This window comes from Vespa mandarinia, chromosome 14, assembly GCF_050613455.1.
Source record: "Vespa mandarinia isolate Hongniang chromosome 14, ASM5061345v1, whole genome shotgun sequence".
NCBI lineage: Eukaryota > Metazoa > Arthropoda > Insecta > Hymenoptera > Vespidae > Vespa > Vespa mandarinia.
Window position 1 is genome coordinate 3,549,469 of NC_140823.1, and position 72,089 is coordinate 3,621,557.

Below are 72,089 nucleotides of genomic sequence, written 5' to 3' on the forward strand. Positions count from 1 at the left end.
CCCGCGCAAAACCACCTCAGCATGAATAATCATTACGTCGTAGAGAGATAGGAGGCAAGGCACTGGGCCGATTCGATTGATTAAATTTTTAATAATTCATTTGCATTCGACCGCGCGCATACCACCGTTCCACCCCCTGTGTCCCTATACCCCTTCACCCCTTTCCTCCTATCACCACCAACTTCTCTTCCTCCTTCTCCTCCTCCGATTCGCCACGCTTCTCCGTGGACTTCGTTCTCTCTCTTTCTCTCTCTCTCTCTCTCTCTCTCTCTCACTCACTCTCTCCCTCTACCTCTACCTCTCGATCTCTTTCTCTCTTTCTCTACGCCGCGTGTACCTTCTCTGCCTCTTTAATATATTTTTAAATTACATTTTTAATTAACGCCATAAATGAATTATCGATTGTTTCGCTCTTAACCGTGGCTGGAAGCGCTGGGTTTATTACTAATGCGACCCGAACGAGTTCTCTCGTTGCATCGAAACAAATTTCCGGAGAGAATCGAAGAAATACGCGGTAAGTTTTTTCCTTCAAAAGCCCGATCCGTGAGGATCAATTTTTATCGTGATACCGGAACGATTGGAGTATAAGGTTGTTCATTAGGTTGTTGTCTAAGTACCGTTCACCGATCAGGCTCGATTAGACTATGACTTTTCAAGCGAGTATGTCAAGATTTTTAGATACCTTCGCGACGAGAAGGAAAGGCTAGGTTTGGCTTTCCCTAGTCTGGATAACGAGCAAAGTTACACTTAGTTAACGCTACTCAGTTGATTACCTTTCCAATCGACACGATGTTTGCAATCAGCCAGGTTTGATTAGGTTGGTTACAGTCTCTCGAACTCTGCGTGCACGTCCAAACGTATAAAACTTCCCTTTTTCCACGGGAACTTTCGCGTAAATAGGGAGAGAACATTCCACGGCTGGGATCGTATAAAATTGGAAATAATCAAATAGGTTTAACGGCATCTTGTTTTACTCGTTGAATCGTAGGAAGGATTTGCGGACAGTTCCTTCTAAATAATTTATTAGCTTCATCGACCGTGTAACTGTTGCACAAAGTTTCGATAAAACCTAAATTTTTATTTTAGTTTCTTTGTTGAACTTAAAAAAGAGTATTTACCTCTACTCTCAAGCGTGTCCATAATTAATCAAAATAATGACGAAAGTCTCGATCATCGTAAAGTGCTTTTTGCATGATTACCGACACGAAAAATGATTGTGCAACGATTTTTTAATGGCTAAAGGTAGAATATATGCATCGTATCGATTTACGAACGAATTTTCATACACCTGACTTCCACGTACTACATGCGTTTTACGGATTGATATCACTCCTATTAATGTACATCTTTCACAATATCAACACAGTTTTCATCGGACGCATACACAATCTGGCGCGGCCAAATTTGGCAAATATTTTAATACCGTTTCATCGATCTGAATTATTACACGACACCGGCATTCGTCGAGGTCGATTTAAGGCACTGAAAGATTCATTCGATATCACGCGACGGTACTGTTTCGATCTGTCCGTCTACGAGTTAGAACGATCTACCATTACGAAGAATTTATTTAATCTTGTCCTAAAAGTTGAGTTATTTTGAGTGATCACAAACAAAGATGATCTTCGAAATATTATCCTTTTTGCTAAAGGATGAAATTACTTTTAAGTAGATTTTAGTATCAAGTAGAAAAAAATGACAATCATAAAATTAAAAATTAATTTAAGGTGCATGCAGGCAAACAAATATTTTCTATATAAGGAAAGGAGATTTCTTCGTTCGTGAATTGAAACGAAATCATCGACGTATGAACACGTGCCCACACACATACACACATACACAGATATATATATATATATATGTATTTTATATAATATGTATATATATGTATATATGTACTAAAAGGTTATCGCGTGCGAATAGGGAGAACGTAGGATCGAAATCCGAATCTCATAACTTCCGGTCCGACGGCGGTCGACTCAATATTCAAGATGACCATCGGACGGGTCGGATGTGACGTCATGCTTCGTCGCCGCCTCAAGCCATATTAGATCGAGGAGTTTCATATTGCTTCACAGTGAACTCGAGATCTCGTCGACTAGGAGTTTATCTATGGTTCAGCTCGTCTCGTAATAATGTTCATTGGAGACGAGAATCGTCACTGGCTACCACCGTCGTCTTCTTCCTCATCGTCCTCGCAGTCCTCGTCGTCCTCGTCGTCGTCGTCGTCGTCGTCCTTGTCATCCTACTGGACACTACGACCATCCACCTACCTACCTACCTACCTACCTACCTACCTACCTACCTTATTCTTCCTTCCTTCCTTCCTTCCTCTATCTTCCTTCACTATCCATCTGAGATAGTGGAGGACTACCTTCGTCGTCCTTTCGTGTTCAGAACGTAGACATTAATGACATCGATTGTGAAGAAGTTCCTCGTCCCAAACCTACAAACAGTAAGACCCTTCGATTCTCTTTGCTCTGATTTTACTCTCCTGTTTTCGGATCACAATGGTTCCTTTCGATAAACAACTCTGCGATGTTACGGACACATCGATTTTGCCAACAAAGAAGAATGGATTTATAAGCGTAGACATTGATAGAAACGAGAAGGGTGATCTTCAATCGAACTATGTCGGAAAATCGTGTAAATATTTTCTGTGACCACATGAATGTTTCCACGTTCTGTCTTACCCTGTAAGTAGATTCACTTTATTTCGCTCTGACAATATATCGTATCATTCGTTGTAATTTATTTAAGGATAAGATCTCATGTCAAATTGAATATCTTTTTTTTCTTTCTTTTTTTTTTTCTTTTTTTCTTTTTTTCTTTTATTAAAAATAATCATTTAAAATCCATATAATAGCAATCGAGTTGTACCATTTCTAATACAATAATTTTATTTATGCGCTTTATTATCCGTCATGAAGCTTAAACGTTACAATTATTCTTACAGAATTGATTCGATCTATTTTATTCTTGAAAAAAAAAAATGATTTATCATTGAGAAATATCACCTTTTAATAGATTAATGTGACTTTGAAAAAAGATACTTTTGTAGCCATTCGCGTTAATCCGAGCATTCGTAAAAGTACTTAACTTCAATCGACGTTTCAACGATCTCCCCTTTCAAAGGTAGATACGAGTAAAGAACGAACGAGCAGCTTCGAACACGGGTCGGTACTTCGGTGCAGGCGCACCGAAGAAAACTGACCTGCCTCGAAAGTGGCCCCAGGCGACAGTTTTTTGTCCGCATTCCGGGCAAGGCCGCAAGCGTGGCCTCAAGCCGATTCCAAGAATCTATCTAGGTCAGTGGCACGGCGTTTCTACGAAGTATTCCAAAGAAATTCGTTAAAGTTACTTCTTTGAACGGTGCAACATTCCTATCTTTTTCCACGTCGATGTCGGTATATTATATTTAATATATTCAAAAATGATAAAAAAAGAAAGGTACGTTCTCTTTGATAGAATCGTCAAGGAAAAACAAGAAATATTTTCCATCCTATTTTGTTACGTTCACAAAGCTTTTTTAATCAATTTTCTTATTAACATTTCATCATATATATATATATATTTTTTATTTTTTTTATTTTCAAGATAAGTGTAAGTTATGATAAGTACTTCATTGACTCTTACGATTCTATTATATATATATATATATATATATATATATATATCAAAATGAATATAGCGTGACAAACATGTTGTAAGAAACATCAAAGGGTTTAAAGAAAAAAAAGAAAAATTGTATCCAAAGGTAAGATCGACAAAAAAGAAAAGAAAAAGAAGAAGAAGGTCAAGGGTCGAATCTTAAAGTTATTAATATTCTTAGAGCCTAAAGACGAATGAAGAATCGTCGTACGTAGCGAGATAGATGTAGCAATCGTTAGCTACGAGCCGTCGGGCCGTCGTCGTTTTGAAATTCCTTTGGAGTTTTACGGTGCGCGCCGGCGCTCGGCCGTTCGCTCGCGAGTTGTTCGTCGAACGAACGGATGGACAGACGGGCGGCAGTGCACACCCGAAAAAAAAATCATTTGCACGGTAATTCGAAGCCTGGATTTCAGTCGATAAAAGGATGCACACACGCCGCGGCGCATACAGAGGGAAGAAACAAATGAACAAATTCGCGTTTCAGAATAATGCCCGGCAATCCCATCTACCCGCCTCTCTACTATCCCTCCCTCCCTCTTCAGTCCTCTCACCGTCCTCTCTAACTCTCTCTCTCTCCCTCTCTATCTCTCTTTCTAACGCGTACACTTCGTACTCGGTGGCCGCAAGCCCCTCGCCGTCCGAGCGAGCCGTCTATCTCTATCTCTCTTGCATTCCCACTCGTTCGACGTCTCTCTCCCTTTCTCTCTCTCTGGTCCTCAATCTCCATCTCACTCGCACCCGCGACTCGATGCGCGACCGTAGCTATTCCCCGCCTGCACCACCGCACAGAGCCGCGCAACTCCACAACCCTACTTTTTTCATTCCGTCCTATCAATTGATCAGGTTTTAAATTTCCGCGTCCATCCGAGCCGCGCCTGCTCCTCCACCACCTTCTACGTCTCCTCCTCCACCTCCTCCTCCACCTCCTCCTCCTCCTCGTCTCACCATCGCCTCCACCCAAACCACCCACCTACCCACCGATCAACCTCTCTTCTTCCGCCTCGTGCGTCTCTCGTCGTCCATGCACCTCCACCAGCACCACCATCACCATCACTATCACCAACACTACTACGACCACCACCACCACCACCAACACCACCATCACCTAGCAATCGTATCGCCCGATCTTCGCTCTCTCTCTCTTTCTCTATTTCTCTCTTTCTCTCGCTCTCTCTCTCTCTCTCTCTCTCTCTCTCTTTCTCTCTCTCTCTCTCACTTGCTCCGGCACGCTCTCTTACTCTCTGTTTAATTAAAGGGACACATTAAATTATTTTTTCAATTGAACCCTCCATTGTTACTCGCAGACTGCTGATTCTATCCAATCGTTCTCTTTTCTACCCCCTTTTACCGCTCGCTACTCCAACCTCCCCCTCCCCTCCCCCCGTTCGATGCTGCGAATTCTTTTTCCTCCTTTTTTTTCCGTTAGCGTTAGAAGCTTTGTCCGGCTACGCCTGCGCCCTTGTGTACGACTCGTACGCGAGAGCGTAAATATTCCCGGCGACCAACGGTGCCCGAATTGATGGTGGGTGGCTTTTTCGGGGGGTGGCTCGACTAGGAGTCCACGAGGGGTGCCGAGACAAAAGGGGAGCGATTTTCTATTAATTGGGAAATAGCAAAATGCGCGGACTATCGAGCACCTTGATGGCCACGGCCGGTGGCGTGCGTCGAAAGAGTAGGAGGAACGGACCCTCCCTCCTACAACCCCTTTCGTACTCCTCCTAGTGGGTTGGAGGGTACTGGGTGTGGCGACAATTTTTTCGACGACGGGATTTCGTTACTCGTTCGTACTCGTTAAACGAATTCGACGGCTTTCGCGAAATTGGGAATGAGAGGGCCCTGCCGGTACCGTCGAGATATTTCGCTTACTTTTTTTTTACCCTATTTTTTTACCTATACCGAAGAGTAACTACAATCGACGATTCCGTTTAAAGATCTTTAGAACAAGAAATAGGTCGATTTGTTATGAAACAAAATTCAAATGATAACTATATCTTTCAAAATAAATTTTAATTTATTATTGTCATTTGTTTTATATTATACTTATCAATAATGAAATATTCTATATAAAAAAGAAAAATTTGTTTTAAGAAAGTAGAGACGACGTATCGACGATAAACGCTTATATCGTATTATATGCTTGATTATTCTTTAGGGAAGTTTCTCCGTTATCTATGATCTACGTAAAGGTACGGCTTATCTCTAGGACGAGTCCTCGTATCAGGACACGACGTTTGTCATCTACACGATAAAGCCACGATTCTCGATTACTGACTGTCAATTACGATGTTAATTGATTCCATTTGATTTTCCAACCCTTCCTTCTTGGACGCTTATTGAACATCATAAACTTGTCTTTGTTCGCGTCAATGTGTGGATATCATTATCAAACGCTGGTCTTTGACGTGGAAAAGAGCGGGTTGCCGGTTCCTCCGACAATGGGAGTCGAAAGAGGGAAGAGGAAAAGGGAGGATGAGACAAGAGACGAATAGAGAAGAGACACGGAAGACCGGTAGCGTCGGCTACTCGATACGCAAAGCGAAGTAATTAACGCGTTCCGATATTGTTTAGACGTTCGTATTTTAATCATCGGATTTCATTGCCAAGCCACGTGGTATCGTTGAAAACATTTTCGTAGGAAACGTCCACGATTTCTCCTATTTCGTTTCGCATAAAGTTATATTTATTTCAAAAATCTAATGAACGACGTCGATACGTTAAATTAACGCATAGAAACGAGTTCATTTTCTCGTTTTTCTTTTGACGATTCGTTGTCGAAACTTCCCCGAAAATGTAGATACAATGAATAATATATGTATACATATATGTATACCTATATGTATACCACTTTTATAGGAAATTCGTTATTAATAAATAATGATAATATGCATCATTTCCGTATGATATCTGTGATGTTAAATGATTAAACATCTCGTCGATACTTACTCTACTCTCCATCAAAAATAATAGATAAACAATATAAGCTTCTGCTTTTATACAACACCAGTGATTTATAGAATGCAGAAAAAATTTTTACGATATGAATCTATAATTTCTCATCTATACGTAATCATTAGAAAATTATTTAATCCTCATTTCTTCGATTGATAAATAATAACAAGTTATTTACGAAATTTTACAACGATCAACGACGGCGAACGATAGTTGATCAATTTTAATTTTTTTAAGGTATACAAAATTTTTCTTTCAATTCAATTAGTCATTATTAAAATTATATTATTATTATAAAATGTTTTATTATGTTGAGAAAGATTAAAGATAGAATTAATTTTCAAGAAAATTGACTTGATGATCTAACGAATATGTGAGATAAATCTTATGAGTTTATAAAATATTTATAAAATTGATTTTATTATAACGATATAATCTGAGTGCATAGATGAAAAGAGGACATTTTTCCCGTTAAAATGATATTTGTTTCATATTTCTACGACTTTCGGTTGCCGAGATATCGCCTCTGAAAGATTTCATTCATTTCCGTATTACTACGTACGTAGTACTACTGATAGTACTACGATAGTACTATTATATAAAAACTACTACGGCCATTAAAGTTCAATGAATTCCAGGAATTTATGTAGGTCACTACGTTTTTCCAAGAAATTATGTAGGTCAGTGGGCCATCGTAAATATAATTATTTGGATTGTTATATCTTTGGATCTAAAAGTCGTAGAGACATGAAACAAATACCGTTGCAAAGGGCATTTTTTTCACTATTTTTTCATCCTATTGTTATAAACAATTTATTATAAATAATTTGTTATAAATAATTTGTTATAAACAATTTTGTCAATACATTTTTTTATAATTTGACATAAAATGGATCTGCATAGGTATATATATATATATATATATATATACACATATAAATAAATTATTTAACAATTTGTTATAAACAATTTGTTATAAACAATTTCAACGAGTAATTTTTTATATATTGACATTAAATAATCTTTATAGGTATACGTGCATACATACATATATGTATATGTATATAATAATTTATTATAAACAATTTGTTATAAATAATTTCGTCGAAGAAATGTTTTATAAATTGGCATCAAATGATTCACATAAGTATACATATACATGTGTATATATATATATATATTTAATAATATTTTATAAACAATTTGTTAACAACAATTTGTTATAAACAATTTTTTATAAACAACGTATTATAAACAATTTTGATAATGAATTTTTTATAAATTAACATTAAAATCCATATACGTAAGGATATACGAAAATAATGTTATTTTTTTTACAATTTGTTAAAAATGTTTATAAACAATTTTTCCTAAAGTAACGATAAATGATCCATTTTGATTTTTCGCAGATACATTATTCCGTTTATGTGAGTGCAGTAAAGAATAAAATAAGAATGTTAACATGAATCAAGAATGACATTTCAATTTTATAGTTTGGTCGACTACTTAGTATTTTTTAATCGATATTAACCTAATGCATTCGATTAAAGTCGAATAAAGGATAACTTTCCACTTTCAGCAATCTCTTTCCTTCGACCCTTTGCAACGTCAACTTACATACAAAAACGAATCCTTCTCTTTCTTCTTTCTTCTTCTTTTAAATTTTTTTTTTTCTTTTCTTTTCTTTTCTTTTCTCTATCGAACGAATATCTCGTCCAAGACAAAACTCGTGTCCCTCTCGCGAAATGGGTTGTCCTGTACGTCAAGAAAAATTGAAAGCGAACTTTCGGCGCCTACTATCTTCCACCCTGTAGATTGGACATTTCCATTAAGGATCACGGTAATCAGGAGCTTGGCCATTGTCCAAGATGGGAGACGACTCGGCAAAAGAAGAGTATAAGAGGGTGAACGGAGGATGAAGAAGGAGAAGAGTTTTGGATGATTCCGGGTTGGGAAGGTCGAATCTGCTTAAGCCATCCCTCTCTTTTTATTTCTTTGTCTTTCTCTCTTTCTCTCCCTCTTTATACCCTAAAGGCAAAGGAGAGAAGAGAAGAGAGGGAAGGAAAGAGAAGGTTGGCTCTGAAGCGGCGAGTCGTGCTTGGCTACATCGGTAATTCGGGAAAGCTAATTAAAACTTAACTCTCGCAGGTAAAGGAGCACGGCGCATCTCTTCTACTCGTTTCTCTTCTTTTTATCTCTTCTTCTTCTTCTTCTTCTTCTTCTTCTTCTTCTACTTCTTCCTCCTCCTCCTCCTTCTCCTCTTCTTCTTCTTCTCCTTCTCTTCCTTTATTTTTATTCTTTCTTTTAGTTTCTTTTCCATCTGAACGAAGTAGAATCTTACTCCGGTAACTGAGACAACCACCGAGGAGTTAACTGAGGTGAAAACCAAGCCCGAAGAGCGAGAGAACCAGCTCATTACATCTCTCGACCCTTCTGATCCTTTTCCGCTATTTTTACCATCCCAGTCGGCCGTCGCCTCGGTCCCTCTTCGATTGTCTTCGCGATAGCAAATATTTTCTCTCCCTATCTTCTTTCTTTCTCTCTCTCTCTCTCTCTCTCTCTCTCTCTCTCTCTCTTTCTCTCTATCTCTCTCTCTCTCTCTCTCTTTGTCTCTCTCTCTCCCTTCCTCTTTCTCATTCTCTTGCATTTTATCGTATCTCGCATATTCGAAATTGAATTAATTGCGAGACGATCTTTCCGACTTTTCGTTCCTTCCTTTCCTTTCTGAATTCTAGATATCTTCAAACATCTTACTTCGAGTTAATAAGATAGAATTTCTCCCTCGTAATCGCAACAAGCTGCGGATAAAGTGATACTCTCTCATTCCCCGTTCTTTCTTCTTCGAAACTTTCCAAAATTGAACAGTTAGATTTCTCGAATGAAATTAATAACATTATGTCTTTATTATTGTAATATTAATATCGAAACAAATAGCCATTTATTTACAGAGAATGAAACGATAAAAGTGAGAGAATAAGAAAAATAACGTAAAAGGAGATGGAGAGAGAGACATGATTTTTGTACATTTTGTTAGTTATCAAAATCTGTCTTACTCCATTACAGCTCTTTCCATTTCTCTGGCTGATGGAATTAGCAAGGTCGACGAGGAAGAAAAAGAAAATGAAGAGAAAAGAGAAAAAAAAGGGGACAACGATATGCATCGTTCGCGGTATCCGTCCGATCTGCGGTATCCGCATGGAAAGCGATTCATCAAAAGCTTTTCCCGCTTTCCCTCCGCTTTGGCGGCCGGATAACGAAATATTACGCAGCACCTTTCGTGAGAAGCATGGCTCTCTCGCTTACCTACCTATGTATATAACGATCCTTTTCTCTTATACGCTTCGTACACGTGCACACACATACAAACACACACACACACACACACACAGAGATGCACATACACACATACGCACACATACATATACATGCATACTATATATATGCGCGTAAATACGATACGAACACAAGTGAGCTGCGTAAAATCACACGCGTGTCCACCTTCTAAGCGGATACGCGGAAAACGAAGTGCGGCCTCGTAGATGGATAAACGTTAAAACGTCAGTAACTCACGATCGTGCGCTTGCACCCTCTTTTCTCTTCTCTTCTCTTCTCTTCTTCTTCTCTTTCTCTCTCTCTTTCTCTCTCTCTCTCTCTCTCTCTCTTTCGATCCTGCTCGGTCCAGCCCTAGTCCCTCTCACTCTTTACATCCTCGTGTTTTGGTTTTCTTTTTTCTTCTTTTCCTTTTTTCCTTTTCCCTTTTTTTTTTTTTTTTTTTTTTTTTAAACTCTACCTCTCCGAAACGAGAAACGGGAGAAAGACAGAGACAGAGACTAAACGAGAGAAAGGGAAAGAGAACGAGAGAGGCTTTGTGCGCGATGGTATATGCATTGTGTACATCCTGCAGGATGTACATCTAGATCAATAGCATTGGAAATTATCCAAACAAATTATCGATAGAGCGAAAAAAGCCGAGCCCCGACCGACCGAACGAACCGTACGAGGCGCTACATCACGCATAGACGGTTGGTGCGAGTGGACGAGAGAGAAAGAGAGAGAGAGAGAGAGAGAGAGAGAGAGAGAGAGAGAGAAAGAGAGTATGAGGGAGAGAGAGAGAGAGAGAGAGAGAAAAAGAAGGGTGGATATAACGGGAGCGCGCGATCGAAAGAGAGAACGATAGAGAGAGAGAGAGAGAGAGAGAGAAAGAAAGAGCGAGAGCGAGAGAGTGCATATGAGAGGAAGAGAGACGGAGAGGAGCGTATTAAAAAATAAAAAATTGCCGTACATTTTTCAGGCATTAACGTGTGCGTGGGTGGGTCGGGGTCGTTGCTGGGCGAAATAGGAGGAGGAGGAGGAGGAGGAGGAGTGGTAGAGAACTGGAAAGAGAGAGAAATAGAGAGAGAGAGAGAGAGAGAGAAAGAGAGACGATTTGGTGGACAAGGGGAAGGGCTTTTCGCGGGAGAGGAGAACAGAGAAAGAGAGGAAAAAAAAAGAGAGAGAGAGAGAGAGAGCAGAACTCTGGTGTCCAGCCCCTGGTTACCACGTACCAAGCCAGAGAGAAGGGTGGTTACGGGGTCGGGGGAGAAATGGACACCTCTACGTACATGTCTCCTCCCGATTGGCCTGCCATAACCACCGCCAACCATCCCCCTTAACACCCTCTTCGTCGTAGTCCAGGCATCTCGCGAAGCCAATTCGCCGGGTGCATGTTTAGGACAATTTTTCAAAATTAACTAATGTTCGATAGAACTGCCTAGTCTTGAATCGCACTTTCGTTTCGGATCTCATGAAAAAAATTCTTTAATATCGGTTTCTTCGATTAAATATTTGACCATAACTTTTATCTTTGCAAGATAAAATCCTTAGATATCTTTCATATGAAATTATCAAATACTGTCGCACGATCGTGTTTGTTCGAAAGAAAAATATTTTTAATTCGAATCGAAGCTTCTGTACTCTTTCTCTATGAAAGTTAAATGTTACATGAAAAAGAAAAAAAAAAAAGGAAAAAAAAGGAAAAAAAAAAGAAAAAAAAAACAGAACAAAAGGAAAAAGAAGAAAAATATTGTTGAACACACATCCACGACCTAGATTATTCGAATAAAGAAGAAAGTTCTCTATCAAGCATAAAGATGAAAGATAGGAAAAAAATGTCGAGGGTTTGTATCGCAGAGAATGTCGTTCGTGGTCCTCGCTTTTCGTCGCGTTTGGCGGCTGGCGTAAAAATTACGTCGACTAGAGTTTATTTGTCCGGAAATGGCGGTGCCCCGGGGGTGGTGCTTGCACGGTTATAGGTGCGGGGTAGAAAAAAAGGGGACTGGCGTAGATGGTGGAGAGGAGGGTGGAGACAGGGGGAATGAGAGAGAGAGAGAGAGAGAGAGAGAAAGAGCGAAAGAGAGAGAGAAAGATCAGCAGAGAGGGAAAAAACGAGAGGAAACGAAAGAGAGAGAGAGACAGAGAGGTGGATGTGAATAGAGAGAAAGAGAGGATGCACGTACGTACCTACACGGCTTGGTTGATGTATTGCGTATTATTTGTGTGTTGCGTTCGTTGCTGCATTGCGCGCTTTTTTCTGCTCCCACCGCCTATTATTTATTAGCACTAACGTGCAATTGTATTGATCTGCAATATACCACCCGCCCGGCACCACCCACGCCGATGGATTTTTTTCCTCTTTTCCAGGATGTATCCGGATCCGCCGTGGGGATGAAAGTCCGCTACGATTGGCCCCTATGATGGAGGAATCGCTGATGCTACACTTTGCAAAACGACTTTGTCGTTCCGCCATCGAATGCCGTTCGATTGCTTTTCTTCGCCGATCGAATTTCGTTCCTCCTATTAAAACTTTCGATCAAGATCGAGATTTATCGTACGCTAATATCTCATCATGATTATTAACTTAATTATGTCTGTCCATCGTAGATCTTGGATATTACAAAAATAACAACGGCAATGATTTTTGATAACGAAACCGTAAATATTTTTTTATAGTTCGTTAATACAACGCTCATATTTCTGGCTGAACGTTTATAAAAGAACATTTAAAAAGTCACAGAATAAAATTTAACGAGAGTTTCATTTGAATTAAAGAAATGGCTAAATGAAAGTGTCCAATTGAATATTATATACGTGGGTGAAAACTTTCAATGAATTTTATTAACGTTAAGTCTAGTAATGAAATCTCGAGGGTGATAAATGAAAAATCATTGGGCTTTTAAAGAACTCCCGTCCCGTTCGACTGATCTCGATCAGCACGCGAAAAACGATAGGATGACATCGGTGGGCAGATATCAACAAAGTAAATCCGTTCGTGGAGCATCGGCGAACGCTATTATATCGTCATCACAACGATACATCGGAAAATCAACAGGGTAACGATACACCCAAAGCCGAGCCAGGCCCCGTGAGAGAGAAAGAGAGAGAGAGAGAGAGAGAGAGAGAGAGAGAGAAAGAGAGAGAGAGAGAGAGAGAGAAAGAGAGGTACGCATACTCTGACAAAGAACGGGTCCCACGTGGCGAAATACAATAGCTTCGGTATGCGACCTCAACCCCCTCTCCAACCCCCGACAAAGCCACGTACCCTCTTCGTAGCCCTCTATCTCTATTTCTCTCTCTCCCTCTCACTCTTTCGCTCTCTTTCTCTCTCTCTCTCTCTCTCTCTCTCTCTCTCTCTCTCTCTCTCGTTCTCTCTGTTATCCCCGTTGTCCTCCTCGCGCTTCACCGAAAACACAGTCAGTCAGGCAGAAAGAGCTAGGCTGGTGGTAGTAGTAGTAGTAGTAGTAGCAGGTAGTAAGAGGAAAAGGGTGATGCCAATGTCGATGGTGGTGGTGGTGGTGGTGGTGGTGGTGGAACCCGCGAAACTGACCGTGCGGGCGGTCCGCGCGTTGCGTTGCGTTGCGTTGATGTAACTAAATGATTGGGTAAATGATTCCACAGCGTGCCGCGAATAATTGAGTGGTGCTGGTGTGGGCGATGACTGTTGCCGATGCGCGCTCGTGTATGTATGTATGTATTTCTCTCTCACTCTCTCTCTCTCTCTCTCTCTCTCTCTGTATATCCGTTTATATCTACAGATAGTATATCTGTATCTGGATGTATGTATATGCATAGATATCAGTGTGTTTCCGTATCATCGAGGGTGAACCGTTCACAGAGTACCACTACTACATGAACGAGTCACGTGGAGAGAGGGTTAACGTGGTCGGCCGGCCAGCAGCCGGTCACTCTCTCTTTCTCTCTCTCTCTCTCTCTCTCTCTCTCTCTCACTCTCTCACGTTTGCTCGCACGCGCGTGCATACACGCTCGAGAATGTGTGCGTGGCACGCGCGGCCCACAGCAATGACGACGAGTCATCCACGCTAGAACACCTCGTTTCTCCCGTGGCACTCGCTCCCTCTCACACTCTCTTTCTCTCTCTCTCTCTCTCTTTCATTCACTCTCACTCTCGCTCTTCGCGGCCAACGCATATTCCATCTCGCTTGCTGACTGTCCACCTCTCACTCGCACGGAAATATCCCGTTTGGTATCCTTCTCTCGCTCGTTCTACGCGCACGCTTTCGAGTGCATAGGCGAAGAGAGCGTATCTGTCGCGACCGTGTCATGATTTCGCGTTTGTTTACACCCTCTCTCTCTCTCTCTCTCTTTCTCTCTCTCTTTTTCTCTCTCACTCTCTCGGACGCTCTGCGGTCGGGTGTTGGCAAATTTGCGTGGCCGCGGGGATATGTTTTCGTTTCCAATGATTTATGCGGGCAAATGGGTCGCGCGAGCGTGAAAGTGTCATGCTCAACGTTATCGATGACGGCTATCGATGCTCTGCATCGATGTTCTCTCGAGAATGCATTTCGACATTTCCGAGAACGACCAATGACTTTTTTACTTACTCATGATAAGATGACTAAACAAAGATCAATGATTTATTAAGACAATTTTTTATATAGTTTTTTTTTTTTTTAATTTCATTTAAAAAATACAATGCAATTGATAAGAACGATATTTTCCTAAGACACGTTGGTTTTGTTATAATTATTGTTTCGAACGTCGAATACCATTGGCGTCGATTTTCATACACTCATTAGTTCTTATTTTTTAACGAGCAATTTATCATTTATTCTTGCATTTATGTTTATCATTTAACGGAAATTATTGAATTGATTTATCGCAAATAACGTTTGGTACATTTTTCTATCTTTGATTATATTAGAAATATAATATAAAAAAATGTAACGATTAAAAAAAAGAATAAATACTAATAATATTCGGGATATTTGCAAATTATAACTGATAATGATTTTTGAAAGAATATTTAATGAAAATAATTTGATTTCTCATTGGTGAAATTAAAACGATCGTACTCAGGAGATCAACGTTTGCACATTATACCTTCTACGTTTTATTATTATACCTCCTAATCGTTCCGGACGTGGATACGTTCCCGTATTCGCGAGAAGCGTTTCAAACGAGTGACAGCACCGGGAAAAAAATGAAATCGAGTTTCTGCCTGACAGAAGTGGGGTTCGTAATTTAAAAAACAATGGATGCTAAGGCACAATGAGGCCAAATGAGATAGGGGATGGTTCGTTGGGAAGAAAGGGTGTGGAACTGCAGAAGGATAGGGGATGAGCTTGAAATCCTATACTGAAGAAGGGAAAGGGAGGATAAAGTGTAGGTGGTCAGAATGGCTCCTAGTGAAAAGTTCAAACGTATCACGCGTTCGAAATGTGGACAAACTTCAATGACGCGTCTATGTCATTTTCTTTATGATCATTCCATTTAAAATTACCTGCTGTTCGTTCAAATATAAAAAGAAAGCTTATTTTTGCGATATTCTCATTTTATCCTATATGAAGATTAATAAATTAATTAAAGAATTATAGTCTAAGAATATTTTTTTTACATGACAGTAACAACTTAAACTAAATTAAATGCCTTAATCCTTAAATAAAAACAAAGGAACAAAGATAAATATAATGACGTTTTGATAATGAATTAAAAGGATTAAATCGTTTGTCCTTTGTTCAAGACATATAACGTCGTTGGAAGTAAAGGAGGTTCATATTCATCACTAGCGGCTTCTATCGATTGTTGGTCTAATTGTGTTACTGTGAATGTCCGATTCACCCAGCGGACCCCAACGCCGGTCAGAGAAGAGCCGAAATACGGCTGCCGTTCTCTGACGGGTAAAAAGGGTGGTTTGCATATTTTTTAACGTCGACGAAACATCCTGAAAATTAATGTAACTTTTAACCGCCAAACCGAAGGGCTTCGTAGAGCAGTACCGAACTGCTTCCAACGTCTCTCTCCGATACAAACATCTCGTTTTTTTTATCACCAGTTAGTAGAGAGAAAGATTTTTGCGAATAAAAAAGAAAAAAAAAAGAAAAGAAAATGGCTAAAAAATAACATTACATTAATCAACAAATATTTGCTCCTTAGATCAATTAAAAAAACATACGTACATAAATACGTACGTATATGAATGTATACAATTAAATTCCAAGGAATCAGCATTAGATAAACTTGAGTATCTATTTAAAGTTTTCATTTTTTGCTTTAACATTCGTAAAATAAGGGCAAGGACTACCCATATTATGTTTGGAAGGACAAAAGTTGGTGGCCGAAAGAGAAAACAAGGGAAAGAAAAGGAAAAGGGTAAGAGCATGTGAGACAAAGTAGGATAAAAGAGGTTAAAAGAGCTAGATAGGGGAGAGAGAGAAAGAGAGAAAAAGAGAGAGAGAGAGAGAAATGAGAGGGTGGTGTTCCGCCTATTTGTCCCTTTGTGAGTGCAAAGCAACTGGATACGCAGTTAAATAATAAAGCAGCAGGTAGTCGCTTCGCTAATTAACAATACCTTTGCGTCTCTGCTAATTGTGCTTTACTTTGTTATATTGCATTTTAAGTGCTTCGTGTCGAGAATTATGCGCGTGCTCATGCGTTATTATGTCCATTAGTATAATGAACGAAGGCTTTCGTTAATTAGTGCTATAATCTTGCAATACAAATGCCAGCGAATTCGAACAACTTAGCTCTCAGAGTAATATTAATATTAATCGTCGATTTTTTAATAAAAAAAAAAAAAAAAACAAACAAAAAAAAGAAACAAAAATATTTAACATAAAATTTTCACACTTTACACAAAATTTTATTATAAAATAATATAGTTAACTACTTACGTATATTACATATATATCGCATCAATGCATGTATGCGCGTGCATACATGTGTGTCAAAACGGCCACATCGATTTCGTCGGAGTCATTAACATAATTAATAATTAAAATCAGTGTAAGCGTAGGTTCTCGTGCGAACGGTGCTCCGTTTTCTGCCTATTAAAGCAAAGCGTTTATCAAATAATTAACTCTCCACGCTCTCCTACGCGTCGAGTATACAACCGGACGTCGCATTTCATTAAGGTAAAACCTACAATGTAGAATTTTCACTGGGAACATTTTGCGACAGTCATTACGCGAATAACGAGAACACTCGTCGAATACCGTTCTGTCTCTCTTGTCGCGAAGTGTCTAGAAAGAGTTTTAAAACTCGACGGAAAGATGAAGAAGGAGAACAAAAAAAAAAAGAAAAAGAAAAAGAAAAAGAAAAGAAAAGAAACGAAAGGAAAAATGGAGAAGTAATAAAAAAGAACAAGAGCAAGATGAAGAAGAAGAAGAAGCAGAAGAAATAAAAGAAAAAAAGAAAAAAAAAAAAAAAAAAAAAGAAACAAAGCTGAAGTTTCCGTCGTCGAACTTAATTACGTAATCGATGCACTCGACGATGTATCGAAAATCTTTGATTTCACGAGCCGAAGCTCGAGACTAACGTGAAGTTGTCCTTTGTTCGTCGGGCCACTTGCACAGAAGCTCGGACCTAAAATGACTCATGCAAAAGTAAATTATACATTGAAAGGGTTTAATATAATGAAACGTTCTCCATATGCATGAGAGAACCCGATCTGACGCTCTTTCTCTTTCTCCCTCTGTCTCACTCTCTCTCTCTCTCTCTCTCTCTCTCTCTCTCTCTCTCTCTCTCTCTCTCCTCGATTCTGTATCTCCGAGACGTTTCTATGTGTTACGACTGACGTATCGCGACTTGAATGAGAACTAAATCGATCTTCCAATAATATTATTAAGTTTCCATAAACCATTATCATTCTAACATTTTCAAACTAAGATCAATTTGAAAGAATTCAAAATTCGTTTATCCTGCAAAATTTATTATGCAATATTAAGATAATTAATATATTTTAAATTCTTATTATTTAAAATGGCGAAGCTTATTTTTTTTTCTACAAATGTACTTCTTTTCTTTATCTTTTGCTTCATCTTACACTTATTCTTTATAAATAAATAAATAATTGTTATTTCGCAATAAGGGAGCCAAGATCAAAATGAAAAATCATTCTTGAAACTTTACTAAAAGTCACGACGATCGTGCGGTCGACTGTCGAAAGATAAAAGGACATCGAAATAGCTGAAGGATAAGGGAAAAAGAATGTAAAAGAGATAGAATGAGAAAATGAGAGAGAAAGAGAGAGACAGAGAGAGAGAGAGAGAGAGAGCGAAACACGGTACATATAGAAAGAGATATACAGAGAGAGAAAGAGAGAGAGAAAGAGAGAGAGAGAGAGAGAGAGAAAAAGAGGGAGAGAAAGAGTAGCGTTGGCAATTGCGTACGGGACTACGGGACTGTAGTGCGAGTGGCTTAGTTGTAGTAGGGAAGAAGCGGGGGTGAAAAGGGCGGTGGAGTGGGGAGGAGAAGCGGAAAGCATCAAAAGCAATGTTTGGTGGCGCCATAATGAAATGAATTTATGCAGAGCCGTAATGCCTGAATATTTAGCAACCCTCTTCTGGTCCTATTCCTGGCCTGGCCCACGTCATCCTGCTCGCTATAGCGCATTCGCATTAAATTCGACCACTGAACTTCCATTACAAACATCGGACTTGACCTCGGACCGCGAACATGATACTATTGCGTAAGATAAACCATTATTTCAAATATATGAATTCTCCTTCTTATTGTTGTTTGAAAGGATTAAGGTTCAAATATGAAATTTAATCAAAGAACATCTTCTATATATCGAAAATATCAAAAGATTACAATCGGATAATTTGGAATATTATCTATGTAATATTATCTTATCAACGTATATGTTCATTCTCCTTCGTCGAACATTTCTAAATTCGTAAGATCTTATTTCTTAAACAAAAAAAAAAAAATATATATATATATATAGATTCAAAATATTCGTGAAAAAGAAAAAGTAATTAATTACATTCAATACTTTTTTTTTTATTTCTACATCGATTGATATTTGTAATCATTTAAGAAAGAAAATAAAAAAAATTGGTAGGGGGTGGGATGGGGGAAGTAGGAGGGAAAAAGAATAGTCGGTAAATGACTAGCTTTCGGAAAACGTTCGGATTACTGCTAATGAACCTACTGTATGGCTGTCCAAATCTCGGATTAAAGAGCCCGCTTGGCTGTTTTCTTTGGACGTGCATAGACGACAGGATTTACGCGAGCAATGCCGATTTACCGTCGGTGGGATGTATGAACGCGACATGGAATTATAACGACTAGTTCATTAAGCTCACGCTTAAAATTGTATGAGCGCGTCGAAAAGCGAAGTATCTCCCTTGCTTTACCGTCGCTCAGCTTTTTTTCCTATCTCCCGCTACAAAATTTAAATTGTCCGTGCGTTTATACATACCACGTAGGTGCATACATATATATATATATATATATATATATATATGTATATATATACACATGTATTTATATACGTACGAAAGATATGATGACCCTGTTATGAGGAATAGTAAATATTTTACAAATATTTTAAAATAAACTAATTATATGGGACGATACATTATAAAAATTAAGAAATCAAACTTTACGACCTTTAAGTATTCATCGAGAAAAATATTCAAGGACGAAGAAATCTTTTCTTTTCTTTCTATTTTTTTTTTTTTTTTTTTCTTTGAAATTATTACCATTCTTATTACCATGAATCATCCATGAATGTGTCTGCGTGTGAGAATGAAAGAGAGAAAGAGAGAAAGAGAGAGAGAGAGAGAGAGAGAGAGTGAAAGAGAAAGAGAAAGAAAGTAAGAAAAGTAAAAGACACGGCAAAGAATGGATAAGACGCGTTGATTATAAACTAATGGACTTTGAAATATAGAGATATTATACGCGACGGCGGGTGGTTATTACTTGGTAATTTCGCGAAAATTATTAAGGAAGGAAGCGGCTGTCTGCTCTCGCGTAAGAAAGGTTAGCCGTGTTATCTCCGCGAAGATTTAGGAGGAATACCGGGTGCCGTGTAAGCCACTTTATGCATAAGAGCTTTCGGACGTTCAACACGCATGGACGGCTAAACCCTATTCGAGTTTCGTGTATACAGTATTCGCTTACGAATGCGATGGCCCGTTTTAATTCTAGATCTCTGTCTCCTTTCGTTTTCTTCTTTTCTTCGTGTGATTGAAAGATACGATATAGATATAGAACGATGACATTCGAGAAACGCCAAAAATATCATGTAATTTTTACAAGAAACATTTTAACCAATCATCGTATTAATTAATAATAATCTTTTACATTGTTTAATTTTTAAGTGAAAAAATATAAATATAATAACACGTTGCTCGACACAAAAGAAATATACCGGAAAGGAAAAAAAAAAAGAAAAGAAAATATTGAATGATAAGAATATATATCTATTTAAGTTCGATCTTTGCTACGATCTAGCTACGATCTAACTACGATTGACAGGCAAAACAAAACTAAGGGACACAATGAATAGATATAATAGGACTTAACGTAATTCATAAATTCTTCTTCTAATGTTTCTATAATATCGTTCAAAGTCAAACGTCTAAATATAAAACGATTGAATGTTTTCATAAAACAACTTCGATTACGAATTAAGACAATGGCGCGATTAACGTCAATACTATCTTTTAATTCTAATCCAAAATTTTCCTACGTGATATCCCCTTTTCTTAAAGTACCACCCAACGATTCTCGTTTCCATGAAGGAACTCGAAGCAGCAAGTACTCTCTTATAGTTCTCGACCTCGTGGAACTCCATTATTACTCGCCAATTAGCCATAATTAAAATATTTGGCCATCTCGCGTGCATGTAGAATATTAAATACACGTATACGTGGTGAGTCGATCGGGCGATGAAAACATCGGACGTTTATATGGAAATTAGACGAAACGATCGAAACGACGAATAAAACGATAAGAATATGATTAAGAGGAAGAAGTATAATAAGTAAAATATAAGAAAAAGGAAAATGAAAATGAAACGAGGACAAAGCTTGTAAATTTTCGAACGAAAGCGATCGTGCTTCGTAAATAATTTATTTATCTCGTTTGATCCATCGGCTCGAATGCAATTTACCTGTATCAGTTTACGATCATAAATTTCGTTAAAATCGTCCCGACGATCGCTGTTAATCACTCATTAATGCGCACGGTTGAGCCGGGCTTGGTCGATCGGTTTTACGATGACGCGCGTACCTACCGTGGGGATCGACTTTTTGACGAGATACTACGTATGTACTTTGTAGGTAGGGCGGATAACGCGCGATAAAACGTTGCCGTTGTTGTATATATATCTATTCGAATTCAACGATAATCGCTAGCCGCATTAGCGCAAAGTACACTTGACGTCTATCTCGTCCTAGCCCCCAAAACAAAACAAAAAAAAAAATATTTCTCCAACGAGAGGGTATGGTATGAAAATATTGAAAAAAAAGAAAAAAAGAAGGAAAAAAAAAAGAAAAAAAGAAAAAGAAAAAATAAATAAAAACAATATAAATATAAATAAAAATCGACAAGTTTTAGTCGACGAAGATGTTCCCATGGTAACATGGACAAGGTTTCCTATCGAACGAACGAACGAACGAATGAACGAACGAGCGACATTTATGAGGGTGAATTATCTTTTCGCATTTAAATCGTTCTCCGATATCCGATCTAATCATCTCGAGCTATGAATTAATGGCGATCCGTCGGACATAGTTTCGCTCCTGTTCGTCGTCGAAAATTATGCGTGAATTCTTAGCGATTTCAGACGTCGATAATTCAGAACTTTGAAAATTCTTCGACCGATTCGCTTAACCCTTCCTTTACGATCGCTATGCGTCTTATCGCATCGTAATAATAATCGTTCTCGAATAAGTATTAAGGATCCTTTTCTAATTACACTTTTTCTTATCTTTTTCTCTTTATCTCAAAGTATCAAATTCGAAAAGTATCAGATTTAAACAATAACATAAGCAATAAAATAAAATATGACAGGTGTAAGAGAAGTAACAAGTAATAAATGGGATAGGCGAACGTTTAAGTCAGACTCACTCGGAAGTCTCGATAATCGAGATGGCATTTAATCCTCCTCCATCCGAGAAGATTACGTGGGTTGCATCCAACACGCATGCGGAAATTTCGAGGTACCGTAACGGGAAACGTAATGGGAATTTGGTAGTCACGGCTTGTAGGCTGCATATGCAGCCTAGAACGTCTGACCTAAAAGAGAAAAAGAAAAATACGAAAAAATTCGAATGGAGAACTTATTAATATAAATTAACATAAAAATGAACAAAAAAATGGAAAGATCATATGATCGATAGATTCGTATATGATCGAGTATGGAAAAGGAGAAATAGTCTATGTAGATGAAAGGGACGAGGAAGGGGGAAAGGAAAGAGACAGAGATAGAAATAGAGAGAGAGAGAGAGAGAGAGAGAGAGAGAGAGAGAGAGAGAGAAAAACGCAGCTGGTTCGATCGCTGGAATCGTAGCGAGTTCGTAATGAAAGGTGAACGGAATTGGACCCCCTGGAGCCGGAGAGTCGGAGCGCCGAGTGAATATAATTAAAGGATTGGAGGCCGGGGACGTGAGGGGTATGACGTAATCAAAGGGTGGACATGAGCGTGGAGAGGGTACGAAGGGTAGCTTGTGTGGGTGTAGGAAGAGTCGAATAAGAGATGGGTGCGAAGGGTGTGTAGAGAGGGAGAGAGAGTGAGAGAGAGAAAGAGAGAGAGAGAGAGAGAAAGAGAGTTAGAGAATGGTTCAGAGGGAAGAAGAGAGGTAGGAAGAGAGGGTCTGCAAATTATCATTCGGTCGACGAGGAACGAGGGTCCAACTGAACTGGACCGGCAACAACTTGATACCGACATCCACCGATGCCACCACCGTCGACGCCACCATCGCCAACATCGTCGACGAACCAACCCGATGTTGCTAGCCACGTTGAAACGGTCTGGAGCCTGTAGTTTTGTCATTAGTCGATAGCGTCTGCCGATGGACGAACTGGGATTATTGGGCTAGGATTGCTAACGGACCAGCACTTGGATGCAAATGACTCCTGAAATGACGCGTTGTCCTCTCAGCCAACGTTGACTACACCTGGACTACCTTATAGGAGAATCGTCCGAAGAAATTTTCTCTCTCTCTCTCTCTCTCTCTCTCTCTCTCTGATCGACTTTCCACTCTAACTACGAGTTTCTACCATCATTTTTAATGATACCTAACTGACTTCATTTTATTTCCCTCCTTTCCTTTTTTTCTTCTTCTTTTTTTTTTCTTTTTTTCTTTCCTTTTTACTTCATTTGAGAATCTCATAAAGCTTAATCGTAAAGTAAAATGATCGATTTAAAAAAGAGAAGAAGAAAAAAAAAAAAAAAAAAAAAAAAAAAAAAAAAAAAAAAAAAAAAGAAAAAAACAAGAAGAAAAACCTTGAATTCTAAAAAATTCAAGAGATCCCTTAAGTTTGACTTCGAAAAAAAATTCAAATTACCAAGGATTACAAGGATCAACGTACGGAGATCAAAATTTTCGCAGTGGAATACACGTGGGAGCGATTTCCTCTCCGCTGCCATGGAAGATTGTAAAAATGCCATTAAAATTCCATTATGATATACACATTCAGCCATTTTCCTTCGGTCTCTGGGTATCGGCAAAGTACCCTCGCCGTTGCCGTACGGTTTCGCTCGGACCAGCCTCGACGTGCATGCTGTTAAAGCTCGACGTTTCGCGCAATTTATGCGCATCGGTTACAGCCCCGCTTTTCGTACGCTCGCGAAACAGGAGAATGATAAATCGGTCATTCCTCGGTTATTCCATCGTGTTTTACAGGATGTCCGAATACCCTCTCTCTCTCTCTCTCTTTCTCTCTCTCTTTCCCTGTATCTTTTACTCTCTTTTTCTATCTCTCTAGTTCTCTCTCTCTCTCTCTCTTTCTCTCTCTCTCTCTCTCGCTTTCTCTCTTCCTATCGATTTCATCCGACTAAAAAATCGAAGAAATCGAGTAAGTTGAAGCTTCCAAAACGGATTTCGCGAGATCGGCACTCCATCGAATCGTCGAAACGTCGCGGTCGTCCCGCCGGACTTTGCATACTGATTATTCCAATGTGATTGCGGGGAAACGAGAAAGGGTTACTGCGCGCCAAATCGGACGATGGAGAAGGTCGTTGCCACGAGGAGGGGTCGCTGCTTGTTGGTATGAGTGAGACAGACAGAGAGAGAGAGAGAGAGGGAGAGAGATAGAGAGGGAATGAAGTAGCAAGGGAGACAAGAGGGAAACCGCTATCGCTCTCTCCGTTCTAATACTATCGATTCTTGGTGCTTAGCATAATGAGAACGGACGACGGCGGATAACGCCGACCTGGAAATGGAAGTATTTGATTACGTGATTGTAAAAAGAGGAAGGAATAGGTTACAGACACGAATAGGTTCAATTCGTTTCTATGTAAATAATTAATTGTATTTGATAGAAAAAAAAAAAAAAGAAAAATTACAATGAAATATTTAGAAAGATGTAAGATATTGAATATGACATTAATATCGACGAATGAAAGACATTCGAAATGATATGAAATAATGATGCAAGACAATCATTAATTTGGATATTTCTTGAAATAATACCATCGTAATATCATAATCTTTATCTACAAGGATCTTTTTGTCTTGTAGACGTTTATTATCAATTCGTCAAAAATAATCGACGTTGGTCTCGATCGACGTTGAAAAAAAAAAAAAAGAAGAAACACTAGGAACTGTACACAAGGGAGAGGGTGCAACCAGGATAGCGTGAAGGCGGTTGAAAAGAGAATGCAACGTGCACGAAAGGAGAGCAAAAAAAATATCACGTGGTACACGCTCCCAAAGCCAAAATTCAATTTATAATATGACAGGAGCTATTCGATTTTAAAGTCCATTTTTCATTTTCCCTCTGTAGAACGCGTATACGCTTTGACACAACCGCATTTTTCTAAAATTCGGCCGAAGTGTCTACGGTTCTAACGAAAAAAAAAAAAGATAAATAAAAAAATAAAAAAAAAAGACAGAATCCGAGACTTAGGGGTTGGGTAAAAAGCTTACGGTCGCCAAAATCGGCTTGAAACATTTGTAAAATAATATTGTTACCTTTGGATAAACGTATTCGAAAGTAAATTCCTTAAGTTAACATTTTAATAACACGTATATTTAATTTGATTTTTAAAAAATTTTTTTTTTGCTAAATCTATCTCGTATAATATGACGTAACATATATTTACATTTGATAAATGTAAATTATAACAAAGGAAAATTCTATTTGATATTTGAAAATAATATCTATTGAATCCTCTAATAATTTGCATAAGTATAAGTAGACGATTGAATGCGAATAGAGAAACAGTCTATCTCATCGAAAATAATGACAGGGCCCCAAAGAGCGCTAGAATAGTTATTAGAAATTATTAGAGACCACACTTAAAATCAAGACTCTTTCATACGATGAATGTCGAGTGATTAAGAAGATAAAATTATCCGCTAAAGATATAGCGCGCAATATCTTCTTAATTAGTAGATATCGTAACATCGGGTCAAATGCATACGCAATTCTCGACGCGAGAAATAATTCCCATCTTTTATATTAATCGCTTATTTCACTTTTCTATGTTGGTAATCTAATCGGGCATGACTTGAAGCAAGCTTGTAATTTTAATTCCATCTAATTCATTATTCTATGATATCGATATCAAAGTCGAAAATCTATTTATTCTTCTTCTTCTTTTTTCTTTTTCTTCTTTTTTTTTTTTAACGATCGTTATCCAACGAAACAAGATAAAGAAAATCATATTAGTTATTTTTTTTTAAATCCATCGACTATAATTCAGAAAGAACTTTACTGAATTGTAGAAAAAAAAATGCACTTATTAATAAGATCTACTGCAAAATTTATATATGTACAATAAATTTATCTATATTTATATATATATATATATATATATATATTGACAAAAAATTATATTAAAAAATTATATCAAAAGAATATATCAATTTACGCAAAAATTCTTTCGATAATCATCACTTTGGAAGAAATAAATTTTTTAAACATTAAACGAGTTATAAATAAACAATAAACAAAAAAAGGAAAATAATAGTGAAAGAAAGGGACGACGGGACGAAAATTTCTCTTATATTCCTCGACCGCATTCTAACCCAAAAGAGAGTGGATTTTATATACAAGTCTCGGACTCCTTATTTAATATCTCGCGTTCCTGCGCGAGATCCGCGTAACTCTTATAGTTAGGAGACTGATTAAAATACCGGACTGGCGGACATTACGAATGCAGTTTCCGTCGAAACGAAATGCGTTTTGCATTACAGCGCGGAAGCTCGCGTGTAGGCAACGAGGCCGATGTAATGTCGAGAACGGGGGTAGTGCGGTATGAGGAGGGACTGTTTGTGAGAAAGCTCCTATTTTTTTATGGCACAAAATTTTCGTCGAAATGAGAATTGCTGTTAAAAAATTGATAGGGCCAAGCCGCGGCTCGGTGTACTCGGTGAGCCGCGGTGCTACAGATTGAGTTAAGCTTCATCCTTTTTATTTCTTTTTTTCAACCTTGTTTATCTCCTTCCTTTTCTTCTCATTTTTTCATTTTTTTATTATCTTTTTTTTCTTTTTCTTTTTTTTTTTTTTTTTTTTTTTTGAAAAGTGAGTACGAATCTACACCGTGCGACGGTAGTACGAAAATAACTCGCTTAGAGCTAGCCTTAATCCGAATGTGAATTCCTAAAGGGAAATGTCTTCCTTCCGAGCTCAAACATAGTGAACCAAGTAATGAACATGGTCGTTCATTTTTAAAGAGTCATGTAAATGAAAACGAAAGAGAGAGAGAAAGAGAGAGAGAGAGAGAGAGAGAGAGAGACAGACAGTAATATTGATATCTCTTTAACTCTTACGAAATAGCAAATTAACGAGTATTCTTTCTCTCTCTATCTTCAGTCAATGAATCGCATAAGATTTCGAAATTATTTCGTTAGCTCATCGAGGCAAAGCGTTAGGCAACTTTGTTGACCTAGATCTAACGATATGGAGACGCGTCGTGGACGAGGTAGCGTTACGGAACGAAGTTTGCGATAACTTTATTGTAATGAGATGAGCGTCGACGGTAGGAGCACGACCGAGGACATTGGCGACGTCGTTGAATGAGGGACGTGCGCTGTGAGGGACGTGTCGAGTATACTAGGGAGAGTATGGTTTAGGCTGGCGGTTTTCGAGTGTGTCGGTAAGTGAGAAGGGTGCCGGACCTCTGGACCGCCTGCTAGAAGATCATTATGAGCTTGAGTTACCATGGTTACGAACCGACCGCCGATCCGAAAGTACCAAGGGGAAAGCCTGAATGCGAAACGGTCAAGCAAGTATCGCATTTGACTTTACAACCGATTTCAAACGATTGCCTATACTTTATTACCTCCCTTGCATCATCTTCTGTCTCTTAACAATTTTTATTATTAATTCTTCTCTTTCGTCTCCTCTTTATTTATTTGTATCTTTTATTTATTTATTTATTTATTTTTCTTTTTCTTCTCTTCTTTAAGAATAATCAATTTTTAACGCATCGTTATGACGGAGAAATTTTACAAAAGAAAAAAGGAAAGAAAAAAAAAAGAAAAAAGAAAAAAAAAGAAAAAGAACATTAAAAGAATTATCTCCTTTTGTCACGTATTTTAAACGATTATTTTCTCAATTGGATTGAAATAAATTCATTGCTTTAAGAATAATCTGTTAATTTCTTCGTTTATTTCTTGTTTAAAGCATCGCCAGGAAAAACGTCAAAACGATCAAATAAAATTCACCCTGACGTAATGTTACGTATCAAGCCCAATGTAATTTCTGTCTTATGCGAGCGAACTTTTGTATAAAGTAATTAAACGTCGTGTCCATTTAGTGCAATTAGTAATTCATTATGATTAAATGAAATCGCGAATCGTTCCGCGAAGCATCGGACGATGACGGCGTCGGCTACCGGAAAATACGGATTTCGGCGTATCGTAATGGCGTTTATCATCGCGATTTTATTTGATTAAATGCAACGGTAATATAGTTACCCTTTCGAACGATACATCTCCGTTATGAATTTTTCGATGAACGGATAAAAAATTAATTTTTAATGTCGTTACAGGAATACACGCATTCTCTCTCGCTTTGCTATGCAACGTCGAAATTATTATACATTGTGCTTGTTTCTTCGTGACGATATCTACGAGTTAACGAGAAAGACAGACAGACAGACAGACAGACAGACAGAGAGAGAGAGATAGAGAGACAGAGAGAGAGAGAGAGAGAGAGAGAGAAAGAAGAAAAAAAAATAAAAAGAGAAAGAATGAGAAAGAGAAACAACAAAGTAAAAGGAAAGTCGATTGCTTTCGTTGCTTTTGTATCGATGACCCGCGTGAATTGAGACATATCGATCTGAGAGTAAATGCAAGAGGGAGAAAAAGAGAAAGAAGGAAAGGGGGGGGTGGGTAGAGTGAGCGAATAAGAGGGAGATATTCCATACATACCTCTTCCCTCTCTCTCTCTCTCTCTCTCTCTCTCTCTCTCTTCCTGTCTCTTTCTCTTCCTCCTTCTCTTCCTCCTGTACCTCCTTTACGGGCCAGCTGCAACGCATGCGAGTAGTGTGCAATAAAACTTCATCTTGTGGTACTCGGGCGTTAAATACTTTCGTTTTCCTTCGGCAACGATGTACTTGGGCCGCGCCGTTATTCCACAGGTGTTTGGCACTTCCGTAAGCGATAAAAGCCCGGGCTCCATCTCGACCGCTCTTCCACCACCTCCCTCCCTCCCTCCCTCTCTTTTTCCCTTTCTCTCTTCTTTCTCTCTCTCTCTCTCTCTCTCTCTCTCTCTTTCTCTTTTTCTCTTCTCCACTTTTCTCTCCCGTCTTTTCGAGCCGTCCGACACGAGTGATCCTGCTGCGAACTTTTCTCTCTCTCTCTCTCTCTCTCTCCCTCTCTCTCTCTCTCTTTTTCCCTTCAACCCTTCATCTCTACCCTTTCTCTCTTTCGTTATTTACCTTTTCCTGGTATTTTCTTTTTCTTTTACTTCTTCTTTTTCTTTTCCTCTTTCTTCGTGCTTATCTACATAAACCACACACACACATATATATATATATATATATATATGCATTTAACGATTTCCATTTTCTTTTTTTCTATGCTTTTACTTCTTTTTTTTCCCCCTTTCTTTCTTTCCCTCTTTTTTTTTTCCTTTTGATTTCCCTTCGACAAAATCGAGACGCAAAATTTTGTGGAATGTTCAACGCACATAACGACATTGAATTCTCGCGAAATACGAGCGGAAACGTAGAAATGAGTGTGGACGATGTTGTAACGGTCGTAGCTTTTTGTACTAACGCGTTACATCGCCCGACCAAAAACGTGAGTAAAGCTCGCTCCGATATCGGCTCTATGACGGATCGCAGATGGCCGATGGGCATGGATCATAAAACTTATTATCCGCCTTTTACGGCACGGTGATAAATTTAAATTGGTTTTTAAAAATTCGCGCCGACGGAGAATCCGCCACCGGTCTTGTCCATCTCGAATGAAAAAAAAAGGGTTACATCCTGGAGAATTCATTTTTATAAAGAAAGAAAAATAACAAATTCTATGCTAAAGCAAAATTTTTGTCAATGGAAATGAAATCCGATGGTTTAAGGGGAAAAAAAAAAGAAAAAAAAAAGAAAAAAAAAGAAAAAAAACAACAAGAACAAAGAAATAAGATAAAAATACGATCCGATTTAAGCCGATATAAACCAATGTAAAAGAGAAGGGGGGAGGGTTGGAATAGGGGAAAAAAAAGTGTTAAAAAACATTGCCAATAAGAAAATGTTCGACAAGAAGGGAACTTGATTAAAAATAGAAAGAAAATGGAGACAAGAAACACGACGCGAAGTCTGGTTCGCCGTTCTGTAAAATCCACCCTTCTGACGATCAAGCTAGCAGATTTGAAGAGTGAGAGAGAAAAAGAGAGAGATAGAGACAGATAAAGAGAGAGAGAGAGAGAGAGAGAATTGAAAAGAGAGAAAAAAGTGTCTCGTCGACGCGTTTCCGAGGACGTCCAGCAGTTCTCGCGAGCGAAGGGTGGCGAAACAGTATTTGTTTACGTTGGTACCTCGAGACGACATGATCAGCGCATTAACCCTGCTCGCATTTTTCCATCCGCGTTGTCCTCTTCTGCCTGGCGCCTGCCTGGGATGCGTTTTTATCGATTCGTAGACCCCTGCCCCTATGTGTCTCGTATACGTTTGCGTGCACACGTTCACTACCTAACACATACATACATAGAAGCCTCAGCGCACGTTCGAGGCATCGATAGAGAGAGAAAAAGAGAGAGAGAGAGAGAGAAAGAGAAAGAGACAGAAAAAGAGAAAGAGAAAGAGAGAAAGAGAGAGAGAGAGAGAAAGAGAGAGAAAAAAAAAGAGGGAGAAAAAGAGAAGCATACAGATTGGACCGGGCGTCCCTCTATTTTTTTTTTCCTCTGAACGCAGCACGACCCCCACCAACATCGTGGACACCATCGCGAAACTTCCGAAGCTACCGACTAATAAGGCCTCGCTCGTTCTCTTCGTCCTCAGATTCTCCGATTTTCGCTCGTTTACATCGTTTCTCACCATTGACGAGAAAGTAAGTTCATTCTACAAATGTCTAACACGTCTCTACTTTCCTCATCGGAAGAAATTGTCAAACTTGTACAAAGTATATACTATACTCTCTCGTCGGAGTATATAAAATGACTCTGAAGATCGTTTAAAAACTAATCACGTTAAACTTTTTATTATCTCAATCTTAACACGTTCATTGTCTTATAAAAAAAAGTTATCAAAACTTTTGCTCAGATATATCTATGTGGGGAAGGTGAGGGTGGGTGGGTGGAGTTGTCAATAAAAGTATTAACTTCATGGCAATATATTTAATGACATAATTGTATCAAGAGAAAGGCATCAAAGTATTACGTGTGTCTGTAAGGTATGAACAAAAAAAAACAAAAAAGAAAGAAAAAAGAAAAGAAGAAAGAAAAAAAAATTTTTGATCAAACATTTAAAGAATATAAGAAATATTTCAGGGACAGTTTGGCCGAGTTTAAAGAGTGGTCTCGATCAATAAAAAAAAAAAAAAAAAAAAAAAATCGAGTAGAAATGTTGTACGTCGATAAATCTTGATAAAGCATTGTAGAATGTGACAGTGACCCCTTCCAAGGTCCTGTGTTCCTTTTCCAATACGACAATTGAGACTATTCCGGTAAGCTTTGGAAACAAGTAGGAGCAATATTTCCGTTCGGCTGGAGTTCTTTTTTCCATCTCCGTCGGCAACTACGACGGCGGCATCGGCGGCACCTTCGCCAGCCCCAAAAACCGCCCCTTCGATACGCGACGAGCCCCGTTCGCGTAGCGCGCGCGCTCATGCTCGCTCCACAGCATCTCTTTCTCTGTCGCTCGCGTATGCATCCCCACCTCTCGAGTTAGCGGCACCACCACCGGCAACGGCACTACCACCGAGGGGGTGGCACGTCGCTCACTACGTCATCTGTCCCCTCGACCAATCGACGGGCGGCGCGCATTTTTTCCCGGCGCCGAAAAAAAAGCTGGCTAAAATAGAGGAGTACGGAGGGGAATAGAAAGAGAGAAAGAGAGAAAGAGAGAGAGAGAGAGAGAGAGACAGAAAAAGAGAGATGAGAAAGAGTGGACGAAAGAGAGGAAAAAAGAGAGACAGAAAGAGAGATAGAGAGAGAGAGAGAGAGAGAGAGAGAGAGAGAGAGCTACGGGGGAAAAAAAGAGAGAGGTCGGCATTACCCCCGAAGCCCGTTGCGGACCAATCGCCATACGTAAAGAGGCATTTTTTATGGGCGCCGCTCGGTCGGCCGGTTTGTGTGATAAAAATTGACCTAAGTCCTCTTCTTTTTTTTCGAACCGAAAGCGCGCCAGGGAGGAAGAGAAAGAGAGCGAGATAGATAGATAGAGAGAGGGTTGCGCGCGGGCGTTGCGCATCGGCTATAACTGCCTAACATTAAAAAAGATGGGCTGTGTACGGTGGGTGGCGTTGCTGGTGCTGCCGATGGTGGTGGTGGTGGTGGTGATGGTGGTGGTGGTGGTGGTGGACAGGACCACGAAGGGTGGAGTGAGGCTTGCAACGTAGGAAGAGGCAGAGGTCGCGGAGGAAGAGGAAGAGGAAGAAGAGGAGGAGGAGGAGGAGGAGGAGAACGCAGAGATATGGTGACGGTGAGGAGGAGGTACTGGCTGTGCGACGGTAGAGAGGGAGCTCGCGTTTCGAACGACGAGCGGCACAGCACGGAGATACAAGCGCGTCGTTGCAACGTATGTATGTGTCGCGTAGGGTGAGGAACGCGTGGTGAAGAACGCGTGCGAGAGAGCTAAGGGGTAGGGGAGGAGGAAGGGTGAGGAGGAGGTTGGTGGAGGACGCGGTCCTGTCGGGACGACAGGGAGGCTTTGGCCAGTTCTCTCTCTCTCTCTCTCTCTCTCTCTCTCTTTCTCTCCCTTTCTCTCCCTTTCTCTCTACCTCTTTCTCCCTCCTTCTCTTTCTCTCTCTTTCTCTCTTTCGGAGGGGGCGCAAAATAATGCGCATAAAATGTAGCGTATTTATCATGGAGATAAAATGATGTGCTCGACTTTCAGGCGACCGACGCTGTTGGCATGCGAGTACAGTCTGTGTGGAAACTTTAGGTTTTTTGCCTATCGAGATTGCACCGTGAGAAAAGGAAAAAGGGTGAAAATGTAATATTTATTACGATAAAAGGAAATATTTCGAAAGAAAATACAAAACTTTGAGTATAATCTCTCTACGAATTCACCAATACCAATTGGTTAGAATGTTAACTGAATTTTATGGAAATGGTTTAATGATAAAACAAACGTCATGCTACCACGTGGTTGACTATTTGAAAGGAAAACACGTTTAATCCTAGAAATAGAAAACAGTCTTAGTGGATTGAAAGATTTAGGGATAACATTTAAAATTTACTAGATGCAAAAAAGATCCTTGAGTAAAACTACTTTGCGTTACTTTAAAGTAACTACATGTTTCTGGATAATGTTGACACCATTTTCAAGTAGACTACTACTCTGTATCCTTAGTAATCTCTTTCATACGAGAAACCAGACTCCAAAACGGAATTCATTCTCGCTTCGGGCGTGTAATCATGCGAATCAACCCCTCTGTAAGCTCTTCCTCCCAGAACATGATGTAACGTCCTACGTCTAAATTTGCTTCTATTACGTTTCGAATAGCAGCAACCCTAAATATTATCTTGGGAATGAACGCAATGAGTAAGATCGCCAATGCTTTCAACTTCCTTGAGTCTTCTCTTGTCTCGAAGTTTGACAGCTGCGCTCGCTCGATAAATACGACCGATGGAGCAACAAATTGGCAATAAAATTTTGAAATCGTGGCTACAGGAAATTGACGCAAATGTCGTTCGTGTCTTTCAATCACGAGGAACCCCTCGTTCATGCGTAGCACCCTTACATTACGTTGTATCCGGAAGACGCATTCGAAAGACGCGGGATTCTCCTTCGTTATCGATTGTAATACGTTGAGAGTAATTAATATAATTTCGATCGAGATTGGAGTAATCCAAAATAGAAAATTAATTGGGAATGATTGTTGATCTTGAATCTTTCGTTTCTTTCGAATCATTCAAAAACGATTCGACGATTGACTTTGTTCAATTATTGAGTTCACTATAAAGAAGAAGATGAAGAAGAAGAAGAAGAAGAAGAAGAAGAAGAAGAAAAATCCGCGATATTTCGAAACTCACCCTCGAGTGATACGAACTCCCCAATTTTTCCGTACGAAGGGACAAAAATAAACTTAACGTGATCCTAAACTCACGAAGATGTGGTCCTTTGTTTTAAACGACGGGGACAGGGGTTGTTCGCTTGTAATTTAACTATGTATGTGTTCAACATATATATAGTTTCAACGACGAAGTCCAAGAGTCGTCCCCGTGTCCACCCTTCGTAATTCTATCAGAAGCCAATCACGTCCGGCTGAGGGTTGTCGCTGCTTGTGTATACCTTGCGGAAGAAACTCGTTGAGAGAAAGAGGGAGGGAGGGAGAAAGAGAACGAGAGAGAGAGAGAGAGAGAGAGAGAGAGAGAGAAATGGAAAAAGGGAGAAAATGTGTACGAGAGTATTCACGGATATCTTATGAAAATATTGGCCCATCTTTCTAGATAGATTTTCTTCCTTTTTCTTTCACCTTTTTCCACCATTTCCACTTCCTTCGAATATTTCCATCCTGAACGAACCCCCATACAGGAAACGTTGCCGCGAACAGTAACAACTCTTAACTGGCTTTAAATTCACGGTATCTTTAAACCATACATAGAAAAATACACTTAACGAGACAGTATACCGTAAATCCACGTACTCGCATTATCTTTCGCGGAAAAGATGGCACCTACCGGGTTGGACTGGTCTCACCCGACGAAAGCTTTTCATTTCCGTAATATTTTATAAGTTATCTCGTCAAGTCATGTCCTTGGATTTATGTGTTAATAACATTTCTCAAACTTCTCGTACGAGTTCAACAACGTTAAAATAGAAAGGACGAAAATTCTAACGATTTAAAATATCATCATCAAAGATCGTTAAAAACTTTGGTCAAAATCATTTGAAAATATTCGCCGACATCTTTGACATAAATCGTCGCCAATTGTCATTGACAATGAATGCAAAGCAATCTTTAAAAGACTCCATTTAAATGGAGTCCCATTCGTTTCGCTTTTGAAAGAAAAGAAGAAAAGTTAACGCGTTGGTTAGCGAACTTAACGTTACAAAGAGACAGAAAGACGATGCGTGTTTGAAGAAACGTAATTAGTCATCGTCGGAAAAGCCCGAGATCGTTTCTCGCTTGCAATGAAGACCGATGAAAACGGTGGATGGGTATAAGGTATAAAGTTTTCGTATCAAAATTCAAGTGTCTTCCCATCGTTCGGCGTACTCGAGTATAGGAGCGAAGATCACGAAATCTGGAAACAAAAGTACGTTCGTCGTGGGAGGTGTAGGAGGGTAGATGGATGGTAAGGAGGGTAAGAGAAGGGATATAATATGGATCTCCATTTGAAATAAGCTTTTCCCCCGGTCTTCTAGCACCCCTACCTCTTTCTCTTTCTCTCTTTCTCTTTCTCTCTCTTTTCTCCTCTCTCTCTCTCTCTCTCTCTCTCTCTCTATTTCTCTCTCTCTCTATTTCTCTCTCTTTCTCTTGTGCACCTAGTTTGTTGCGTTTGAATATTCAAGCGAACAAGTTTTCTCCTTTTTTATATCTCCCTCTCCTACCTCCTACACTCCTCCTTCTCTCTTTCTCCGCCTCCTCCTTTTTTTTTATTAGCTTGCTACCTACCTCTACCACCCCCTTCTTCCTCGCCCTAGCGTCGACTCGGACATCTTTATTCATTGCCTTTCCAAAGATATAATTGAGTAATTATTTATAATATATCTAGAATATGCATGCTTCACTTCTCTCCGACGGAATACATTACCGCTTACTACCCCTAAACGTAACCTCTTGTTACCGTTCGGATTTCTAGCTTGCAGAACGCAGGGGTTCTCACGCAAACAACTCTGAGTTCTTTCTCCGAGTAGCCGGTCTGATCGGACGGGGATATTAAAAAAGAAAAGAAAAAAAAAAAAAAGAAAAAAAGAAAGAAAAGGAGGAGAAAAAGGAAAAGAAGAGAAGAAAGAAGGAAAAAGGAAGTAAGGGTAAAGGAAATAAGAAATAAAGAGAAAATCGAGAAGTCAGAATGGAATTTCGATCGAACGATTCGTTACGTTCGTCGGATAAGACGTAATGTAGGAACGTCGATATATCTTAGGGGCTCGATCGGCACGAATCACAAAGCCAGTCTTAGAGAAGCGAAAGCCCGCGAAGGACGAAGCCATAATTTCGCATTAGAGACTAATCGCAATCAGTGGAAATAATCGATGTATTAGTCCTACCTTAATTAATGTCCTTATGATCGCAACATAGGTTAATCAGACCCGTCGACGTACAAATTTACGGTTTCGCGTGCATACGTGATCAACCCTTATTCAAACTTAGATGTCTATCTACTTTCGAGACCATTCACATTTCGTGTTAATAAAAATTCTTTTTTATTACATTATATTTTAATTTCTATCACATGAAAATTTAACACATGAAAGATTTGTTATTAATTAATTCAAGAGAAAAGTAAAATTCTGTTTGAAAAAAAAAATCTAGCTCAACAGATTGATCGACTGAGAACCAATTGTCAAGTAGAAACGTCTAAAAGGAGTTTGAAGAGTAAGAAAAGGAGAATGAGAATCGTTTTAATTCTCGCCGTAAGAGAACGTGCGCCGATGAAAGGCCGAGAAAGGGTTGAAGTATGCGAAGCAAGAAGGAGAAACGAAGGCGCTGAAAGGTGCTCCGTTCTCTGCGACGGACTATAACCAAGCCGTTTCATATTCGTAAGAAAACGTTCCGGTTGGTGCGAGTCTGTCGCGTGTCTAGTCGCAGTAAAACGAACGCATTCGTGCAACTTGACCTAACCAAGATTTCATCCTGGCCAATTCCTTGGACACCTTTTCTAACCTTCCTCATTATCCTTTTCATTCTTTTGACATTTCGTTGCACGACCACCTGCCGTTTATGACGATTCTATTTATCATAACAATGGATTATAAATAGATAATAAAAAAAAAAAAAAACAAAAAAAAAAGAAACGATAAAAAAAAATAATAATAATTAAATTTCAAGAATTTCCTTAATCGGATCCATTGATCGCTTTACAAAAAATAAGTCGCAAAAGATTTCTAAGAGTTCTTAAGTGATCTCTCAAAATCCATAGAATTCAATCGAATCGTGTAGCTTACGAAAGAAAATAAATAAATAAATAAATAAATAAATAAAAAGACTTACCGTAAACGAAGACGACAGACGTAGGAGGAGACGAAACGATCCCTGAATGGCAACTTGCCGAAAATGGCGTTGGGAATATATCCCGGCAATTACCATTACGTGCCTGAAGTTGGCCTGCTCGTCGTTGGGATAGCATAATGCTGTATTTAATGGGCAGCACTGCGGGCCGTGTGTGACACGATATACGAGGCCGAGTCAACATATATCCTGTCAGATTTTTAAAATGCCCTGATTTACAGTGACCATTGTACTGTCCGCCGCATATCTATTGTCGTGGCTATATCCCGACGGTTATCCGTTCGCTTCTGTCTAATTTCTTTCAGATATTCTCTTCCTTCCTTCCCTTTTTTTCATTCCTCGAGACGTACTGCGCATACATGATCAAGAAGAAATAATTTTCTGTACATACATCGGGATCGAATACTCGACTCATGATTAAAACACATTTATACAGATAATCATCTTCTATTTTAAATCATCACCGTAAATGAAAGAGTATAGAAAATTCATTAATTAGATTGATATTTGAAAGATATATCTTTTATCTCGATTTAAATTCATAGACAGATAATCATGGATAATCAAATGCTATGGAAGATACGAGTAGTAAATCGAATGAAGGAGAATCGATGAGAAAGAAAAAGAAAAAGAAAAAGAAAAAGAAAATGAAAAAGAAATAAGAAAGGAAAAAGAGAGAGAGAGAGAGAAAGAGATAAAGAATGTTATACGCCGAAGATGCTTTCGCCATTGGTAAAGGAATATATAATTGGTATCGACGTTACTTCTTCGAGTCACGCATACGCGCCAATACGGTCAAAAGGAGAGATAAGTTAATGAAATTCTGAGTGTGTGGCAAGGTGTGTTACGAGATTCTTACGTGTACACGATATATAATGTCGATTCGATATAAATTGATTAGTCGTGATACTCGATGGACCGACGGCTTTAATTAAGTTATCGATTTATTTTCTATATCCTTCCAATGTCGTCCTTTCACGCTTCACGTTTCCTCGATCTTCCTCGTAAAGCACTCTTCCAACCCTTTTTACTTGGCTTAAGTAAGCATTAACGTGACTCGTCACGTTCGGCTTGGATTCTCTCTCTCTCTCCCTCTCTCTCTCTCTCCCTTTCTCTCTCTCTCTCTCTCTCTCTCTCTCTCTCTCTCTCTCTTTCTCCTTCCTCTTTACTATCCATGCCGTTCACGGTTCGTACTTCATCGCTGAGAAAAAGTTAGTATATCGATAAAGCTAAAAGCTATACATACATTCTCCTTGAGATTCACAATTTCTTTTAAAAATGATTCCAACTTATAAACATTCACATCAAAATACAAACTATCTCAATTCAAAGATTTTCCTTCAAACTAACAAGTTACATTTCCTCTTTTATTTCTTATCCATAAAATTTCGTAGTTCCGAAAGCAACACGGTAACGATTCCCATAAATGTCCAATCAATCCCAACCCTTCTCCTATAAATCTTGAATGAACGCAAACGCGTTACATCGACGATATACGAACGACAATCAGAGTTACTGCAAGGATATTTTATTAAATGCGCATGTCAATGAATAATCCGAGAAAATTTCGTAGCTTGAGAAAAATCTTGGTCGTTCGCGTGCTTCGTCGATCGATAGTAGATCGTCGAGCGTTAATGGTGTAGCCATTATCGCAAATTTCTCTCCTTAAATCGAACGTCGCAGCCGAGTTCAAGGTAAGCTTCGAGAAGCGGTAGCTCTCTCTCTCTCTCTCTCTCTCTCTCTCTCTCTGTCTCTTTCTCTCTCTTTCTTTCTGTCTTTATTTCTCTTGCATCAGAGATGGAAGGACAGAGAGAAAAAGACAAGGAGAAAGAGAAAGAAAGAAAGAAAGAGAGAGAGAGAGAGGGAGAGAGAGGGAGAGAGTGAGTGAGGGGGAGAGAAGAGAGTGAAATGGAGAGGCAACCGAGCGAAGCTGGCTGATTGTAAGTTATATGCGACGCGCTTGCTTTATATCTCTCCAACCGCAACTTTCCGCTCTCGTAAAGCCTGCCTTCGTATTCTCCTCTTTGCATTCGCGTCCGCTTCGAAAGAGTATCGTCCTTTTAACTCGAATACGTACGCGGTTTTTAACCTCCACGACTTTAATCGGATCCAAGTCACTGTTTACTCTTTTACTTTCTACCTAAGTCACGAAAGCTTTGACCCTTTTTGGATCCCATCTGCTACGATTAGAAACAAACTCTTATCACATTTGGTTAATTTTTTTTGTTACTTCTTTTTTCTCTGCTTTTTCTCTTTCAAACGTATTCCCATGGTGATTCATAAGGATCAATATATATATATATATATATATGTATATCTAATTGTTGATTAGTTAAATTCGCTACTAATCCGATAGAAAGGAGAACGATTAAGATATATATTTAGATGGTTCTAATCGAGTGTTATAGAATGTTTATAAGATCGAGTACAGTCAGGTTCGCATTGGTCGATTTGCCGGAAGGTAACAGAGGCAGAATGTGTTATTCTTCGACTGACCTGAGACACTTCCTTATACAAACGGAGAGAAGTTAGAGTCGTAGGGTCACCGAGATCTCTCAGCTCTCTGGCTGATGTCCATAATCTGAGCAGAGACGGTACCGGTGACAAGGACGAGGACAGAGAGCTCCAGGTGGCGATGGTGGGGGTCTACGGTGTTCGGGTCTGAGGTTAACTTATAATAACAGAAGTTGTGCCGGAGAGTTCAGTGACTGGGCAGCACCTAGGAAAAGCCCAGGACAGCTAGCTCGACAGGGATGAGGGATAGGTCGTCGCCAAGTGTCCGGCCAACAGAATGCGAGCTATAGTACCTACTAGCCCGGTACAAGACGTGAGACCTGCTCTCACGTGACCGCCGGCAAACTAACCGTGGCGTATGCTGCACAAACAGTGTCGAACTTTGGGCGCAAATTGTAAATTTAGAACTTCGATATGTCTTGGTGATGCCCGACGGTAAATCGCCTGATACTCCTAGAACGACTAACCGAGTCTTTCTCCTTCCTACGATCGTCTCGCGATAAGTCTCTGTCCGAGAAGGATATTCCGTTTACTATTTCGACAAAATCTTCGTGGGAAACAACGATATTATTCAATTTATATCTAATATACACCGATCTTCGTTATAACATATATATATATATATATATATATGTATATATACACACTAATTAATATCAAATAAATATTATTATAAATTTAATTAATATAAGAAAGTTTAAAGATATGATTTATTGTTAGACTTCGATGTGCTCTCTGGTACGACCTAATTGCGACTAAGATGTTAAACGAAACAGAAAAGGAAAACAAATAAGAGAGAATAGACACAGCAGAGGTCGCACTATCACTACGCGATAATCAATGACATTTGTTTGCATACATGTATATATATCGTTTCTAAGAATATTTTTCTCTATTATTTCGAGGTGACATTCATAAAACACGATGGTATAAGAAAATTAAAAACAAAGAGATGGTAAAAATTATTAATGTTATTTCCACGTGTACTATCATTGTTTCTTTCTCTATAGAAAGAGAAGAAACAAAAAATAGAAAGAGAGAAAGAGAGAGAGAGAGAGAGAGAGAGAAAGAGAGAGACAAAGGAACAGAGAACATGAATTTGAATACCCAGAGCTCTCTTTTATCACACGCCATACGAATCGGCGGAAAGACTGACAAACGACAAAAGCGTAAAGACATAAATTTAAATAAACCTCCCTCGAATCGACGTTTTCCCGTTACGCGGTACTTCGTAAGTGAAATAAATACATCTTTTGCCATTATGTATATGTACATACATGTATATCCTCCGTTTGACAATTTTTATCGCATATTCCGTGAATATTTGAAATGAATAAATGCATTTTCCGGTTTTATCAATGTTCCGAAGAACGTCGAAATCGTAATACGATGAGAATGGGTTGCTCGCTCGTTGTCATTCGCGATACGTTCATTCGAAGTATCACTTTTTGCCCTTAGGGTTCGTAACAGCAGGGAGGGTAGCCGACTTTACTTCGTGGTAGGTACTCGTTAGAAAATGTCCAATCGCTGTTCGAATGCGTTCTCTTACAATGTATGGCTCGACTGAATCATGACTCTCATAAAATATCATCGGTAAACAATTAACATTCGTGTAAGTCCAGCCCACGCGTACAAACCATCTTACGGGCATTTGCAATGACGAGTAGAAGGAGAAGGACGAGGAGGAAATGAAAGAGAAGTACAGAGGGAAAGAAGAGGAGGAGGTAAAGGAGAAGAAGAAGAAGAAGAAGAAGAAGAAGAAGAAGAAGAAGAAGGAGAAGAAGGAAGAGGAGGAGGAGGAGAAGGAGAAGAGAAGAAAGAGAACGCGTTCGGTTGCTTCGTACGATCCGTTCTAACAATTTGCCCGGAGGGTTGTTACCTCGTTAAGTGACAATCAGAGGCGTTGGCTTGAAGTAGTACGCCAGCATGTCAGATGTCCATTGCTGTTAGCAGGCTGGACCTACTTCGACACGTCTCGGATCACAGGTCAACGATTTGTTCGAATCGTCGTTGTAAATCCAACCGTATGATTACTCAAGTACCGAATATCGTCACTTTCTTCGATAATAACGTACATATACTACCCTCCAAATTCTCGATTCTCTTTAATGAATTCTTTCAATCGATTATGCGCCATTCCTTCTGCTTCTCGAACACCCTCCTTTTTTTTTTTCCTCTGTCAAACGATGAACGAACCCTCCTGAAGCAAAGTGAGAACATCCCTTCGATCGTGACGACGGAGAAATAACATCGAATGATCGTGATTGTTGCCGTATGAAATCTACATTTCTAACGATCTTACTATTGTTTTAGAATGTATACGGGGTGAGTTTTGAAAGGGTGTCGGGCCAACGAATTTACATAAACGTGTCCCTTATCTCGAAACTGAGAGATAAATTCTGATAAACGTACCTTATCGAAGATATACTCTTAACAATGAGAAAATGAAAAATGTAAAAAAAAGTGACGTTTTATTTATTTAAAAATTAAAGATATTACTATTGTAAATACGTGTATTATATTAACATTACTTTCTAAAAGAGATAAGATAAAGTTTTTGATTCATTCGTTCAAGTTTCTACGTCAATTTAGAAGTTGTCTGTTGTTATAATTTATCCTACAACTAGTTGTGCCTATACCTCATGAAAGATGATTCCATCTAACAAAGATATTTTTCACTTTATTCAAAGATATAAAATATATCTATATAAATTTTACGATAACGTCCATTTAAAATTAATCGTTATTTATGAAGATATAAGTAAAAGAAGAATATTCATCTTTCGTAATATTTTTCCATCGGATTATTCGAATTGAATATGATATTAAACGAATTTATAAATTAAAAGGTGTTTCGGTGTGTCTAATCTCTGAATAAAATCAAAACGTAGAGTCTAATTATCGAATCCCACCTAACGATCATAAAAGAATTAATAACGTCATGGTGACTGGTAGATATCGAGTAAAGAAAAGAATAAAGATAACGAGAAAGTAAAAAAGGAAATAAAGAGGGAGGGAAAGAGGAAGAGAGAGAGAGAGAGAGAGAGAGAGAGAGAGATGAAGGGACGATCAGCTCATATAACCAGACACCTGCCAAATTTATATCGGCTAATCGTTCCACGTGTCGTTTCTCTCTCGATACGGAACAGAGCTCTCGAGTCATAAGCTCGAGAATCACGGGATCTCGTACACTCATTACGGCGAACAAGTCGGCCGAATTAACGAGCCAGAGAAGAAGGAGGCCCGAGGGGTATGGTTATTGACTTTTGTCACGTCTACGTTGTAGCACGTTGATGCGATCGGCATCGATACGTATCAATTACACGAGGAATATTAATGAGCTATCAAGCATCGCTGCCGACGAGGCGTGATCACATGATGTGAGTTTCTCTTGGTGTGTGAAAAGGAAAGAAGGATAGATATAAAATGAGAGAAAAATAAAGATAGAGCGAGAGATAGAGAGAGAGAGAGAGAGAGAGAGAGAGAAAGAGAGAGAAAGGGTGATGAACGAATGAAGAAGGCGTAAGAGAGAGAAAGAGAAAGGGTGAGAAAGAGGGGGCAGGTATCCGCGCGTATTTGACGAGGGATCTGGAGTTGTCCCGAGGGAGAAAAAAAGCAAGAAGTTGATTGAATTTTACCGCGTGCCCGTGTACGTCGTGTGTAGTATTCGCGGGTTCCGAGGCCGGACACGTGTGTATTTAGAGTTCCCGGGAGCTACCGGGGTACTTACGCCGGCACTTTCGATGTGACGGTGTTATAAATGGGAATTGAATCGAACCTACCACCAACGCCATTGCCATCGACGCCATCCGTCCACGCCTTTCCAAGGTTATCGTCCGCGCCAAATCTATAGCCCAGATACAATCCTGACAGAGACACGTTTCGTAAATTCATTTCGAACATTAACGATCATCACCTTAGCTCTTAAGATTAACCAGAAAATCGATTTGCTTATCTCGTACGGAGTCTCGCTGGTTATAATCGAGATTATTTGGATCTCACAGTTTCCGCCGGTAAGATTCAAAGTGCTGAAGTTAGGCTCCTTCGGCGAGTGCTATAATTCTCCCTAACGAAAGGAGGATAGGAGCGTAAAGAGAGAAAGGAAAGAGCAACCTCGCTATTACAAGTTATTTGAATACGTTACGAGCTACGCATAATGAAGTGCCCTCTGGCGTTTTATCGTTAGCCCTTCCACGGTAATCGTTCGGTCCGATGTGCGATAGAAGAACGGAACGGCCACAACGGTATTCGCTACTGGGCGTGGAGAAATCCGCGAGCTTAATAAGGGTAAAGCGTGATGAAGTGCTTTCGTTGCTATTCGACGAGCGACGGCAGAGACTGGTAGAGTGGCCTACTGGATTTATCGTTTCTCCTCAATTCCGATGCTTCGAGATTCTTTTGAAAAAATAATCTTCACCATTTTATCCTTCAACGAAATTGGAACTTTCTTATGCATGTACATACATATTTATATATATATATATATATATATATATATACATATATGTACGTATATGTATATGAGAGAATTGTCGTATGTCGTTAAGGCTAGAATTAGAAATAAAATCCGAATGAAATCATGTACTAAGACAAAGAACGATCATCAATCATCTCTTGACTAGAATAACCTGCAATTGAGATTTTTTTTTTTCAAGGCACACGTTATGTCAACGAGTTTCAAGATCGTAGACCTTGACTCTAGCATAATTAGCACGTCGAGGCGCAAAAGCCTACTTTGTTCATCCACTCGATACACCTCTCATTCTCTTTAACATCCAATGCTAACAAGCAATAACCATGTTCCTTGACAAACGTAATGTCCTAGTATATGGACATAAACTATCCTTGTAAATCTATAAATGTTTATTATCTTCAATGGTCTTGGATTATAAGCTATAAATCGTTATTCGCTATTAAGGTATAATCCTTCGATTAATATTTTCTTCTTAATGTTTCAGTTTGGAATAAAAATCGGTAATCTGCATTGGAAAGATAAAGATGAAATTTCATGAAAGTAACGATCGTTGGACCAAATTCATGCGACTTTGTGTGGCTGATTATTCCAAGAGATTCTTCTGTCTATTTCTATCTCTTTCTCTCTTTCTCTCGACTCTTTACGCTCGTAAACGTCGAATTTCGACGTGGCAAAAACGGTAGCAATTAAAAGGGCGTCCCTGATTACTCTTCTCGATGCCGCCTCGTAAAAAATTCTTTCGAAGGACTATCGGCTCGCTCACGGCTTAGAGCACATTCGTTGCTCGCGAGCAACAATGTACGATAATGAAGAATTATCGCTGCGTAAGGCTGTTGGAAATAGAGGCGCGGGACTACTCGTTAGCGGATCGGGATCGTAAAAATCATTCTGATGCTCTTGCGAAAGCAACGGACGTTCCTGTTGGTTTAAATCCCTCGTCGCATCGGCCAATGTAAAAAAGAGAAATAGGAAAAAGTATTTAGTGTGGCACTCTAAGGACTAAAAATTTAACAAATGATATTACTTACAATGTTACAAATTTAAATATAAATTCATTGATATTGGATTAAAATTAATGAAAAAAAAAAAAAAAGAAAGGAAAGAAAAAACAAAAAGGAAGATTTGATATCGATCTTAACATATTACATTTAAAGTGCATTGTACCTTATTTATCTTTCGCCACGGGCTATTTTGTTGGAATCAGAAATATTCATTCGTTTCACATAATACAAAATAATACAAATACGTAAAAGTTTAATTAAATACCGATACAATTTCAATAACGAAATCAACATCGGTGTAATAAAAAATAGGTTAAAGGTGAAAAATTTCGTGACCTGAATATAATGCTTTAAGATGGAATACACGTTTACAAGTAAAAAAAAAAAGAAAATATTATTTTGTTTTTCTTTTATTCTTTGGTTTTACGTTTAAAAAGAAGAGTCTTTAAAAGGAGTGCAAGACAGTGCGAGCGGATTAAGGACGTACAGCGAATTATTGGAAGGAAGGGGCGATAAAGTTACGAGGGATACTGGACGATGGATGAGAAACCAAAGAGAAGGAGAAAGAGGGAGGAAGCGAGATGGCAAGTGAATAGGGGAGTGTATTGTAAGTGCCTCGGGGCGAACTCTCGTAGGTGGCACGTCTCGCACGTTCGCGCCATTTTCCGTCGGCGTTTTAAAGGCTCGTTCACATTTGCACCACGTACTGTTCCATTTGTAGAAACTTGGTCATATCGTTTGCGTGATAATCAGACAAGAGAAAGTTAATTATATTTATCGGTTATCGTGACTATTTCTGTTTCAAACGATCGTAATAGTTTACAAATAATTACGAACAATTTATGATACCATTAAGAATCACAAATATATTATATGCAGGTTATTAAATTTACTTTTAAATATTGTTGAAATATCGTAATGATCTAACAGGTGTTTGTATCGTCGATCTGTCTCATATTTTTTGGAATATATATAGAAGATCAAATATGGTTCATTAAAAAATATTTTCAGTTGATAAGTTCGATAACTTTTAATTTAAATATCTTAATCAGAACGTTTTTAAAAACTCTGTATATATTAAAAAAATAATTAAAAAAATATATATATGTGATTTTATAATTTAGAAGAGAAATTAGATTTTAAGTTTGTCGATTCCATTTAAAACACCGTTTCATGGCCATTCACGAAGTCTTTAGAACGATTTAATGACTAAATTTCTTAAAAAAAAATAACAATGAACAATGAAAAGAATCTCATTCACCTACATAGTATAGATTTTCACATATCAAACAATTCCTTACTACTGTCACCGATCACACGCTGATGTCATTGAAATTCAAATTGTAAACATCGAGATAAGAGATACTTCTCATTGGAGTCAGAAATAAACAAAACCGTCGTGTATAATACGTAGTATATAGTAATGAGTAAGTAAACGACCTTTAATACAATAACAATCTAGTATTTCAAGTACACGTTATTCAATAGAGAGAGAGTCAGTCGACAATTGGATACGTAGAGAGTAACAACAGATTAGCGGGATAAGAATAAGTTAGATTTAAGATTTTTCTATGGATTCATGGGAATGATTTTACGTTCCCGTACGTGGAAAATTCTTCAACAGTGTCGAAGAAAGAGTTAAGAATCCTGAAAGAGTAAGACAGAAAGACATAGAGAAAGAGAGAGAGAGAGAGAGAGAGAGAGAGAGAGAGAGAGAGAAAGAGTTGGTATCAAGAGGCGATTGCAAAAAACAAGAGTAGAAGTTAGCAGGAGTAGCTGGAGTAACAGCAGCCAGCACCAACAGCAGCCAGCATATACGTATTAGAGGTAATATTTTAGCGGTACTTTTAATTTCGCTGTGATCGTAAACATTTCGACGCACGCACGGGCGTGCACGCGCGCGCGCGCGCGAGCGCAACCAAAGGAGAAAAAACGAACGAGAGGGGAGTGGAAACGAAGGAAACGAAACGGACGAGCCGAGCTCGTATTTGCATATTTTAATGAGGCACCAGGCGTATAGTGTGGCGCGATGCTGGCACACCGGTGACTGCGTCTGCCTGTCCGATCCTACCTTTGGTAGTATTGCTTCGCTTCTGGTCTTGGTTTGGTACTCAGGTAGCCTCCGGTTCTTGGCCAACGTCAGCTCCAAATGCCGATGATAATGTGACGACGCTTCGACCTAATGCGTTCGACTTCGAATAACTGAGACTCGTTTGTTTTAATGTTCGATCTTTACCGAAATGAATGTAGACCCTAAAGCCTGACTTATATTTCAAGCGTATGTGATAGATTTTACGTTTAAATTTAACAGATCAATGTTTGAGTTTCTCATTGATACTTTTATTCGAAAAGATCAAGAGGTTATATTCGTCACGTTTACGTATGGAAAAGTTTTTTTCCTTTATACGATAGATAACTGTACGTATATAAAAAATCGATAAAAATTCTCGTTTGATATGTACGTACATATGTATATACATTGTATATGTACGATCGTATAGTATTTATCGGTAAAATATACTTTTTCATTTCGCAAAGTAACACCCGATAAATGTTTGCCTTTAATAATCGCGTAATGTTTTTAAACTTGATACAATGGTTTATCCCGTTACATAGCTAACGAATAATGCAATATTTGCGAGATTGTACAAACAACTCGACATCGTCATCTATAACTTTAAAGAGTTATCAAAAGAGAATTGATGCGTGAGAAGAAAAAAAAGATCGAATGATATCACGTAAAATGAAGAAGCAATGTGAAAGAAAGTTTTCAAAGTTTCGATCGAATTCACGAAATTCTAGAGGATTCATTTCCATTAGAACGAAGTTATTTAGAACATAGTCAAAGTTAGTTCGATCGGTATCAATCGTTTCTTTTGCTTTCTACGAAGTACCGGACACGATCGAATACGGTCGAGCTCGGGACCGAAAGGCGTTAATTATAATTAGCAGAGGCGAGATTAGTAATTAACACTTGGGGGTAACCGTGAACGTTGCGCGAAGAGGTGCATTACGAGTTGCATTTGTATGCGTGTTTATAAGGTTGTAGAAGAACGTATGCTCACACGTTCATACATGTTCGTGTAGGTGCGCGAGCACGCGGATAATAACGCTCGAGAGAGGGACCGGCCGGCTGGCTGGAAGGCGAGCGAGGCAGGTCGTCCGATTTATAACGCAGATAATAATTGCGGGCCGAACTTAATATTCATGAGCCAATCAGATCTGCGTTTCGAGTCGACGCTACTCCGAACCTCTTTTTCGCGGTCTCTCTCACTCGCTGTTTTTCTCTTTCTTTCTCTTACCAACATACTATCTCTTTCTCCAGACGTTCATTGTCCGTAACAGCGATCTGAGAACATATATGTGAGATAGTAATTAATCGCAACCCTCATTGTCAGCGTTCTCAAACTTGCAGATCTTTCAAGTATATAAGAAAAGAGAGAGTATCGTTAAAATATCGTTATTTCTTATTATTTCCAATTGTTCTTTTCTTTCTTTGTTTTTCTTTTTTTTTCTTTTTTTTTTTTCTTTTTTTTTTCGTACAAGTTAATACTACATCGGAATAATCGTTTCTTCATTGATAATTTACGAACATTGAATAAATTATATGAAATAGTTTTCGTATAAATACAACGACTTGTGACAGTAAAAATAAAGGATCCGACGAATTTCATGGTACGAATAGAAGAATTCAAAAGGGTAAAGACTGATCATGCGCGGATGATTTTCGATGACGCTGTCATCGGGCGCGGCCATATCGTCGAACGTTTAAAATGCCGTTCGTTCACGTTTCTGGACGTAAAACGAGGAAACACGGAAAAAATTGTCACCGTCGACGGCTCGTATGATATTTTAATCGCGAGTAACGTATGGAAACGGCCAGTTCCTTTTGCGTTTCTGAAAAAAATATGGCCTCCATTTTTATCCCGGGAGCGAGAACGCTAAACACCGGCGGGCCGGCCTTCCAAAATTCGGACGGGTACGGAGAATTCTCGCGGCTGCGAATGCAGAAAAGAGTAAAAGAGAGAGAGAGAAAGGGAGAGAGAGAGAGAGAGAGAGAGAGAAAGAGAGAAAGAGAGAGAGAGAGAGAGAAAGAGAGGGAGCGATTTGGTGGTCGCGCGACCGTTCCGAAATGGCCGGAAGCCCCGGGTGTTTGTAAGTTTCGGCTAATAGAAAAAAATGACGAGCTGCCGTACTACCCCCGTGTCCATTTCCAGCTATTATTTTTATTCCGGTGCGTTTTACCGGAATGGCCGCTCGCCGGAGCCGCGTCTACCGAGCGCCATCTATATGGAGTTGCGCGTGCTGTGATGGCGCTGTACTCACTCATTACCCTTTCCCTCTTTTTCTCTATCTCTACCCCGTTCCTACCCCTCTTCCTCTTTCCCACTTACTCCCTTTTCGCGTAACATCCCTTTCTCTCTACCTCTCCCCATTTTTTTTCTCCCTATCTCTCTATCTCTCTCTCTCTCTCTTTTTTTTTTTATCACCCCGTACCCCCGCGTGCCCTCTCTCGCAGATTTACACACTTTTTTTCGCCGGCAACTGTCTGTCATTAGGTGCAGCACGTGGAACGGGGAGAGGAGGAGAGAAGCGAAGAGAACGGGAGAGAGAGAGAGAGAGAGAGAGAGAGAAAGAGAGAGAGAGAGAGTGAACAGGACAGAAAACGGGGAAAAAAGTTAGCGAACGAAAGAACGGAGGGAAGAGGGGAAGGCGTTCGACTAGCATCGAACCGGAAAGGGTAGATCGGCGAAGAGGTTGCATACTGCGGGAGAGGGGTTGGAGGGAAAAGAGGTTACATCGGGAAAACGCGTTTAACAAGGACAGATAGTGATTTAATTTTAAAAAATTGACGAAACGACGCTGAAACTACGAGGTCCGAGTCGGCAACTGCTTCTATCGTGGCCGCTTCGGTACCAACATTGATTAACTTTCGACAATGTCAAATCGTTCGGAGCTTCGCTAGAAGGGTGAAAAGAGAAGGGGAGGATAGGACGGCCATTCTCCGCGACGACAAGGTGTTACCGGCACGTTTTTTAACTCATTTGTCTATATTTTCGGTTACCAAGCGCACTTCGATGCTCGAATGAAAAGAGAGAGAGAGAGAGAGAGAGAGAGAGAGGGAGAGAGACGATGAGAGAAAGGGATAGTAGAAGAGTCCGAATAACGCGGACAAATTACTACTACGCTACTGCATTATTTGTGTCGTGTCGTGCCTAAGCGATCACCGTGTCCTCGCCGTTAGCCGTTAACGGCCGCCGATTTTGCGGCAGATCTCTGACGGACGACACTTCCAAACTATCCCACTCGTCGCGTATTTTTCCAACTTGGAACGAAGCCCATACCGAAGTGCTTGTTTAGAACATTCAAGGTAATTACCGTACATATTTTATATAACGAGAAAATATTAGATCGTTGTTTGGGAATATTCCATGAATTTGTTTACCAAAGTTTAGTTTTATTTTTTTTAAATACAATCCATTCATATTATCTACGTATCGAAGAATATATTTCAAGCTTCCTGTTATATCGTTCAGTGAATTTCTTTTATATTTAGATATTTATCATATTTACTCGAATTCCAAAAATTCTTACGAAAGTAAAAAATATTTCGATTAACATAATTCTTATTTCTTTTTTTTTCTTCTTTTTTTTTTTTTTTTGAAATTTCTACGAACAGTTCAATAAATCAATATCGAAATACAAAGCCTTTTTAGGAAGTAATTCGTTAAAAAAGAGTCAGTCTTTATTCGCTTCATCTCTCGAAGTCAACTCGTCGTGGTAACGTCGGCAAGTTGTCCGTCTCTACAAAAACGTCCGGTAGTTTTCCGTAAATCGATTAAAACCGTGCCGTACGTTTCTCCTACGTCGAAAAAATTCATCGGCGTTCAGACAGAAACGACGGGCAACGGTGGTCGCGAGCGCTAATTTTTCAACACCTCGATAACATCGAAGGGCAGAGAAAAGTACAGTACTAGGAGGGCTGCAAGAGGGAAGCGACGGCGACGGCGACGGTGGCGGCTTTCGCTCGCAGACTGTGAATTATTACAGTCGAAACGGCTGGCTTGCGTATCGTTCGAAATTCGTGACAGAGAGAAAGAGAAAGAGAGGATAGAGGAGAGAGAGAGAAAGAGAGAGAGAGAGAGAGAGAGTCTAAAAACCCGGAAGTTTCGCGGCGTACGATGTATGGCAAACGGCTAATGAATTAACGCGCGTGGCGGTTTGTCCGCTTTTGGTAGAAAGAGACAGAGAAAGAGCGAGAAAGCGCGCGCGCATGAGAGAAAGAGAGAGAGAGAGAAAGGATGAGAGAAGCGGACAAGCTTTCGCGTTACCACAAAGGGTGAGAGAGAGAGAGAGAGAGAGAGAGAGAGAGAGAGAAGGAAAAGAAAGGAGAAACAATGTTCAAATTATACGACGTCCAGAGGGTTGCCCCGTGGCTGGCATTTAATGGCCGCTTTAATTATTTAAGCATTTTATAAGTCAATTAACGTAGCATACCCGCGCACTTTTCTACCTGTCGTGCTATCGCGCTCGATAAAAGTAACTTTCTCCAGCGAGACTTTCCTGTCTCGTCTCGAAACCGTCGAGTTATCCCAATCTCTCTTTCTCTCTTTCTCTCTCCCTCTCTCTCTCTTTCTCTCTCTTACAAAATGAGAGAGAGAGAGAGAGAGAGAGATAGTCTTTTATTCGCCGTTAGTACGGATTAGATGCGTTAAGGAACAATTTTTTTCCAACGAAATTAAAAGAATATATTTACGTTTTTAAGACGAACGTAGATAAGTTCGATGTATGCAAATCGCTTTTTTTAATTACATATAACTAGTTTCAATATATTTGCGTTGTTTTAAAATAAGAAAATACTTGTCCTAGTTATTTAGTTATTGGAAAGAGAAGTAAAAAAAAGAAAAAGAAAAAGAAAAAAAAAAGAAAAAAAAGGGAGATGGTTATTCCATGTAGGTATAACAAGGAAAAGAGGAGAAAAAGAGGGATATTCTCGCATAGGTACGCAAGGAGTCTTTGCGATGTCGGTCGGCAGAAGGTCGTTGGCGGCTCACTGTTGGAAAAGGAAAGGATGAGGAGGGGTAAAGGGAGGGGAGTCAGGGAATGATTAAACCCCCCCGAGACGGTAATTTTTCATGTCCGATCATAAATTACCGAGCTCTGCACTGCCTCCGCGTGCGAGCGAGTACGCCCGCGCCAAGATGTGTGTGTGTGTGTGTGTGTGTATATATATGTGTGTTTGTACGCGCGTATATACGTGCATGTATTCGTGTTACGAGTTGCGAGAAAAATTTCAGACGGTATTATAATTAGCTATGTTAATTATGCATTAATTTATTATCCGGCACAGCGCGACGTTTTAATTATAATCTTGCCAGGGCCGCGGGGGCAGCTTGAAAAGTAGTTTGGTAGTTTCGAACGGCTTCGTCCCTTCCACCTACTTTCATCCCTCCCTCCCTTCCTCCCTCCTTCCTCCATCACCACTTACTCTTCTTCTTCTTCTTCTTCTTCTTCTTCTTCTTCTTCTTCTTTTCCTCCTTCTTCTCCTCCTCTTTCTCCTTCTTCATCTCTGTCTCTCTTTTCCTCTCTTCTACCTCACCGTCATCGTCGTCTTTGCTCGGCTCTTTTAGCCCGCGACGAGGACCGCGCGCAAAAATAATTTCATTCGAAAGCGCGGAGTTAATTGGGATTCTTCGAGATATCTCCTGCCGGTTCGCTGACTCCAGCCGGCTGCCCGACCGACGGTATTATTCTTTCGGCCCTCTTCCTTCTTTCTTTCTTTCTTTCTTTCTTTCTTTCTTTCTTTCTTCCTTCTTTCCATTCTTTTTCTGTTTTTTCTTTTATTTTTTCTTTCTCTCTTTTTTTCTTTTTTTCTTTTTTTTTGTTTTCTTTTTTTTTTTTAAAGAGCATTATTTATTTCGCGACGCGTACCTTCCCACTTTTCTCCCTTTCGTTCCTACGCAAGTTTTCTTTCTTCTTAGAGCCGAATAAAAAGAGTTTGGTACTTCGATAAACTCGTCTTGATAAAAAGGATCGAGCTAAAGAATTGCTCTCTTTCTTTCTTTTTCTCTCATAGGAGGTACAACTTTCTGCGATATCGTTCGATTTACATTCGAAAATATCGACTCGCATTCGAGATAATAAACAGATGATGAACTAGTCACGAATTTTGTTGGTTATGCATGTACGTGCGTACATAAGTATACCACAAATGAAAATTGATTCTGACGCGTTCGAGCATTAATAATATATCGTTTGCGAAACGTTCCATATTGGATTGCGTCCCTCTGTTAATGAATGCAAGAATGTCGAAACTGTTGGAAACGCTGTATGGTATTTGTCATATTAGAACTTCTCAGCTGAGATCGACACCGTACCGTTAAAAGCACTTTACTGTATTCTCTCTAATACCGTTTATTAATAGAATAATACGATATTGCTCGTGTTGTTTAAATTTCGATAATATACAGGAAGAAATATAAGGATAATTTTCGAACTCATTTGAAATCGTTGATATAAATGGTAAAGAGTGATGAGGGGAGGGAGAAGTGGATAGGTTTAACATCGATTCCCATTTTAAAAAGTAAACATCAATATCGGAGATGATTTCGGCGATAAACGTTTACGCGTTTATCGGCTGCCACGCGGACATGTATGATTCATAGGGATACAATGAATAATACCAGATGATATAAACATTGTTTCGGACGGTGCTAAATGTGTAAACACGAGCAGTTAAACAGTATGAGAAAAGAACGAACAATCATTCGATTCTTCGTTCGTTCGTTAACATCTCTAATCACTTTCATTTAATTTTTCATCATTTTTACGATATTAAAATAGAACAGGTAGAACGAGAATGGATCTTTATTGATTTTACGATAGCCAGATATAATTAAGAAGCAATTAATATTATTATTGTTATACTCGAAATTTCGCGGTTAATCAATCTCCTTTTTATTCATATCTTCTAACCGTGAGAGTCGACGAGATGAAACGCTTGAAAGTTCGGTGACATACGAAGAGGACGAAGAGGAGGATGATATCCTCCGACGATGAGTCTAATTAACGAATGATTCGAATACGTTCACGCAAAAGAAAATAATTTCCCATTAAAGCGGCTTGCGTTTACGCACGGATAGGAAGGAGTTAATCGACGATACGTTAATTTCCTGCAAAGCGGTTCGTCCGTTTCTCTCTCTCTTTCTCTCTCCTCTCTCTCTCTCTCTCTCTCTCTCTCTCATTCTCTCTCTCGGATTCTCGAACGCGTTAATCCCGCGTTTCCCCGCGTGTACATCACTTCGGTTGCTCGGCGTTACGCGACAAGGCCGATGGACATTTTCATCGAAAAACAAGCGTCGAAGAGAGAGAGAGAGAGAGAGAGAGAGAGAGAAAAGGGGAGAGTACAAAGAGAGAGAGAAAGGGAGAAAGAGAGAGAACACATCGTTGACGATAGCAGCTCGTAGGAAACGGCTCGCTTCCTTGCTGTTTTATCGACTATTTTTCGCGTGCGTACCGCCGAAGCGTATCGCATACTACGCCAAGATATTTAATTTTCGTCCCTTCCTGCGTAATAACCGGGTGCGTCGGCACTCGAAGCGACGTGAATCCGATTTGCACGCGCGGAGTATCACGACAAAACGCATCCCCGGGGGGGTAGAAAGAGAAAGAGAGAGAGAGAGAGGGGCACAGAGGCAGAATGAGTGAGAAAGATAGACAGAGAAAAGGGAGAGAGAGAGAGAGAGAGAGAGAGAGAGAGAGTCAGGTCGAGCTCACGAACGCAGCGCGAGTAGAACTCGTCGGAGAGATAATAACGATTTGAGTAGCCAGGACATAATGCTAATTCGCAATTTGCAATTCTTTTTACCGTGCTTTTCTCTTCTCCTTCCACTTCTATCTATCTCTCTTACTCTCTCTCTCTCTCTCTCTCTCTTTCTTTCTCTTTATCTTCCTCTATCTCTCTCGTTTCATCTCTTACTCTTTCTTTCTCTTTTCACCCTTCTCAACATCTATATCCACATTCCTTCTCTCCTTTTCTATCTTATTCCTGCATTCTATCTCTCTCTCTCTCTCTCTCTTGCTCCTTTCTATGCGCCTTTCACCTATCTCACCCTTTTTCTTTCTCTCTTTCTCTCTCTCTCTCTCTCCCTCTCTCTCTCTTTCTCTCGCTTTCTCTTTTTCTCAGAGTGTACTAGTGAGATCGTAGAACTCCACAGACGGGACAGGCTTTCCATTGGATTTCTTACTAACTATAACAACCTGTACGACGCCTCTTGATTACAAATTGCTTATTATGCCGGCTCCTCTTGGTATCCCTCAACTCTCTCCCTCTTCTTCTTCCCTCTCCTCCTCCACCTCCACCTCCTCTTCTTCTTCTTCTCCTTCTCCTCCTCCTTCTGCTTCTCCTCTCTTTCTCACTCTCTTTCCTTCACGGTGGGAGTCGTGGAAGCAGCTCCGATATTCGGCAGGCCCTGCCCGTAATTTTCGATGCATAATTTATGGTCGATTTAATGAGCCGCGAAAAAGGAGTAAAGGGCCGCAGGGACTATTTTTTAATTATCTGTCTGATGTGCGGGAAGAGAGGAGAAAGGGGAGGGGGAGAAAGCGCTAACGCTTTCTTACCGTATCCACCCTCCTTCAATTCTTTTTTTTCTCTTTCCTCTCGATTCTTTCCTATGGGCTTCGTTTTTTTACGTTCAATCAAACTACATAGAAGTTTACCTAATCGTCGAATTGGATGGTAAAATAATAAAAAATAATAAAAGAAAATAATGATACGTTAGGAAGTAATTCGAAAATGTTATAAATTATCGAATCGATCGATTGTGCGAAAAATTGTTGCTTCAAAAGAAGTTTTCTTTATTTTTTTTTCTTTTATGGAGAATTCAACGATAAAGAAAATAAAAAAAAAAAAAAGAAAAGGAAGAAAAACAAAAAGAGAAGAGAAAAGAAAGGAAAGGAGAAAAAGAGATAGAAAAAGTTACAAAAGTTCATCAAAAAGGTTTACAACACGTGGAAGAGACGCAATCCCAGACACAACGTCTGATCGTCCTGAAGTACTCGCACGTACCCGTTCCCCGTTCTCTTGGTCCCCTTTGTTCACGAAATGCCGTCGCACGGCTTCCATCATTTTTCGTCGATGTTACCGCACTTCTATTTTCATTCCGCCTCACGTTCCGGGGCGTGTTGCACCGATACCGTAGCCGCCACGGCGGCCGTCGTTCGATGCTGCCGGAGAGAAAAAATGCATCCCCGAACGCAGGATTGATAGGTAGAGTGCGCGCTCGCGCGACTGCCATTTTCTCTGTCGCTATCCTTCCACTTCGTGTGTTTATGTGTGCATGCGTGAGCGCACAAGCGCGCTAGCGTGTGTATGTCTGTGTATGTTTGTTACGGAAAAGTATGCACGCGGAACGATGCGTGCGCGCCCGAGAGAGCTTCGCGTGAACGAAGAAAACGAGGGTTAGGGGCGCTTGAAAACAGAAAAAGAGAGAAAGAGAGTGGAAAAACAGCACTGAGAGTGATGGAAGATGAGTAGAACGGAGACGGAAGCTTGTACTTCCCTATCTACGCGGAGGTGCCGCTCAACCGCCCCAGGGAGCTTACTTTTGTGGAATACGCACTGTCGGAGAGCTGTTTTAATGCCAAATGTGTTTGTACCAACACATCGACCACTACTCTCTTGATTCGAGCTTCGCTTGTGCTTTCTCTTCGTTTCTGTTTCTTTTTTCTTTCTCTCTCTTTTTTTTCTTTCTCTCTCTCTCTCTCTCTCTCTCTCTCTCTCTCTCTCTCTGTCTCTCTTTCACTTAGTCTCTACCTATATCTCTCTTTCTCTCTTTCTCTCTCTTTTCTTTTTATAGCTAACCATAATTTTACGTTTTATCGTTCTTTTGTCTGTTCCTTGTCCGACATTGCGATCTATTTGCAAATAAAATGAATCTACGTTTCGCTACTTTTGAAGAAGTATTATATTCATAAAAGTAGCACAGGGTCAATTCAATTTTAATATCTGTCATGATAATATTACGCTATCTTGCCTTTCTCTTTTAATCATTTTCATTTCTAATCTCTACGATATTTTATAGACATATTTTATTTTGTTAACTTTATTATCTCTGTTAGAATTTACGATTATTTTTCTGCCCATTGTTAACTTTTTCTCGCCATAAATAAGGTCTTTTTCTTTCTCTTTTCCTGTTTTCAGTTTAATGTTAAACGAAGAGAGTAACATTTCCGAGCGCATGACTGGTCTGACGAATGTAAGTAGTATCAACTTGGCATGTTCCTCCCCTCCCCCGCGCTTCTTCTTTTCTTTTACCCCCGTTCCATCCTTTCCCCTTTCCCCTCTCCCACCCTCCCCGTCCCATCCTTCCTCCAGCCCTTCCTCTCGTCGACCACACTCGCTTCGCTCTAGCCGCTTTTTTAATGCTAAATGTAGTCCTTTGTTTGTGCGGCTGTGTATAGGAGATTCGGACTAGGCGAGCGCCGCCTCTGCTGGCGGCTCGTGTGAGAGCTTTTTTCAAATGCTAAACGCGCGCTGCTTCGTGCCCACCCATCTCCTCTCGTGTCCCGTCGCGCTACGTGTGGCATCTACAGGGTCGTACCGAACGAGAAATCCGCTCACGCCTAACGCCTACTATCTCGAATCGTTTCTTTCGATTTTTTTTTCATTGCTTCTTTTTTCCTCTTTTTTCCTTTTCTTTTTTTGTTTGTTTGTTTGTTTGTTCGTTTGTTTGTTTTCTTTTCGTCCATAGTCTATAGAAACGTAATTATCAAGAACCGTTCAAGATCCGTTCTTTTCATCATCCCACACCATCCTACGTCGATCGATTACGATGAATTTTATTATTAACTATGGAATTGATGAAGAAGAAATTTCATGTAGGAGTTTATAGCGTTATCTAATATATCTAACGTATCGTATAAGAATCGATAAAGATCATCAAACTTTCAAATTGTCTGATCAATAGATAGGGAGGGAGAGAGAGAGAGAGAGAGAGAGAGATCACATTTGTGAATTAATATTTACGCAAACGCTCTTCTCAAGTGTGCGTGTGTGTGTGTGTGTTTTTTTTTCTAGAAGCAACCGAGATGATAGGTTCAAAACATTCCTTCGAAAATTTACCGATGGAATTTCGTAGTGTTACAGAACTTGGGAACCCTGGACACCAGGTACATAGGTACATAGGTGAAGAGGCATAGTGCCGAAGTCGAAGGGGGTTGAAGGCAGGGGCTAGGCTTTACTGGTAGACACGCCAATGTGTGTGGCTCTGTTTTTCGCGTACCGAGCCAGCCGTTCTTTTGTGCCGGCCGTTATTGGTATTGGTTAGTGCCGATTTTATCCGCGAGTCGGCGCCAGTACGTGTGTGTCTGTGTGTATGTGCGAGGGTGTAATATTTTTTACTCTTTCCGAAGCGGCCTCGTACCCTCCTCCTGCCGAAGCCCCTCTTCGTCTCTCGAAAGCCGGCACCCCTGACCACCCCCTCGAACTCGAAGCCTCCCTCCTCCTCCTCCTCCTCCCACACGGCGAACCGTCGCATTCGTATGCGTGGCTTCGATGGGTATTGATATATTATTCCCAATAGTTCGTGCGCCTTCTCCCTCCTTCTCGCCAGGCAGCATACCCCCTCGCAACCCCTTTCCGTCTCACCCTCTCTCGCTCTTTCCCGCCTATACCCTCTCAGCCCGTCGCCCCGGCGTCCCTCTTTTTTTGGCCGCCACTCCGCGTTTTTTTCAATTATAATTCTTTTTCGTATCCAATCAATCATTAGTATTTCCATTGTCCTTCGGTATTTTCATTTGGCGTCGCACTCCTAGAGCGAGATGGAACGACGCGTTCGTACCAAACTGGAGGACGAAAAGAGAGAGAGAGAAAGAGAGAGAGAGAGAGAAAAAGAGTGAGAGAAAGAGTGAGAGAAAAAGAGTAGAGGGTGGTCGGCACGAACCACCCCATGCATCGAATCCTCTTCCAACCCCCCGTTTCGCGATGTGTGTACGTTCCTGATATAACGATGGCGTCGCCAGCGACGATTCGTTAATGCGATTGAATATTAATTCTCACTTTGTCGACGCCTCTCCACTTTCCCGGATTTTTTCCCGCGTCTGCCAGACAAACCACCGAGCTAGTGACGTATACCCATCACCGATGACATGTCTCATTGACGGCCAGTATAATTGATAGCTTGCTTTCTCCTTCGTGAAAGCAGAACTCGCGAGTCTCGTTGGAAACCCTACTGTTAAGGTCTATATACTTCCTGTTTTATGATTTACAACAATACTTGTGCTCAAAGGAAAATCTTTTCGTTATGATATCTAGAGTAACTAGAGTAACAGATCGTTATTCGAAACATTGTCGATCGTTTACGATCATTATTCCAAAGACATAAGTTATATTGCGAAGTTAACAATGTTATAGATAAGATCGTACGTATGGGAGAGTAGATATTTTTCAAATATTTCAATAACATACGATTCGATGATTTAAGATAATATTTTCTTTATAAAGTACTTGTATCCATGAGAATCAACTTTTTTTTTTTAATTCTTATTTTAATGTTATTAAAAATCCGATATTATTAGGGAGCATTAGATCACGAAGAAAAAAAAAAGAAAACAAAGGAAAGAAGGGGAGAATTAGAAAAATAAGATAAGTTGATAAGAGCCGAAATTCAAATCGTTGCATTTTTCGTACATCCGAGGGAATCCACGTAAGCGAGAAACTTCCCTATCGAAAAACTTTTACCATTAAAAAATATCGTTCCGGAAGTTGAAGCCAAGTCCTTAGAATAGAGTCTCCCTTCTATCAAAGAAGAGAGGGACGAGAACGGAAACGAGGAGAGCAACAAGTGCCAAAAAATCGCTCGGTGAGCGTCGCAAGTTCGGAAGTCGTTTCTGAAAACGGAACGAAACGTTCCGTTCTAACACATTCTTTCACATAGAAATATACAGAGGGAACATTCATATATACATAGAATACAGTCGCGTAAAGCAGGAGAAATAACGACTTGAAAAATGTAACGGACTGTTTCAAATGCGGTCTCGCGTTATCAGCGCTCACTTTAGCACCTGAAAATTGCCTCGCGCTTTTTCCACGCGCGACGCACTTAATAAAACATGCTCGTTCCTATTGCTCTCTCACTTTAACTAGCTCTCTCTCTCTCTCTCTCTCTCTCTCTCTCTCTACTTCCCTCTCTCCCTTTCCCTCTCTCTATCTATCTCTCTCAGGTAGACCTCTCCAACCACCGACACACTCTCTTCTCCGTCTCGTTTTATCCCCGTTCTCCCATCCCTCCTTTTACCTTCTCTTTCTCTCTTTCTCTCTTTCTCTCTTTCTCACTCACTCGGTTACATTCTCGAATACGTGGCCTCCCCGTATACATATACAATAAAAAGAGACAAAAAGAGAGAGAAAGAGAGAGAGATAGAGATAGAGAGAAAGAGAGAGAGAGAGAGAGAGAGAGAGAGAGAGAGAGAGAACGCTTGCACGGCACGGTTTACGTTCCCACTCTGTTTTCCTTTCCATCCCTCCTCTTTTTCCCTTGGTCACGCTTCAACACCTTTCCCTCATCCTCACCTCCTCTCGCGAGTTTTTTGTGCTATATCGAGTACGAGTCTCTCTTTCTCTATCTCTTTCTGTCTTCCTTCCTTCCTTTTTCCTCTCTTGTTCATCCTCTGCTATTTCATCTATTTCTTTCTTTCTTTCTTTCTCTCTTTCTCTCTCTCTCTCTCTCTCTCTCTCTCTCTCTCTCTCTCTCTCCCTTCCTCTTTCCCTATATTTCTCTCTCGTTTGCACTTTCGTGCTCGCTCACTCTCCACCCGTTCGGTCTTTCCACCCTTCTGCACCCTCGCGTACTACACCGCACAAGTTTCCAACTTGTACTACGGCACGGCAACCGAATAAATGTCTCTTCTCTGCTTCTCCTTGCTTCGACGCTTCTCTTCGTCCACGCTTACCTCGTTCGACACGCCGAAGCGTTACGTGGACCAAACTTTGACTAACCAAAACTCGCGAGAAACAAGTCGAGGATCCATCGATCGATTCAATCGATCGTCCTTTTCAAACAAATTTGTCGTACGTTATCTCGCTAAATGATACAAAAGGAATAAGTAGAATGAGGTGTCGGCCATCTCTAGAAATAAACATTATTTTCCTATTGGGCAACGACGTACTCGGTGTCGATATTAATGGTTACCTGATAATTTGCGAATTGCAGAATGAAAAGGAAAAGAAAAGAGGAGAAAGAGAGAGAAAATTGGTCCGCGATGGGTCCGACCAGTTCCAATTTCCATTCTGTGTGATCAAAATAATAAAAGAACAAACGGATTAACGAACCAATACCTTTGAATGAAACTAATAAAAGAAGCAACGACTAATCCGTCACGGAATAAATCCCAAACTAAAACATCGAGACGGAGAAATGTGAAAATCGAAGAATAAGAGAAAAAGAAAAATCAAACGATCGTATTTTTAGCAAACGCATTTTTTACACTTTTATAAGCCCGATATTTTACTAATACATATTCTCTCGAATTTATTAACATTGATAATACGTTTTAGAAATTTGTTTAGAAAATTTCTCGAGTTTGTATTTTATCGAATTTCCAAGGATAATATTGATAAACCAATTTCTCATCGATATTGTATTAAAAACGAAGAACGATAAAGTATATCGGATATAATATTATAGAAAGACGATAAAGAAAAGAAATAAACTCCGTTAATGCTCGATGAGATAGCAAAAGCTGACGTTCTCATTACGTTTAGGCAACTTTATCGGACTAAAGTCACTACGTAGAATCAGTTGTGTATGTAGGTAATTTGTGTCTATGTATGAGTGTCTTTCAGTACCAAATGAGAAAAAGAAAGAGAAGCATGTGCGTTTCGTAGGACGACGTGAAACATAGGCGTGGACAAACGAGCGGAAAAATGGCGGGGTTTGGAAATGAGATTTGCTGGTAAACCGACAATTTATCGTAGGTATCTGCGAAAGCATCTCTTGACGTTTCTCTGACCAGAGTTATAATTAATACGCTCTCGTCACAGAGCGCGCGCTTCGACCAATATTCCGTGGGACGAGCGTTCTCTCACACACACATACACACGTACGCTAACATACATACGTACATACATACATATATGTGCACGCACACATGCGCGTATACGTGTACGTATAGATAGACACACGAGAGAACATATATATTCATATGTCGGAGAACGTTAACACATACATTTGAAGCGTACGCACATACATATACAGAGGCAAGGGTCTCTAACAACACGCGAGTGACGTCGCACGCGCGCAGACCGACGCGTAACCGGTTGTTGATTAAGTTTGAATGACTGATGCCGCAAAAACACATTAAAACTTGAATGAGTACAGATGAAAATTTAGTCGCTAGGAATCAAGAGACCGCAGAGGCAAATGGCCTGGCAGCCGCACATAGTCCACGGCTTGTGGACCCTCCTTCTCTCTCTATCTTTCTCTGTCTCTCTCTCTATGTCTCCTCTCTCTCTCTCTCTCTCTCTCTCTTTCTCTCTATCTCTCTTTACCTCCTTCCTCTCTTTCACGCTCTTGCTCGAATACCTATCGAAATATTGGCAACCGAAAAACGCTCACCGATTGCTATATCCGCTGTTGGGCAACCGTTTCGTCTGGCTGGTCCACCGCAGCGGAAACAGAACGTACACCACCGCGATGGTTTACAACCATAACTTTTTCGTCGAGAAGATCGAGAATGATCGATTTTCAAAGGATAACTTTTCGATTGGTATAAATATACTTCGAGCTAAGAAATTCAGCTTCTTCAACTTTAAAAACGAATGATATCACTCACTGGATCTCCATCTATCGGGGTTAGACATTACTTTCGACGAATCAAGAAACTATTCGAATCGTAAGACCTTAATTGGCCGGACACTCGTTTCCTTCGTCGATGATGGTTCTCCTTTTCTATCTATCTATCTATCTATCTATCTATCTATCCTTCCCGTTTGTCTCCAAATCGGGTATATACCCACGAGTCTACCAAGAATCCCATCTGCATTCGGTTACGAGCACGATCCATCTTGCGGCAGCGAGAACACGTCCCGTGGAATTCTCTCTCTCCCTCTCCTTTTCTCTCTCTCTCTCTCTCTCTCTCTCTCTCTCTTTCTCCCTCTCTCTTTGTCTTTCATCCCTTCTACTCGAAACAATTGACCACTCTGGGACGATCAGTTCGATCTCGTAGTCTCGTAAATACATCGTCGAATCCGATGGCTCGGCCATCGAAAAGGATGGAATCCGATCGAAATGGACGCCGCCATCATTGCCATCTCGAGATATCGTCTACCTTTCGAAAGAGATGATCGTTTCTCTCTAATAAAAATCGTCAACCGGATCGTAGCTCACGCTACCGATTACTACTACTACTACTACTACTATTACTATCTCTCTCTCCCTATCTCTCTCTCTCTCTCTCTTTCCTTCCCTCTCTCTCTCTCTCTCTCTCTCTCTCTCTCTCTTTCCTTCCCTCTCTCTCTCTCTCTCTCTCTCTCTCTCTCTTCCTTTATCTATCTATCTCTCTTATTCCTTACTCTCACTTTGCTTACAATCCATCTCCCTTTCTCCTTCTCTCTAATTCTCCAATGTCCAATCGGAGTCTACCATCGGCACTTAATGTATTCAAATGTAAGCGGTAGTAGTGTTTATGTCTTGACATTGCAAATTGTCCTGGCTATGCCATAACTTATAGTAATCGCTGCGCGCCGGAGTAATTATTTATACTCTGTGATATAGCGTACACAGGGTTTCGTACTTCGGGTTATTCTCTGTCTACGTAGGAAGAATGTATATGAATAGTACATATCTACGTGTGTTACGTGTGCGTACTTACGTGCGTGCGTGCGTTCATGCGTGCATGCGTGCGTGCGTGCGTGCGTGCATGAGAACGTGAGAACGAATAAGAAGAGAGAGAGATGGTTCGACGTGTGCGTGAAGAATATCTACGTTGGTTAGACGTACCGAGCTTGATATTAATCTCCAATCTGCACGCACGAATCGGGCGACTTCGATGCCACGCATCCAACGACGGAACTCAAATCGATGTACATACGCCGGAGGAAATTTCTTTGAGTTTAAAGCAATGCTCTTTTTCTTTTCCTTTTTTCCTTTTCTTTTCTTTCTTTTTTTTCTTTTTTTCTTTTTCTTCTTTTTTTTTTTTTCTTTTACGCTTACCATACTGTCTTCATTTTTTTTCTTTTGAAAGGGATAACGAATTCGTTGTGTCTCGCTTACACAAGTAACTTTGTCGTATTTTTTCTCTCTCTTTCTCTCTCTTTCTCTCTCTCTTTCTTTCTTTGTCGTACCTACTAGATACGATCATTAACTCTCTATCTCACTTTATTCGTGTGTAATATAATTTATTTTCATCATTATCCTTATCTTCTTCTTTCTCTTTCCTTCTCAATTTTAGCATTTCTTTTTCTTTTTTATTCCTTTAAATCGTTCGATTGATAATTAAGTCAATAATGTAAATAGAGATATTAATGTATTTCTTTGATAAATGTTAATATGTTGATCGATAGACAATATTTTGTTAATGTTAGATTGGTGTGATTTTATTTTGAAAAGAAATTAATTATTTTTCTTACGATATACTTTTAACATTCGTTTTAATTATAACTCTAGAAGTTAATATTCCATATTATTTAAATTTGTTATAACGATGATAGAATGTTCGAATTGATAATATTTGTATTAAATTTTGACGTAGTTCTCATTTAAGACGATTGAAATTTGAAAAATCCCGGCAAATATCAGCGTCGGACGTATACTGATGCCATCTCTCGGGTTGCGTTGATACTTAGCGTTTTGATTCATATAAATCGTTCGAGAAGTCACATTATTAATTGGTCTTACTTTTCTTTTTCCTTTATTTTTTTTTTTTTTTTTTTTTTTTTTTCTAAAGAATTAATTATATAAGCATGCAAAATTTTGTATAATTAGGATATATAAAAAGAATGTCAAAGAGATGAACGATTTAATATAACGTGATATTATTGATCGATACTTGATTGTCGACGAAGTTTCGTTGAATAGAGAGTTTTCTTCTTCTTTTTCTTCTTCTTTTCTTTTAAAGCAATGAAGTGGTCATTGAAACGACAAAGATAATAAAATAAACTATTTCTCTAGACGATAAACACGGACTTGAATTTCTTGAATAACGTTTATAAGAGGAAAGTAGCGAGTATCCGAGGTTTCTGTCGATAAATCAGTTCAAGCATTGAGTCGATGAGAACGAGGGGTAGTTTTGCGGTGTAACAGGTGGTTGAAATTCTCGTTCGCCTGTACCTTTTTACTCCTTTATCAGCAAAAAAAGAAGGAATAAGTTCCAGCTTATGAACCGGAGCGCGTTTAATGCTCCTTAAAAGGGTAAAGCGTCTCCCGCCCGATAACTTTTTCAACAAAGCCGATGCGAAACTCTCTCTCCTTTTTTTTCTTTCATTTATTCTCTCTCTCTCTCTCTCTCTCTCACTCTCTCCCTCTCTCTCTCTCTCTCTCTCTCTCTCTCTCTTTCTCTCTTTTTACCGTGAAAATTGTCTATACGCTTAGAAAAGAAATATTAAGTAGGACATTAATTTTATAAACTTTTCGCGAGCTAATAAAAATTATGCGGGCGAAAAACTTGACTTTTGACAAATAGTTTATTTCAATATTATAATATTTATCACAAACTCTTAATACTATTCGTGCTTATAAAGATAAACACCATGACTTCCTCTAATCTCACAATATTTAATCCTAAATTAGAAAGTAAATTAAATTAAACTGTCAACTATTTACAGAATTATACACAAGCGAGGCTTAATATGAGATTTAATTGATATTTTAAAGATTAGAAGTATGTATGTTATCCAATTACCAAATTAATGGTAACTATCTATTGGTAGTATTGGAATCTTGATAGAAAATATCTTTTTTTTTTTTCTCTCTTTGTCCTTTCCCTTAAAAACAAAATAAAGAAAGAAAAAAGAAACAAAAAATAAAAACTACAATGTCATGTCCTTTGGCACGAAATTAAAGACAATTATCATTACAATCTACATGAAAATTGTTTTTTTTTTTTTTTCTTTTTTTTGTTTCATAAACAAAAGAATTTTATAATAATGAAAAGAAAACATAAATTTTAATTAATCAATACGATCGTAATACATAATATAGATGAAAATACAGATGAAATATATAATGGAAATGAAATTATCGATTAATGAGAAACATTGATTTTTCGTCAAAGCATTTTTTTAATATCGTAAGATTCTTATGATGCTTTTTCTAAAAGAACATTATAAAAATAGATCACAAAAAAACCAAATTTCGCTTCAATCTTCTTCAAATTAACGAGATCGATTACCATGGTCTCCACATATCAGCATTAGACGAGGATGGACCAGCAGTGTTAGAAAAACCTTGTGAGGAATTTGCATTAGAACGACTTGTATTGGAACTTGTCGAAGATGCATTTGTTGTTCGATCCTCGGCGGAAATGTCATGACTATTTTCATTTCTCTTATCGTCCAACGTTACGGATGACGACGGAGTATCATCCTGTAACTTTTGTTTCTTCTCAGGGATTACGAGTAATCTATCCGAAGGATGTCTTTTGATATCCTTGTTACTTAACGATGTGCACGGACGATTATAAGTCTTATCAGTAATAACTGAAAGTGGTTGCCTTAAACTCGTCGAGGCTATGCAATCTATCTGTTCAGAAAAATTATAAATCGGTTCTTTTTTAAGATTACCATTTACTTCGGATTTATAGTCAAACGAGGTCGATGATATTGGCGATTTTCTATCGCTACTAGAAGTAATCTGAGCTTTTTGAGTGTCTGGCGAACTGGTAAAACTTTTACCACTGCCAGAACTTTGTTCGGGTATCTTGAACTTCGGCTGTTGATGTATTTGAGGATAACATTCCAAATGATGATTCTCTTCTCCGTAGCTAGAGGTGGACGTTGATGGACTGTCAAGTGGACTATGTATTCTATGTACCGATGAGAAAGCCGATGATGCTATCGTTCTGGATATTGATTCTGAGGGATGTGGGAAAAAAGAAAAGTTTGAAGAAATCGCTGCTGATTGTGGGACTAGTAGAGCGAGCTCCCCTGTCGGAAGTCTGCTAGGTATCAACTGAACGCCGTTTGGTATCTGTATCCTGGTGCTAGAGTTGTTATTCTCATCCCCATTGGCTACTTCGCTATGGTAGCCGACCTTTACCTCCGGATAGAGACGTTCCGGCATGTAGGGCACGTAGTGGCCATAGAACGGTCCTATTTGCTGGAGATTACTAACGTAATTGTTTAGGTGTGAGAGTAGACGCTGCTTCACGGCAGGATCGACGTTCTCTAGGTTGCTGACGTACCGCGATACTTCCGTAGCACATTCGGAAAATCCGGAACGGAATTTCGTTAGTACCGCTGGGTCTGTTGCAATTGCAGTACTCAATTGTTGACGCTGTACTGTCTGTAAGTGCTTCACCGTCATTTCGAGAATATCGGCTTTCTCGAGCTTCGAGTGTCTTGTCGGCTATAGAAACAGAAAAAGAAAAAAAATTAATTCCGTAAGAAATAATAAAGATTTTTTATATTAATTAGATATTTAGAAATAAATTTTTTTTTGTTTTTTATTTAATAAATTTCTAAAAGATAAGATCCTTTAATCTTTATCGACCGATAGTATTTAACCGATTGTAGATGAGCCATATTATCGTAGGTTGGTAAAGAAGAAGGAGATATTATTTTATGTCGTACTAGAAGGTATCTGTCTTATCTACCGATGGAAAGACAGATGAGAAAGTTCAAAATGTACTTGTGGAAAATAGAATGTCTTTTTAGTCAGATATCACTAAACATTTTTGCCTTGAGCATCGCTCTTAGACATAAAAGGCGAATACCGATCATGTATCAAAGCAATGACCTGGTAACGCCCATGTAATTGAGTCTACGTAAGTTATTACCATAATGGGAGACTTGTAACATCAGTAGCTTACAACTTATTTCATTGTAAGCCCTGAAGCATGTGATTTAGATTCAGCTATATTTTTAAATTGGAATATTGCTAATATTGTACGTGACTATTAACCGCATACTAGAGCAATGATCGTAATTATTTATTGCACGGTCTTGAAAATTCCTTATTTATAATTATTGTACAAATACTCGATTAATCTTCCATACGTGCCAAAAGAAAAAAAAAAAAAAAAAAAGAAAGGAAAAGATAAAGAAAAAAAAAAATTAAACAAATCAGATCGACATCTGAAAAAGTATGGGAAAATCTTTGGTATCGAATGAAATCATTCTTCTTCTCGTGGGAATACATTTGAAAAATATCTTTAAGAATATTTTAGGATTCTACTAGAAACCCTTCCTCCATTCGAGAGCCAGTTATATCCTTCGAAAAGACCTTTAACACCGTTAAGTCGAAACTCTATTGTATCCTTTCGTCCCATTGATATAAAATCTATTCATAGTTTTTATTGTTACAGAACTTACAGTTATAAAAATAAAATTTTATTTGTTCGTCAACAAATCGCAGATGTTAAAGGTATATAAAGTTATAAGAATATTCTTTTAATAAGATATTCGAATGTTAATATATGAGAAATCGATTTAACGCTTTTTAAAATAGAAATTCCAATTTTCCAAATTCGATTTCCGGACCGAGATGCACCTGCTAAAGGAGGGAAGAAAGCACCTCGTCTCTTTCCCCTTTTTTCGCGTAGAACCGAAGGTGGATCCTTAAAGATGATACGGTCAACAAAAGGGAGGCTGGAACCTGAGATGAGAGATTTTTTTTTGCTCTTCGTAATAATTATTTCGTGGTTCCCACGAACGCGGGGGGCGTTTCGTGTGGACGAAAGTGTCTGTGTGTGTGTGTGTGTGTGTGTGTGTGTGTGTGTGAGTGAGAGAAAAAGAAAAAGAAAAAGAAAAAAGAGAGAGAGAGAGAGAGAGAGAAAGACAGTGTGTGTTGAACGGACAGACAACGGAGGTAAGCAGGTAGCGGAAGTCATCTGGACGAAAGAGAAGAGAGAACGGTGAGAGCGTCTCGCCTTGTTACATAGCCTGTCTGAGAAATCAATCTTGAAGGATCGTGTTACGCGACGGTGAAGGAGGAGTGCTGGATCTTCCTTCTTTTACGCGAAATCGAGGAAGTTGCCAACGGGATGCATCCTTTTTTCTTTTTCTTTTTTTTTTTTTTTTATTATCTTTTTCTCTTTTCTTTAACCCTACCGACGAGATATATAATAATCTTCTTACGTATAATAAATAATTATGAATAAATTGCATGGACCATTAATCATATATTTCCACGAAAGAAAAAAAAAAAAAAAGAAAAAAAAATTTCTTTTCTCTTCTTTATTACGCCATTAATGTTTTATTATAATTGAACGATGGTATATATTTGAACGATCAAATTTTTTCAATTTTGTTTGCTCTGTTGAAAGCTCCTTTCTATCATTCATTCCCACGCTTAAATACGTAAAATCTAAAGACAAAATCAACTCGAACGAGTGGTTTTCGACTAGAGTTGTCGACAACGGAAGGGGTTGTGGGAGGACGTCATAAAAAAAAATGTAGATAAAAGAAAGAAAAAAAGATAATGAAGAAGGATTCTTCCAAAAAGTCTTATCAAACACTTTTATTTCGAATCCATTATACGAATTACTTTCAACGATAGTGACTGTGGATTTATCTTATTATGCATATAACGATCATACATGTGATTGTGACTTGATCAAGTTAATTAGAAATAAATGACGAATTATATAGAAATATATATATATATATATATATATATATATATTTCAATTATAAATTTTACATGAATGTAATTGAAAGAGGAAGGATTTTCCTTCTTTATTTTTTTCTTCTTTTTTTTATTAATGCTTAGGAACTTAATTTTTTATGAACGACGTAGATTATGACGAAGTGAAACGAGAGAGAGGGAGAGAGAGAGAGAGAGAGAAAGAGAGAGAGTCACACGTACAACGACGAGCAGTAATCTCGTGCTATCATTGGATCGCTTTGCTGATGTAGTCGTTTACTACGAGTTCTACGTTCGTTCCGTTTCGCTAAAGCCATCAAAATATCACGTGCCAAAGGCAAAGAATCGAGAATACAAAATTATATTCGTTGATTTTATAAAGGAAAAAAATATTTCTTAGTGATTCTACTTACGTCTTTCTTCAATGCTTCGAGAATAAGATTCTTCAATTCGTCGAGACATTGATTAATACGTGCCCGTCTCCTTTTTTCCATAATTGGTTTATTATTCTGAAATTTGACATGCGCTTTACTTGATAATAATGTTCTTTTCTTCTTTTTTTATTATTTTTTCTTTTTTTATTTTTCTTCTTTTCTTTTTCTAACGATCATCAATTAAGCAGAGAAAATTTTGTATCGATCGCGTTCTAAACACGTTTCCCGCCTAAATTGTGTAGCAATAGAAAGAACGTATTGGAAAAGTTATACGAATCATAATGAAATACATTTTCTCAAGGATGATTATTCATTAACAATTAATTTCTCTGAATATTAAAACTTTGTTCGTTCATAAAAGAAATAAATAAAGTTCTGCTTTGGATATTAAAGATTAATGAAAAAAAAAAAAAAAAATACAAGCAAAAAAAGAAAAGAAAAGAAAAGAAAAAAAAAGAAAAATATAAATGTAAAAATACATATATACCCTTCTGAGCTCGGCTTTGGTCATTCCTGGATGAGCTTGTTGCTCAAAATCCTCCTCGCTCGTTGACATTTTGTAACTATTGTAATCCACCATTTTAAGAATGAAAATGTTTAACTTCAAACAAACATTATTTCAATTGATCATTTAATATACGTGTTCGAGTAGAGTGCAACACACACATATATCGTTGCACTAATTCTCGAATTTAATAAAAAATTCAGAGAGCACTGACACATCACAAAATATTATTCTTTAACATTTTGAAGAAGAGAAATATATATCACATTTTAGTAAACTAGCTTTCCATGCTTTTCTTACAAATGGAAGAATATATTTAAACTAAGCGAACCACCATCCCGCTTAGGGTATTTCAGGGTAACTGTTTGACGTTTTCGATTTCGAAGACCGCATGCCGATGCACTCGCATACTCAAGGAGTGGGGTGAAATGTTTCCTGGAGTGGGGAGAAGGTACCCTCAGGGAGGGGAGACTTTTGGTCCTCCTGAGACCTGTTGATGTGTGGGAATTCACGCCGTCCTCGAGATATACCAAATTCATCGTAATGAGTTCAACTACGACTTTTTTCTCCTTCTTTTTTCTTCTTTTTTCTTTTTTTTTTCTTTTTTTCTTTTTTTCAATTTTTTATCCCAAAACGCGAATGAAACCCAAAAATAGTTAAATATTGAAGTACATCATTAAAGCAAATTTATTAAATGTAAAACAATCTTTTGATGCAACCTTTTTATATAAATTATATAAAACTTATGTAAAAACATTTTAATCTCCTGAAAATGTTTATGCATTTTTTTATAATTTAAAATTAATCTTTAATTGAGTTATAGAAATAAATGTAGCATGCAACTTAGATTAATATTTATTTGTAAATAAAATTTATTAAAAAAAAAAAAAAAAAAAAAGGAAAAAAAAATACAATCAAAGAGAGAGAGAGAGAGAGAGATAGCACGCATGAGGTATAGGAGCGGCAAAGCGTAAAGGCACGCAATAGAAAATCATCTGATAGAGAAAGGGCACACACACGCTGGCCCCTCGTAACAATGTATTAGTGAGTGTGCGCGCGTCATAAGTGTGGCCGGCGTGCGCAATGCGATCCAACGCAATGTGCACGAATGCACGCGAGACAAAAAAGGGTCTCCTGTGGGAATTCTCTTATAACGTTTAAACATTTGTTTGAATGAAAAAATACACTGCTAGAAGAGAGAGGACATCGTGTGTATCCGGAGCGATAATACGTTTCTTCCTTTACTTGCACGCAAAGCTTCGACCTCCTTTTTGAAATATACATATATAAATAAAAATAAATAAAAATAAATATTTTCTTTTCTTTCTTTTCTTTATCTTCTTTTTTTTATTTTTTTTTTTTTTTTTTTTTACATCGTTCCCTCGTTCATAACAATGATATTTTAATAATATTCGTACGTTAATATATGTACGTGCGTATTATCGTTTAAAAAATATATTAACAAGAAAATATTGAATATTTTTCAGGTAAAATAGAGAAAGTTTTAGAATGA

General features: G+C 39.0%; 1 protein-coding gene and 1 long non-coding RNA gene across 2 annotated transcripts; both read right to left on the reverse strand.

The window, feature by feature from the left end:
• Positions 1–3,237: 3,237 nt before the first annotated feature.
• On the reverse strand, positions 3,238–36,857 carry LOC146872547 (uncharacterized). The gene is made up of 3 exons (XR_014982979.1): positions 36,828–36,857; positions 21,958–22,125; positions 3,238–3,326 (listed from the first exon to the last, which is right to left on the reverse strand). It is a non-coding gene; the product is annotated as an uncharacterized LOC146872547 (long non-coding RNA).
• A 29,273-nt stretch (positions 36,858–66,130) lies between these two features.
• Positions 66,131–70,940, reverse strand: dpn (bHLH protein deadpan). Its single transcript, XM_035862339.2, has 3 exons — positions 70,559–70,940; positions 70,051–70,146; positions 66,131–67,399 (listed from the first exon to the last, which is right to left on the reverse strand). The coding sequence occupies exons 1-3, from the start codon at positions 70,649–70,651 to the stop codon at positions 66,221–66,223; spliced, it is 1,368 nt and encodes a 455-aa protein (XP_035718232.1). The 5' UTR covers positions 70,652–70,940; the 3' UTR covers positions 66,131–66,220.
• Between the last annotated feature and the right edge of the window lie 1,149 nt (positions 70,941–72,089).

What these genes read in the sequence shown, in the direction of transcription:
- dpn (XM_035862339.2), bottom strand. Translation starts at nt 70,651, where the DNA reads ATGGTGGATTACAATAGTTACAAAATGTCAACGAGCGAGGAGGATTTT. An exon ending in CCAAAGCCGAGCTCAGAAGG is followed by an intron (nt 70,147 to 70,558) that starts GTATATATGTAT and finishes GTCAAATTTCAG; the next exon opens with AATAATAAACCAATTATGGA. An exon ending in TCGAAGCATTGAAGAAAGAC is followed by an intron (nt 67,400 to 70,050) that starts GTAAGTAGAATC and finishes CTGTTTCTATAG; the next exon opens with CCGACAAGACACTCGAAGCT.